Source organism: Brienomyrus brachyistius, unplaced genomic scaffold (assembly GCF_023856365.1).
Source record: "Brienomyrus brachyistius isolate T26 unplaced genomic scaffold, BBRACH_0.4 scaffold94, whole genome shotgun sequence".
NCBI lineage: Eukaryota > Metazoa > Chordata > Actinopteri > Osteoglossiformes > Mormyridae > Brienomyrus > Brienomyrus brachyistius.
The window spans coordinates 353733-425821 of record NW_026042369.1 but is presented as its reverse complement, the minus strand read 5'-3'; the positions used below and the strand labels follow the sequence as shown (position 1 = coordinate 425821).

At 34.0% G+C, this 72089-nt stretch overlaps 11 non-coding genes across 11 annotated transcripts; all 11 read left to right on the top strand.

Annotated features, from left to right (window-relative positions):
* The first annotated feature begins 12102 nt into the window (after window positions 1–12102).
* On the top strand, window positions 12103–12209 carry LOC125727354 (U6 spliceosomal RNA). Its single transcript, XR_007388716.1, has one exon. It is a non-coding gene; the product is annotated as a U6 spliceosomal RNA (small nuclear RNA).
* Window positions 12210–16010: 3801 nt separating this feature from the next.
* On the top strand, window positions 16011–16117 carry LOC125727353 (U6 spliceosomal RNA). Its single transcript, XR_007388715.1, has one exon. It is a non-coding gene; the product is annotated as a U6 spliceosomal RNA (small nuclear RNA).
* A 2449-nt stretch (window positions 16118–18566) lies between these two features.
* LOC125727351 (U6 spliceosomal RNA) lies at window positions 18567–18673 on the top strand. The gene has a single exon (XR_007388713.1). It is a non-coding gene; the product is annotated as a U6 spliceosomal RNA (small nuclear RNA).
* A 5447-nt stretch (window positions 18674–24120) lies between these two features.
* Window positions 24121–24227, top strand: LOC125727352 (U6 spliceosomal RNA). Its single transcript, XR_007388714.1, has one exon. It is a non-coding gene; the product is annotated as a U6 spliceosomal RNA (small nuclear RNA).
* A 2449-nt stretch (window positions 24228–26676) lies between these two features.
* Window positions 26677–26783, top strand: LOC125727340 (U6 spliceosomal RNA). Its single transcript, XR_007388702.1, has one exon. It is a non-coding gene; the product is annotated as a U6 spliceosomal RNA (small nuclear RNA).
* Window positions 26784–36822: 10039 nt separating this feature from the next.
* LOC125727350 (U6 spliceosomal RNA) lies at window positions 36823–36929 on the top strand. The gene has a single exon (XR_007388712.1). It is a non-coding gene; the product is annotated as a U6 spliceosomal RNA (small nuclear RNA).
* A 13824-nt stretch (window positions 36930–50753) lies between these two features.
* On the top strand, window positions 50754–50860 carry LOC125727349 (U6 spliceosomal RNA). The gene has a single exon (XR_007388711.1). It is a non-coding gene; the product is annotated as a U6 spliceosomal RNA (small nuclear RNA).
* A 3585-nt stretch (window positions 50861–54445) lies between these two features.
* On the top strand, window positions 54446–54552 carry LOC125727348 (U6 spliceosomal RNA). Its single transcript, XR_007388710.1, has one exon. It is a non-coding gene; the product is annotated as a U6 spliceosomal RNA (small nuclear RNA).
* Window positions 54553–59121: 4569 nt separating this feature from the next.
* On the top strand, window positions 59122–59228 carry LOC125727347 (U6 spliceosomal RNA). Its single transcript, XR_007388709.1, has one exon. It is a non-coding gene; the product is annotated as a U6 spliceosomal RNA (small nuclear RNA).
* A 3628-nt stretch (window positions 59229–62856) lies between these two features.
* LOC125727346 (U6 spliceosomal RNA) lies at window positions 62857–62963 on the top strand. The gene has a single exon (XR_007388708.1). It is a non-coding gene; the product is annotated as a U6 spliceosomal RNA (small nuclear RNA).
* A 5775-nt stretch (window positions 62964–68738) lies between these two features.
* Window positions 68739–68845, top strand: LOC125727345 (U6 spliceosomal RNA). The gene has a single exon (XR_007388707.1). It is a non-coding gene; the product is annotated as a U6 spliceosomal RNA (small nuclear RNA).
* Window positions 68846–72089: the final 3244 nt, after the last annotated feature.

The window sequence follows — 72089 nt, the reverse complement described above, 5'->3', positions numbered from 1 at the left end:
GATTTAATCCTTGAATCAATAGAATTAGGTCCAGAAAAGATTACTGGAGAATTGTAAAAACCCTAACCCTAATCCTAGCCCTAACCCTAACCGGAGAGTTGTAAAATTTTATCTAATGAAAATTCTTAAAATTGACTCTAATCTGCATTTTAAATTGGAAACTCCCACTTTGACTTTGACCCTCTTTCATCATTCAGTTGACTAAAATATCATGCAGAATTTTTTTTGACACTTAAATGCTAAAGGAAGCGAGGAATTTAATCCTTGAATCAAAAGAATTAGGTCCTGAAAAGATTACTGGAGAATTGTAAAAACCCTAACCCTAATCCTAGCCCTAACCCTAACCGGAAAGTTGTAATATTTTATCTAATGAAAATTCTTAAAATTGACTCTAATCTGCATTTTAAATTGGAAACTCCCACTTGGACTTTGACCTTTTTCCATCGTTCAGTTCATGAAGATATTCTGAGACAGATCATTTTTGTCAAGTACATGCTAAAGAAAGTCTGTAATTTATTCCTTGAATCAAAAACTTTTGATCCAGGAAAGATTAGCAGAGAAGTGTGATTTTTTTTCTCCAATGACAATGCTTGAAATTGACTCTAATCTGCATTTTAAATTGGAAACTCCCACTTGGACTTTGACCCTCTTTCATCATTCAGTTGACTAAAATATCATGCAGAATTTCTTTTGACACTTAAATGCTAAAGGAAGCGAGGATTTAATCCTTGAATCAAAAGAATTAGGTCCAGAAAAGATTACTGGAGAATTGTAAAAACCCTAACCCTAATCCTAACCCTAACCCTAACCTGAGAGTTGTAAAATATTATCTAATGAAAATGCTTGAAATTGACTCTAATCTGCATTTTAAATTGGAAACTCCCACTTTGACTTTGACCCTCTTTCATCATTCAGTTGACTAAAATGTCATGCAGAATTTTTTTTGACACTTAAATACTAAAGGAAGCGAGGAATTGAATCCTTGAATCAAAATAATTAGGTCCAGAAAAGATTACTGGAGAATTGTAAAAACCCTAACCCTAATCCTAGCCCTAACCCTAACCGGAGAGTTGTAAAATTTTATCTAATGAAAATTCTTAAAATTGACTCTAATCTGCATTTTAAATTGGAAACTCCCACTTGGACTTTGACCTTTTTCCATCGTTCAGTTAATGAAGTTATTCTGAGACAGATCATTTTTGACAAGTACATGCTATAGAAAGTCTGTCATTTATTCCTTGAATCAAAAACTTTTGATCCAGGAAAGATTACCAGAGAAGTGTGATTTTTTTCTCCAATGACAATGCTTGAAATGGACTCTAATCTGCATTTTAAATTGGAAACTCCCACTTGGACTTTGACCCTCTTTCATCATTCAGTTGACTAAAATATCATGCAGAATTATTTTTGACACTTAAATGCTAAAGGAAGCGAGGAATTGAATCCTTGAATCAAAAGAATTAGGTCCAGAAAAGATTACTGGAGAATTGTAAAAACCCTAACCCTAATCCTAGCCCTAACCCTAACCGGAGAGTTGTAAAATTTTATCTAATGAAAATGCTGGAAATTCACTGTAATCTGCATTTTAAATTGGAAACTCCCACTTGGACTTTGATCCTCTTTCATCTTTCAGTTCATGAAGATATTCTGAGACAGATCATTTTTGACAAGTACATGCTACAGAAAGTCTGTATTTTATTCCTTGAATCAAAAACTTTTGATCCAGGAAAGATTAGCAGAGAAGTGTGATTTTTTTTCTCCAATGACAATGCTTGAAATTGACTCTAATCTGCATTTTAAATTGGAAACTCCCACTTGGACTTTGACCCTCTTTCATCATTCAGTTGACTAAAATATCATGCAGAATTTCTTTTGACACTTAAATGCTAAAGGAAGCGAGGATTTAATCCTTGAATCAAAAGAATTAGGTCCAGAAAAGATTACTGGAGAATTGTAAAAACCCTAACCCTAATCCTAACCCTAACCTGAGAGTTGTAAAATTTTATCTAATGAAAATGCTTGAAATTGACTCTAATCTGCATTTTAAATTGGAAACTCCCACTTTGACTTTGACCCTCTTTCATCATTCAGTTGACTAAAATGTCATGCAGAATTTTTTTTGACACTTAAATACTAAAGGAAGCGAGGAATTGAATCCTTGAATCAAAATAATTAGGTCCAGAAAAGATTACTGGAGAATTGTAAAAACCCTAACCCTAATCCTAGCCCTAACCCTAACCGGAGAGTTGTAAAATTTTATCTAATGAAAATTCTTAAAATTGACTCTAATCTGCATTTTAAATTGGAAACTCCCACTTGGACTTTGACCTTTTTCCATCGTTCAGTTCATGAAGATATTCTGAGACAGATCATTTTTGACAAGTACATGCTACAGAAAGTCTGTAATTTATTCCTTGAATCAAAAACTTTTAATCCAGGAAAGATTACCAGAGAAGTGTGATTTTTTTCTCCAATGACAATGCTTGAAATGGACTCTAATCTGCATATTATATTGGAAACTCCCACTTGGACTTTGACCCTATTTCATCATTCAGTTGACTAAAATATCATGCAGAATTTTTTTTGACACTTAAATGCTAAAGGAAGCGAGGATTTAATCCTTGAATCAATAGAATTAGGTCCAGAAAAGATTACTGGAGAATTGTAAAAACCCTAACCCTAATCCTAGCCCTAACCCTAACCGGAGAGTTGTAAAATTTTATCTAATGAAAATTCTTAAAATTGACTCTAATCTGCATTTTAAATTGGAAACTCCCACTTGGACTTTGACCCTCTTTCATCATTCAGTTGACTAAAATATCATGCAGAATTTTTTTTGACACTTAAATGCTAAAGGAAGCGAGGAATTTAATCCTTGAATCAAAAGAATTAGGTCCTGAAAAGATTACTGGAGAATTGTAAAAACCCTAACCCTAATCCTAGCCCTAACCCTAACCGGAGAGTTGTAAAATTTTATCTAATGAAAATTCTTAAAATTGACTCTAATCTGCATTTTAAATTGGAAACTCCCACTTGGACTTTGACCTTTTTCCATCGTTCAGTTCATGAAGATATTCTGAGACAGATCATTTTTGACAAGTACATGCTAAAGAAAGTCTGTAATTTATTCCTTGAATCAAAAACTTTTGATCCAGGAAAGATTAGCAGAGAAGTGTGATTTTTTTTCTCCAATGACAATGCTTGAAATTGACTCTAATCTGCATTTTAAATTGGAAACTCCCACTTGGACTTTGACCCTCTTTCATCATTCAGTTGACTAAAATATCATGCAGAATTTCTTTTGACACTTAAATGCTAAAGGAAGCGAGGATTTAATCCTTGAATCAAAAGAATTAGGTCCAGAAAAGATTACTGGAGAATTGTAAAAACCCTAACCCTAATCCTAGCCCTAACCCTAACCGGAGAGTTGTAAAATTTTATCTAATGAAAATTCTTAAAATTGACTCTAATCTGCATTTTAAATTGGAAACTCCCACTTGGACTTTGACCTTTTTCCATCGTTCAGTTCATGAAGATATTCTGAGACAGATCATTTTTGACAAGTACATGCTACAGAAAGTCTGTAATTTATTCCTTGAAACAAAAACTTTTGATCCAGGAAAGATTACCAGAGAAGTGTGATTTCTTTCTCCAATGACAATGCTTGAAATGGACTCTAATCTGCATATTATATTGGAAACTCCCACTTGGACTTTGACCCTATTTCATCATTCAGTTGACTAAAATATCATGCAGAATTTTTTTTGACACTTAAATGCTAAAGGAAGCGAGGATTTAATCCTTGAATCAATAGAATTAGGTCCAGAAAAGATTACTGGAGAATTGTAAAAACCCTAACCCTAATCCTAGCCCTAACCCTAACCGGAGAGTTGTAAAATTTTATCTAATGAAAATTCTTAAAATTGACTCTAATCTGCATTTTAAATTGGAAACTCCCACTTTGACTTTGACCCTCTTTCATCATTCAGTTGACTAAAATATCATGCAGAATTTTTTTTGACACTTAAATGCTAAAGGAAGCGAGGAATTTAATCCTTGAATCAAAAGAATTAGGTCCTGAAAAGATTACTGGAGAATTGTTATAACCCTAACCCTAATCCTAGCCCTAACCCTAACCGGAAAGTTGTAATATTATATCTAATGAAAATTCTTAAAATTGACTCTAATCTGCATTTTAAATTGGAAACTCCCACTTGGACTTTGACCTTTTTCCATCGTTCAGTTCATGAAGATATTCTGAGACAGATCATTTTTGTCAAGTACATGCTAAAGAAAGTCTGTAATTTATTCCTTGAATCAAAAACTTTTGATCCAGGAAAGATTAGCAGAGAAGTGTGATTTTTTTTCTCCAATGACAATGCTTGAAATTGACTCTAATCTGCATTTTAAATTGGAAACTCCCACTTGGACTTTGACCCTCTTTCATCATTCAGTTGACTAAAATATCATGCAGAATTTCTTTTGACACTTAAATGCTAAAGGAAGCGAGGATTTAATCCTTGAATCAAAAGAATTAGGTCCAGAAAAGATTACTGGAGAATTGTAAAAACCCTAACCCTAATCCTAACCCTAACCCTAACCTGAGAGTTGTAAAATATTATCTAATGAAAATGCTTGAAATTGACTCTAATCTGCATTTTAAATTGGAAACTCCCACTTTGACTTTGACCCTCTTTCATCATTCAGTTGACTAAAATGTCATGCAGAATTTTTTTTGACACTTAAATACTAAAGGAAGCGAGGAATTGAATCCTTGAATCAAAATAATTAGGTCCAGAAAAGATTACTGGAGAATTGTAAAAACCCTAACCCTAATCCTAGCCCTAACCCTAACCGGAGAGTTGTAAAATTTTATCTAATGAAAATTCTTAAAATTGACTCTAATCTGCATTTAAATTGGAAACTCCCACTTGGACTTTGACCTTTTTCCATCGTTCAGTTCATGAAGATATTCTGAGACAGATCATTTTTGACAAGTACATGCTACAGAAAGTCTGTAATTTATTCCTTGAATCAAAAACTTTTGATCCAGGAAAGATTACCAGAGAAGTGTGATTTTTTTCTCCAATGACAATGCTTGAAATGGACTCTAATCTGCATATTAAATTGGAAACTCCCACTTGGACTTCGACCCTCTTTTATCATTCAGTTGACTAAAATATCATGCAGAATTTTTTTTGACACTTAAATGCTAAAGGAAGCGAGGATTTAATCCTTGAATCAATAGAATTAGGTCCAGAAAAAATTACTGGAGAATTGTAAAAACCCTAACCCTAATCCTAGCCCTAACCCTAACTGGAGAGTTGTAAAATTTTATCTAATGAAAATTCTTAAAATTGACTCTAATCTGCATTTTAAATTGGAAACTCCCACTTGGACTTTGACCTTTTTCCATCGTTCAGTTAATGAAGTTATTCTGAGACAGATCATTTTTGACAAGTACATGCTATAGAAAGTCTGTCATTTATTCCTTGAATCAAAAACTTTTGATCCAGGAAAGATTACCAGAGAAGTGTGATTTTTTTCTCCAATGACAATGCTTGAAATGGACTCTAATCTGCATTTTAAATTGGAAACTCCCACTTGGACTTTGACCCTCTTTCATCATTCAGTTGACTAAAATATCATGCAGAATTATTTTTGACACTTAAATGCTAAAGGAAGCGAGGAATTGAATCCTTGAATCAAAAGAATTAGGTCCAGAAAAGATTACTGGAGAATTGTAAAAACCCTAACCCTAATCCTAGCCCTAACCCTAACCGGAGAGTTGTAAAATTTTATCTAATGAAAATGCTGGAAATTGACTGTAATCTGCATTTTAAATTGGAAACTCCCACTTGGACTTTGATCCTCTTTCATCTTTCAGTTCATGAAGATATTCTGAGACAGATCATTTTTGACAAGTACATGCTAAAGAAAGTGTGTAATTTAGTTCTTGAATCAAAAACTTTTGATCCAGGAAAGATTACCAGTGAAGGGTGATTTTTTTTTCTCCAAAAACAATGCTTGAAATTTACTCTAATCTGCATTTTAAATTGGAAACTCCCACTTGGACTTTGACCCTCTTTCATCATTCAGTTGACTAAAATATCATGCAGAATATTTTTTGACACTTAAATGCTAAAGGAAGCGAGGATTTAATCCTTGAATCAATAGAATTAGGTCCAGAAAAGATTACTGGAGAATTGTAAAAACCCTAACCCTAATCCTAGCCCTAACCCTAACCGGAGAGTTGTAAAATTTTATCTAATGAAAATTCTTAAAATTGACTCTAATCTGCATTTTAAATTGGAAACTCACACTTGGACTTTGACCTTTTTCCATCGTTCAGTTCATGAAGATATTCTGAGACAGATCATTTTTGACAAGTACATGCTAAAGAAAGTGTGTAATTTAGTTCTTGAATCAAAAACTTTTGATCCAGGAAAGATTACCAGAGAAGTGTGATTTTTTTTCTCCAATGACAATGCTTGAAATTGACTCTAATCTGCATTTTAAATTGGAAACTCCCACTTGGACTTTGACCTTTTTTCATCGTTCAGTTCATGAAGATATTCTGAGACAGATCATTTTTGACAAGTACATGCTAAAGAAAGTCTGTAATTTATTCCTTGAATCAAAAACTTTTGATCCAGGAAAGATTACCAGAGAAGTGTGATTTTTTTTCTCCAATGACAATGCTTGAAATTGACTCTAATCTGCATTTTAAATTGGAAACTCCCACTTTGACTTTGACCCTCTTTCATCATTCAGTTGACTAAAATATCATGCAGATTTTTTTTTGACACTTAAATGCTAAAGGAAGCGTGGATTTAATCCTTGAATCAAAAGAATTAGGTCCAGAAAAGATTACTGGAGAATTGTAAAAACCCTAACCCTAATCCTAACCCTAACCCTAACCTGAGAGTTGTAAAATTTTATCAAATGAAAATGCTTGAAATTGGCTCTAATCTGAATTTTAAATTGGAAACTCCCACTTGGACTTTGACCGTCTTTCATCATTCAGTTGACTGAAATATCATGCAGAATTTTTTTTGACACTTAAATGCTAAAGGAAGCGAGGATTTAATCCTTGAATCAAAAGAATTAGGTCCAGAAAATATTACTGGAGAATTGTAAAAACCCTAACCCTAATCCTAACCCTAACCCTAACCTGAGAGTTGTAAAATTTTATCAAATGAAAATGCTTGAAATTGACTCTAATCTGCATTTTAAATTGGAAACTCCCACTTGGACTTTGACCGTCTTTCATCATTCAGTTGACTAAAATATCATGCAGAATTTTTTTTGACACTTAAATGCTAAAGGAAGCGAGGATTTAATCCTTGAATCAAAAGAATTAGGTCCAGAAAAGATTACTGGAGAATTGTAAAAACCCTAACCCTAATCCTAACCCTAACCCTAACCTGAGAGTTGTAAAATTTTATCTAATGAAAATGCTTGAAATTGACTCTAATCTGCATTTTAAATTGGAAACTCCCACTTTGACTTTGACCCTCTTTCATCATTCAGTTGACTAAAATATCATGCAGAATTTTTTTGACACTTAAATGCTAAAGGAAGCGAGGAATTGAATCCTTGAATCAAAAGAATTAGGTCCAGAAAAGATTACTGGAGAATTGTAAAAACCCTAACCCTAATCCTAGCCCTAACCCTAACCGGAGAGTTGTAAAATTTTATCTAATGAAAATTCTTAAAATTGACTCTAATCTGCATTTTAAATTGGAAACTCCCACTTGGACTTTGACCTTTTTCCATCGTTCAGTTCATGAAGATATTCTGAGACAGATCATTTTTGACAAGTACATGCTACAGAAAGTCTGTAATTTATTCCTTGAATCAAAAACTTTTGATCCAGGAAAGATTACCAGAGAAGTGTGATTTTTTTCTCCAATGACAATGCTTGAAATGGACTCTAATCTGCATATTATATTGGAAACTCCCACTTGGACTTTGACCCTATTTCATCATTCAGTTGACTAAAATATCATGCAGAATTTTTTTTGACACTTAAATGCTAAAGGAAGCGAGGATTTAATCCTTGAATCAATAGAATTAGGTCCAGAAAAGATTACTGGAGAATTGTAAAAACCCTAACCCTAATCCTAGCCCTAACCCTAACCGGAGAGTTGTAAAATTTTATCTAATGAAAATTCTTAAAATTGACTCTAATCTGCATTTTAAATTGGAAACTCCCACTTGGACTTTGACCTTTTTCCATCGTTCAGTTCATGAAGATATTCTGAGACAGATCATTTTTGACAAGTACATGCTACAGAAAGTCTGTAATTTATTCCTTGAATCAAAAACTTTTGATCCAGGAAAGATTACCAGAGAAGTGTGATTTTTTTCTCCAATGACAATGCTTGAAATGGACTCTAATCTGCATATTATATTGGAAACTCCCACTTGGACTTTGACCCTATTTCATCATTCAGTTGACTAAAATATCATGCAGAATTTTTTTTGACACTTAAATGCTAAAGGAAGCGAGGATTTAATCCTTGAATCAATAGAATTAGGTCCAGAAAAGATTACTGGAGAATTGTAAAAACCCTAACCCTAATCCTAGCCCTAACCCTAACCGGAGAGTTGTAAAATTTTATCTAATGAAAATTCTTAAAATTGACTCTAATCTGCATTTTAAATTGGAAACTCCCACTTGGACTTTGACCTTTTTCCATCGTTCAGTTAATGAAGATATTCTGAGACAGATCATTTTTGACAAGTACATGCTAAAGAAAGTGTGTAATTTAGTTCTTGAATCAAAAACTTTTGATCCAGGAAAGATTACCAGTGAAGGGTGATTTTTTTTTCTCCAAAAACAATGCTTGAAATTTACTCTAATCTGCATTTTAAATTGGAAACTCCCACTTGGACTTTGACCCTCTTTCATCATTCAGTTGACTAAAATATCATGCAGAATTTTTTTTGACACTTAAATGCTAAAGGAAGCGAGGATTTAATCCTTGAATCAAAAGAATTAGGTCCAGAAAAGATTACTGGAGAATTGTAAAAACCCTAACCCTAATCCTAACCCTAACCCTAACCTGAGAGTTGTAAAATTTTATCTAATGAAAATGCTTGAAATTGACTCTAATCTGCATTTTAAATTGGAAACTCCCACTTTGACTTTGACCCTCTTTCATCATTCAGTTGACTAAAATGTCATGCAGAATTTTTTTTGACACTTAAATACTAAAGGAAGCGAGGAATTGAATCCTTGAATCAAAATAATTAGGTCCAGAAAAGATTACTGGAGAATTGTAAAAACCCTAACCCTAATCCTAGCCCTAACCCTAACTGGAGAGTTGTAAAATTTTATCGAATGAAAATTCTTAAAATTGACTCTAATCTGCATTTTAAATTGGAAACTCCCACTTGGACTTTGACCTTTTTCCATCGTTCAGTTCATGAAGATATTCTGAGACAGATCATTTTTGACAAGTACATGCTAAAGTAAGTCTGTAATTTATTCCTTGAATCAAAAACTTTTGATCCAGGAAAGATTACCAGAGAAGTGTGATTTATTTTCTCCAATGACAATGCTTGAAATTGACTCTAATCTGCATTTTAAATTGGAAACTCTCACTTGGACTTTGACCTTTTTCCATCGTTCAGTTCATGAAGATATTCTGAGACAGATCATTTTTGACAAGTACATGCTAAAGAAAGTCTGTAATTTATTCCTTGAATCAAAAACTTTTGATCCAGGAAAGATTACCAGAGAAGTGTGATTTTTTTTCTCCAATGACAATGCTTGAAATTGACTCTAATCTGCATTTTAAATTGGAAACTCCCACTTTGACTTTGACCCTCTTTCATCATTCAGTTGACTAAAATATCATGCAGAATTTTTTTTGACACTTAAATGCTAAAGGAAGCGAGGAATTGAATCCTTGAATCAAAAGAATTAGTTCCAGAAAAGATTACTGGAGAATTGTATAAACCCTAACCCTAATCCTAGCCCTAACCCTAACCGGAGAGTTGTAAAATTTTATCTAATGAAAATTCTTAAAATTGACTCTAATCTGCATTTTAAATTGGAAACTCCCACTTGGACTTTGACCTTTTTCCATCGTTCAGTTCATGAAGATATTCTGAGACAGATCATTTTTGACAAGTACATGCTAAAGAAAGTCTGTAATTTATTCCTTGAATCAAAAACTTTTGATCCAGGAAAGATTAGCAGAGAAGTGTGATTTTTTTTCTCCAATGACAATGCTTGAAATTGACTCTAATCTGCATTTTAAATTGGAAACTCCCACTTGGACTTTGACCCTCTTTCATCATTCAGTTGACTAAAATATCATGCAGAATTTCTTTTGACACTTAAATGCTAAAGGAAGCGAGGATTTAATCCTTGAATCAAAAGAATTAGGTCCAGAAAAGATTACTGGAGAATTGTAAAAACCCTAACCCTAATCCTAACCCTAACCTGAGAGTTGTAAAATTTTATCTAATGAAAATGCTTGAAATTGACTCTAATCTGCATTTTAAATTGGAAACTCCCACTTTGACTTTGACCCTCTTTCATCATTCAGTTAACTAAAATATCATGCAGAATTTTTTTTGACACTTAAATGCTAAAGGAAGCGAGGAATTGAATCCTTGAATCAAAAGAATTAGGTCCAGAAAAGATTACTGGAGAATTGTAAAAACCCTAACCCTAATCCTAGCCCTAACCTTAACCGGAGAGTTGTAAAATTTTATCTAATGAAAATTCTTAAAATTGACTCTAATCTGCATTTTAAATTGGAAACTCCCACTTGGACTTTGACCTTTTTCCATCGTTCAGTTCATGAAGATATTCTGAGACAGATCATTTTTGACAAGTACATGCTACAGAAAGTCTGTAATTTATTCCTTGAATCAAAAACTTTTGATCCAGGAAAGATTACCAGAGAAGTGTGATTTTTTTCTCCAATGACAATGCTTGAAATTGACTCTAATCTGCATTTTAAATTGGAAACTCCCACTTGGACTTTGACCCTCTTTCATCATTCAGTTGACTAAAATATCATGCAGAATTTTTTTTGACACTTAAATGTTAAAGGAAGCGAGGATTTAATCCTTGAATCAAAAGAATTAGGTCCAGAAAAGAATACTGGAGAATTGTAAAAACCCTAACCCTAATCCTAGCCCTAACCCTAACCGGAGAGTTGTAAAATTTTATCTAATGAAAATGCTGGAAATTGACTGTAATCTGCATTTTAAATTGGAAACTCCCACTTGGACTTTGATCCTCTTTCATCATTCAATTGACTAAAATATCATGCAGAATTTTTTTTGACACTTAAATGCTAAAGGAAGCGAGGATTTAATCCTTGAATCAAAATAATTAGGTCCAGAAAAGATTACTGGAGAATTGTAAAAACCCTAACCCTAATCCTAACCCTAACCCTAACCTGAGAGTTGTAAAATTTTATCTAATGAAAATGCTTGAAATTGACTCTAATCTGCATTTTAAATTGGAAACTCCCACTTTGACTTTGACCCTCTTTCATCATACAGTTGACTAAAATATCATGCAGAATTTTTTTTGACGCTTAAATGCTAAAGAAAGCGAGGAATTGAATCCTTGAATCAAAAGAATTAGGTCCAGAAAAGATTACTGGAGAATTGTAAAAACCCTAACCCTAATCCTAGCCCTAACCCTAACCGGAGAGTTGTAAAATTTTATCTAATGAAAATTCTTAAAATTGACTTTAAGGGAAGCGTGGAATTTTGTCCTTGAATCAAAAAAATTTCATCCTGAAAAGATTACCCAAGAATTGTAAATTTTTCTCTCCAATGAACATGCTTGAAATTGAGTCTCATCTGCATCTTAAAATGGACACATCCTCTTGTACTTTCACCTTGTTTCATTTTTCATTTGACAAAGTCATTCTGAGGCAGAAAATTTTTGACACCTAATTGTTCAGGTACATTTGAGAGAAATATTTCGCAGCACGTCAGCTGTCTTCATATTTATGTTCTGGCAGAATATAGGGCCAGGGCATAGGCATTGCTTTGCCACCGACATGAGGAAAGCTCATACCGCTTCCACACCTATATATTCTTTCATCTGTTGGTAAATCTGTGCTTGCTATGGCAACACATATACTAAAATTGGAACGATACAGAGAAGATTAGCATGGCCCCTGCGCAAGGATGACACGCAAATTCGTGAAGCGTTCCATATTTTGCTTGGTTTCCCTGGTTCCTAACTTAATCAAACTGCATGCAATGATAGAGTCTAGTCAAGTGGCTTTTATTGTCATTTTGACCATATACAGTGATACAATACACAGTGGAATGAGACAGCATTCCTCCAGGACCATGGTACTATGTATAACACTACATCGACACAGGACTACATAAAGAGCAAGTGTGCAAAAACAGTGTGACACAAGACAGTGCAATAGAAGAAATAGAAGTGATGATAGGAGGTAAGACAGGCTAAGTGTGAAGTGCAACAGTGCAATTGGTTGTGCAAAACGTTATTGAGGTATTGGACACCATGTGGAATATTCCTAAATGAAACTATTGCAATACTTCTCAAGGAATGGACGTTAGGAGGAAACCTGTTCAGTATAGATGATTGGAATAATCAGAAAAATATAAAGCAGCATGAAATTCTTTCACTGGAAAAGACTGAGCCTGGTACAAGCATCTTATGGTTATATGTGAAGATGAGGAAAATATCAGATGGCTATGCTGACTCAAATGTTATTTGTACCACAGTTCTGTATTTAGGTCTTTGAATCTAAAGTATCTGATACAGAACAGATGACCGGGGACATGTAGAATTGAGTCTCCAATGAAAAATGCTTGAAATTAACTCAACTCTGCATTTTAGAATGGAAACTCCCACTTGGACTTTGACCCTATTTCATAATTTAGTTGACTAAAATATCATGCAGAATTTTTTTTGACACATAAATGCTAAAGGAAGCGAGGATTTAATCCTTGAATCAAAAGAATTAGGTCCAGAAAAGATTACTGAAGAATTGTAAAAACCCTAACCCTAATCCTAGCCCTAACCCTAACCGGAGAGTTGTAAAATTTTATCTAATGAAAATTCTTAAAATTGACTCTAACCTGCATTTTAAATTGGAAACTCCCACTTGGACTTTGACCTTTTTCCATCGTTCAGTTCATGAAGATATTCTGAGACAGATCATTTTTGACAAGTACATGCTAAGGAAAGTCTGTAATTTATTCCTTGAATCAAAAACTTTTGATCCAGGAAAGATTAGCAGAGAAGTGTGATTTTTTTTCTCCAATGACAATGCTTGAAATTGACTCTAATCTGCATTTTAAATTGGAAACTCCCACTTGGACTTTGACCCTCTTTCATCATTCAGTTGACTAAAATATCATGCAGAATTTTTTTTGACACTTAAATGCTAAAGGAAGCGAGGATTTAATCCTTGAATCAAAAGAATTAGGTCCAGAAAAGATTACTGGAGAATTGTAAAAACCCTAACCCTAATCCTAACCCTAACCCTAACCTGAGAGTTGTAAAATTTTATCTAATGAAAATGCTTGAAATTGACTCTAATCTGCATTTTAAATTAGAAACTCCCACTTTGACTTTGACCCTCTTTCATCATTCAGTTGACTAAAATGTCATGCAGAATTTTTTTTGACACTTAAATACTAAAGGAAGCGAGGAATTGAATCCTTGAATCAAAAGAATTAGGTCCAGAAACGATTACTGGAGAATTGTAAAAACCCTAACCCTAACCCTAATCCTAGCCCTAACCCTAACCGGAGAGTTGTAAAATTTTATCTAATGAAAATTCTTAAAATTGACTCTAATCTGCATTTTAAATTGGAAACTCCCACTTGGACTTTGACCTTTTTCCATCGTTCAGTTCATGAAGATATTCTGAGACAGATCATTTTTGACAAGTACATGCTAAAGAAAGTCTGTAATTTATTCCTTGAATCAAAAACTTTTGATCCAGGAAAGATTAGCAGAGAAGTGTGATTTTTTTTCTCCAATGACAATGCTTGAAATTGACTCTAATCTGCATTTTAAATTGGAAACTCCCACTTGGACTTTGACCCTCTTTCATCATTCAGTTGACTAAAATATCATGCAGAATTTCTTTTGACACTTAAATGCTAAAGGAAGCGAGGATTTAATCCTTGAATCAAAAGAATTAGGTCCAGAAAAGATTACTGGAGAATTGTAAAAACCCTAACCCTAATCCTAACCCTAACCCTAACCTGAGAGTTGTAAAATTTTATCTAATGAAAATGCTTGAAATTGACTCTAATCTGCATTTTAAATTGGAAACTCCCACTTTGACTTTGACCTTTTTCCATCGTTCAGTTAATGAAGATATTCTGAGACAGATCATTTTTGACAAGTACATGCTACAGAAAGTCTGTCATTTATTCCTTGAATCAAAAACTTTTGATCCAGGAAAGATTACCAGAGAAGTGTGATTTTTTTCTCCAATGACAATGCTTGAAATGGACTCTAATCTGCATTTTAAATTGGAAACTCCCACTTGGACTTTGATCCTCTTTCATAATTCAGTTCATCAAGATATTCTGAGACAGATCATTTTTGACAAGTACATGCTAAAGAAAGTGTGTAATTTAGTTCTTGAATCAAAAACTTTTGATCCAGGAAAGATTACCAGTGAAGGGTGATTTTTTTTTCTCCAAAAACAATGCTTGAAATTTACTCTAATCTGCATTTTAAATTGGAAACTCCCACTTGGACTTTGACCCTCTTTCATCATTCAGTTGACTAAAATATCATGCAGAATTTTTTTTGACACTTAAATGCTAAAGGAAGCGAGGATTTAATCCTTGAATCAATAGAATTAGGTCCAGAAAAGATTACTGGAGAATTGTAAAAACCCTAACCCTAATCCTAGCCCTAACCCTAACCGGAGAGTTGTAAAATTTTATCTAATGAAAATTCTTAAAATTGACTCTAATCTGCATTTTAAATTGGAAACTCACACTTGAACTTTGACCTTTTTCCATCGTTCAGTTCATGAAGATATTCTGAGACAGATCATTTTTGACAAGTACATGCTAAAGAAAGTGTGTAATTTAGTTCTTGAATCAAAAACTTTTGATCCAGGAAAGATTACCAGAGAAGTGTGATTTTTTTTCTCCAATGACAATGCTTGAAATTGACTCTAATCTGCATTTTAAATTGGAAACTCCCACTTGGACTTTGACCTTTTTCCATCGTTCAGTTCATGAAGATATTCTGAGACAGATCATTTTTGACAAGTACATTCTAAAGAAAGTCTGTAATTTATTCCTTGAATCAAAAACTTTTGATCCAGGAAAGATTAGCAGAGAAGTGTGATTTTTTTTCTCCAATGACAATGCTTGAAATTGACTCTTATCTGCATATTAAATTGGAAACTCCCACTTTGACTTTGACCCTCTTTCATCATTCAGTTGACTAAAATATCATGCAGAATTTTTTTTGACACTTAAATGCTAAAGGAAGCGAGGATTTAATCCTTGAATCAAAATAATTAGGTCCAGAAAAGATTACTGGAGAATTGTAAAAACCCTAACCCTAATCCTAGCCCTAACCCTAACCGGAGAGTTGTAAAATTTTATCTAATGAAAATTCTTAAAATTGACTTTAAGGGAAGCGTGGAATTTTGTCCTTGAATCAAAAAAATTTCATCCTGAAAAGATTACCCAAGAATTGTAAATTTTTCTCTCCAATGAACATGCTTGAAATTGAGTCTCATCTGCATTTTAAAATGGACACATCCTCTTGTACTTTCACCTTGTTTCATTTTTCATTTGACAAAGTCATTCTGAGGCAGAAAATTTTTGACACCTAATTGTTAAGTTACATTTGAGAGAAATATTTCGCAGCACGTCAGCTGTCTTCATATTTATGTTCTGGCAGAATATAGGGCCAGGGCATAGGCATTGCTTTGCCACCGACATGAGGAAAGCTCATACCGCTTCCACACCTATATATTCTTTCATCTGTTGGTAAATCTGTGCTTGCTATGGCAACACATATACTAAAATTGGAACGATACAGAGAAGATTAGCATGGCCCCTGCGCAAGGATGACACGCAAATTCGTGAAGCGTTCCATATTTTGCTTGGTTTCCCTGGTTCCTAACTTAATCAAACTGCATGCAATGATAGAGTCTAGTCAAGTGGCTTTTATTGTCATTTTGACCATATACAGTGATACAATACACAGTGAAATGAGACAGCATTCCTCCAGGACCATGGTACTATGTATAACACTACATCGACACAGGACTACATAAAGAGCAAGTGTGCAAAAACAGTGTGACACAAGACAGTGCAATAGAAGAAATAGAAGTGATAATAGGAGGTAAGACAGGCTAAGTGTGAAGTGCAACAGTGCAACTGGTTGTGCAAAACGTTATTGAGGTATTGGACACCATGTGGAATATTCCTAAATGAAACTATTGCAATACTTCTCAAGGAATGGACGTTAGGAGGAAACCTGTTCAGTATAGATGATTGGAATAATCAGAAAAATATAAAGCAGCATGACATTCTTTCACTGGAAAAGACTGAGCCTGGTACAAGCATCTTATGGTTATATGTGAAGATGAGGAAAATATCAGATGGCTATGCTGACTCAAATGTTATTTGTACCACAGTTCTGTATTTAGGTCTTTGAATCTAAAGTATCTGATACAGAACAGATGACCGGGGACATGTAGAATTGAGTCTCCAATGAAAAATGCTTGAAATTAACTCAACTCTGCATTTTAGAATGGAAACTCCCACTTGGACTTTGACCCTCTTTCATCATTCAGTTGACTAAAATATCATGCAGAATTTTTTTTGACACTTAAATGCTAAAGGAAGCGAGGATTTAATCCTTGAATCAAAAGAATTAGGTCCAGAAAAGATTACTGGAGAATTGTAAAAACCCTAACCCTAATCCTAACCCTAACCCTAACCTGAGAGTTGTAAAATTTTATCTAATGAAAATGCTTGAAATTGACTCTAATCTGCATTTTAAATTGGAAACTCCCACTTTGACTTTGACCCTCTTTCATCATTCAGTTGACTAAAATCTCATGCAGAATTTTTTTTGACACTTTAATACTAAAGGAAGCGAGGAATTGAATCCTTGAATCAAAAGAATTAGGTCCAGAAACGATTACTGGAGAATTGTAAAAACCCTAACCCTAACCCTAATCCTAGCCCTAACCCTAACCGGAGAGTTGTAAAATTTTATCTAATGAAAATTCTTAAAATTGACTCTAATCTGCATTTTAAATTGGAAACTCCCACTTGGACTTTGACCTTTTTCCATCGTTCAGTTCATGAATATATTCTGAGACAGATCATTTTTGACAAGTACATGCTAAGGAAAGTCTGTAATTTATTCCTTGAATCAAAAACTTTTGATCCAGGAAAGATTACCAGAGAAGTGTGATTTTTTTCTCCAATGACAATGCTTGAAATGGACTCTAATCTGCATATTAAATTGGAAACTCCCACTTGGACTTTGACCCTCTTTCATCATTCAGTTGACTAAAATATCATGCAGAATTTTTTTTGACACTTAAATGCTAAAGGAAGCGAGGATTTAATCCTTGAATCAATAGAATTAGGTCCAGAAAAGATTACTGGAGAATTGTAAAAACCCTAACCCTAATCCTAGCCCTAAACCTAACTGGAGAGTTGTAAAATTTTATCTAATGAAAATTCTTAAAATTGACTCTAATCTGCATTTTAAATTGGAAACTCCCACTTGGACTTTGACCTTTTTCCATCGTTCAGTTCATGAAGATATTCTGAGACTGTTCATTTTTGACAAGTACATGCTACAGAAAGTCTGTAATTTATTCCTTGAATCAAAAACTTTTGATCCAGGAAAGATTACCAGAGAAGTGTGATTTTTTTCTCCAATGACAATGCTTGAAATGGACTCTAATCTGCATTTAAAATTGGAAACTCCCACTTTGACTTTGACCCTCTTTCATCATTCAGTTGACTAAAATATCATGCAGAATTTTTTTTGACACTTAAATGCTAAAGGAAGCGAGGATTTAATCCTTGAATCAAAATAATTAGGTCCAGAAAAGATTACTGGAGAATTGTAAAAACCCTAACCCTAATCCTAGCCCTAAACCTAACCGGAGAGTTGTAAAATTTTATCTAATGAAAATTCTTAAAATTGACTTTAAGGGAAGCGTGGAATTTTGTCCTTGAATCAAAAAAATTTCATCCTGAAAAGATTACCCAAGAATTGTAAATTTTTCTCTCCAATGAACATGCTTGAAATTGAGTCTCATCTGCATTTTAAAATGGACACATCCTCTTGTACTTTCACCTTGTTTCATTTTTCATTTGACAAAGTCATTCTGAGGCAGAAAATTTTTGACACCTAATTGTTAAGTTACATTTGAGAGAAATATTTCGCAGCACGTCAGCTGTCTTCATATTTATGTTCTGGCAGAATATAGGGCCAGGGCATAGGCATTGCTTTGCCACCGACATGAGGAAAGCTCATACCGCTTCCACACCTATATATTCTTTCATCTGTTGGTAAATCTGTGCTTTCTATGGCAACACATATACTAAAATTGGAACGATACAGAGAAGATTAGCATGGCCCCTGCGCAAGGATGACACGCAAATTCGTGAAGCGTTCCATATTTTGCTTGGTTTCCCTGGTTCCTAACTTAATCAAACTGCATGCAATGATAGAGTCTAGTCAAGTGGCTTTTATTGTCATTTTGACCATATACAGTGATACAATACACAGTGAAATGAGACAGCATTCCTCCAGGACCATGGTACTATGTATAACACTACATCGACACAGGACTACATAAAGAGCAAGTGTGCAAAAACAGTGTGACACAAGACAGTGCAATAGAAGAAATAGAAGTGATAATAGGAGGTAAGACAGGCTAAGTGTGAAGTGCAACAGTGCAACTGGTTGTGCAAAACGTTATTGAGGTATTGGACACCATGTGGAATATTCCTAAATGAAACTATTGCAATACTTCTCAAGGAATGGACGTTAGGAGGAAACCTGTTCAGTATAGATGATTGGAATAATCAGAAAAATATAAAGCAGCATGACATTCTTTCACTGGAAAAGACTGAGCCTGGTACAAGCATCTTATGGTTATATGTGAAGATGAGGAAAATATCAGATGGCTATGCTGACTCAAATGTTATTTGTACCACAGTTCTGTATTTAGGTCTTTGAATCTAAAGTATCTGATACAGAACAGATGACCGGGGACATGTAGAATTGAGTCTCCAATGAAAAATGCTTGAAATTAACTCAACTCTGCATTTTAGAATGGAAACTCCCACTTGGACTTTGACCCTCTTTCATCATTCAGTTGACTAAAATATCATGCAGAATTTTTTTTGACACTTAAATGCTAAAGGAAGCGAGGATTTAATCCTTGAATCAAAAGAATTAGGTCCAGAAAAGATTACTGGAGAATTGTAAAAACCCTAACCCTAATCCTAACCCTAACCCTAACCTGAGAGTTGTAAAATTTTATCTAATGAAAATGCTTGAAATTGACTCTAATCTGCATTTTAAATTGGAAACTCCCACTTTGACTTTGACCCTCTTTCATCATTCAGTTGACTAAAATGTCATGCAGAATTTTTTTTGACACTTTAATACTAAAGGAAGCGAGGAATTGAATCCTTGAATCAAAAGAATTAGGTCCAGAAACGATTACTGGAGAATTGTAAAAACCCTAACCCTAACCCTAATCCTAGCCCTAACCCTAACCGGAGAGTTGTAAAATTTTATCTAATGAAAATTCTTAAAATTGACTCTAATCTGCATTTTAAATTGGAAACTCCCACTTGGACTTTGACCTTTTTCCATCGTTCAGTTCATGAATATATTCTGAGACAGATCATTTTTGACAAGTACATGCTAAGGAAAGTCTGTAATTTATTCCTTGAATCAAAAACTTTTGATCCAGGAAAGATTACCAGAGAAGTGTGATTTTTTTCTCCAATGACAATGCTTGAAATGGACTCTAATCTGCATATTAAATTGGAAACTCCCACTTGGACTTTGACCCTCTTTCATCATTCAGTTGACTAAAATATCATGCAGAATTTTTTTTGACACTTAAATGCTAAAGGAAGCGAGGATTTAATCCTTGAATCAATAGAATTAGGTCCAGAAAAGATTACTGGAGAATTGTAAAAACCCTAACCCTAATCCTAGCCCTAAACCTAACTGGAGAGTTGTTAAATTTTATCTAATGAAAATTCTTAAAATTGACTCTAATCTGCATTTTAAATTGGAAACTCCCACTTGGACTTTGACCTTTTTCCATCGTTCAGTTCATGAAGATATTCTGAGACAGTTCATTTTTGACAAGTACATGCTACAGAAAGTCTGTAATTTATTCCTTGAATCAAAAACTTTTGATCCAGGAAAGATTACCAGAGAAGTGTGATTTTTTTCTCCAATGACAATGCTTGAAATGGACTCTAATCTGCATTTAAAATTGGAAACTCCCACTTTGACTTTGACCCTCTTTCATCATTCAGTTGACTAAAATATCATGCAGAATTTTTTTTGACACTTAAATGCTAAAGGAAGTGAGGAATTGAATCCTTGAATCAAAAGAATCAGGTCCAGAAAAGATTACTGGAGAATTGTAAAAACCCTAACCCTAATCCTAGCCCTAACCCTAACCGGAGAGTTGTAAAATTTTATCTAATGAAAATTCTTAAAATTGACTCTAATCTGCATTTTAAATTGGAAACTCCCACTTGGACTTTGACCTTTTTCCATCGTTCAGTTCATGAATATATTCTGAGACAGATCATTTTTGACAAGTACATGCTAAGGAAAGTCTGTAATTTATTCCTTGAATCAAAAACTTTTGATCCAGGAAAGATTACCAGAGAAGTGTGATTTTTTTCTCCAATGACAATGCTTGAAATGGACTCTAATCTGCATATTAAATTGGAAACTCCCACTTGGACTTTGACCCTCTTTCATCATTCAGTTGACTAAAATATCATGCAGAATTTTTTTTGACACTTAAATGCTAAAGGAAGCGAGGATTTAATCCTTGAATCAATAGAATTAGGTCCAGAAAAGATTACTGGAGAATTGTAAAAACCCTAACCCTAATCCTAGCCCTAAACCTAACTGGAGAGTTGTTAAATTTTATCTAATGAAAATTCTTAAAATTGACTCTAATCTGCATTTTAAATTGGAAACTCCCACTTGGACTTTGACCTTTTTCCATCGTTCAGTTCATGAAGATATTCTGAGACAGTTCATTTTTGACAAGTACATGCTACAGAAAGTCTGTAATTTATTCCTTGAATCAAAAACTTTTGATCCAGGAAAGATTACCAGAGAAGTGTGATTTTTTTCTCCAATGACAATGCTTGAAATGGACTCTAATCTGCATTTAAAATTGGAAACTCCCACTTTGACTTTGACCCTCTTTCATCATTCAGTTGACTAAAATATCATGCAGAATTTTTTTTGACACTTAAATGCTAAAGGAAGCGAGGATTTAATCCTTGAATCAAAAGAATTAGGTCCAGAAAAGATTACTGGAGAATTGTAAAAACCCTAACCCTAATCCTAACCCTAACCCTAACCTGAGAGTTGTAAAATTTTATCTAATGAAAATGCTTGAAATTGACTCTAATCTGCATTTTAAATTAGAAACTCCCACTTTGACTTTGACCCTCTTTCATCATTCAGTTGACTAAAATGTCATGCAGAATTTTTTTTGACACTTAAATACTAAAGGAAGCGAGGAATTGAATCCTTGAATCAAAAGAATTAGGTCCAGAAACGATTACTGGAGAATTGTAAAAACCCTAACCCTAACCCTAATCCTAGCCCTAACCCTAACCGGAGAGTTGTAAAATTTTATCTAATGAAAATTCTTAAAATTGACTCTAATCTGCATTTTAAATTGGAAACTCCCACTTGGACTTTGACCTTTTTCCATCGTTCAGTTCATGAAGATATTCTGAGACAGATCATTTTTGACAAGTACATGCTAAAGAAAGTCTGTAATTTATTCCTTGAATCAAAAACTTTTGATCCAGGAAAGATTAGCAGAGAAGTGTGATTTTTTTTCTCCAATGACAATGCTTGAAATTGACTCTAATCTGCATTTTAAATTGGAAACTCCCACTTGGACTTTGACCCTCTTTCATCATTCAGTTGACTAAAATATCATGCAGAATTTCTTTTGACACTTAAATGCTAAAGGAAGCGAGGATTTAATCCTTGAATCAAAAGAATTAGGTCCAGAAAAGATTACTGGAGAATTGTAAAAACCCTAACCCTAATCCTAACCCTAACCCTAACCTGAGAGTTGTAAAATTTTATCTAATGAAAATGCTTGAAATTGACTCTAATCTGCATTTTAAATTGGAAACTCCCACTTTGACTTTGACCTTTTTCCATCGTTCAGTTAATGAAGATATTCTGAGACAGATCATTTTTGACAAGTACATGCTACAGAAAGTCTGTCATTTATTCCTTGAATCAAAAACTTTTGATCCAGGAAAGATTACCAGAGAAGTGTGATTTTTTTCTCCAATGACAATGCTTGAAATGGACTCTAATCTGCATTTTAAATTGGAAACTCCCACTTGGACTTTGATCCTCTTTCATAATTCAGTTCAAGATATTCTGAGACAGATCATTTTTGACAAGTACATGCTAAAGAAAGTGTGTAATTTAGTTCTTGAATCAAAAACTTTTGATCCAGGAAAGATTACCAGTGAAGGGTGATTTTTTTTTCTCCAAAAACAATGCTTGAAATTTACTCTAATCTGCATTTTAAATTGGAAACTCCCACTTGGACTTTGACCCTCTTTCATCATTCAGTTGACTAAAATATCATGCAGAATTTTTTTTGACACTTAAATGCTAAAGGAAGCGAGGATTTAATCCTTGAATCAATAGAATTAGGTCCAGAAAAGATTACTGGAGAATTGTAAAAACCCTAACCCTAATCCTAGCCCTAACCCTAACCGGAGAGTTGTAAAATTTTATCTAATGAAAATTCTTAAAATTGACTCTAATCTGCATTTTAAATTGGAAACTCACACTTGAACTTTGACCTTTTTCCATCGTTCAGTTCATGAAGATATTCTGAGACAGATCATTTTTGACAAGTACATGCTAAAGAAAGTGTGTAATTTAGTTCTTGAATCAAAAACTTTTGATCCAGGAAAGATTACCAGAGAAGTGTGATTTTTTTTCTCCAATGACAATGCTTGAAATTGACTCTAATCTGCATTTTAAATTGGAAACTCCCACTTGGACTTTGACCTTTTTCCATCGTTCAGTTCATGAAGATATTCTGAGACAGATCATTTTTGACAAGTACATTCTAAAGAAAGTCTGTAATTTATTCCTTGAATCAAAAACTTTTGATCCAGGAAAGATTAGCAGAGAAGTGTGATTTTTTTTCTCCAATGACAATGCTTGAAATTGACTCTTATCTGCATATTAAATTGGAAACTCCCACTTTGACTTTGACCCTCTTTCATCATTCAGTTGACTAAAATATCATGCAGAATTTTTTTTGACACTTAAATGCTAAAGGAAGCGAGGATTTAATCCTTGAATCAAAATAATTAGGTCCAGAAAAGATTACTGGAGAATTGTAAAAACCCTAACCCTAATCCTAGCCCTAACCCTAACCGGAGAGTTGTAAAATTTTATCTAATGAAAATTCTTAAAATTGACTTTAAGGGAAGCGTGGAATTTTGTCCTTGAATCAAAAAAATTTCATCCTGAAAAGATTACCCAAGAATTGTAAATTTTTCTCTCCAATGAACATGCTTGAAATTGAGTCTCATCTGCATTTTAAAATGGACACATCCTCTTGTACTTTCACCTTGTTTCATTTTTCATTTGACAAAGTCATTCTGAGGCAGAAAATTTTTGACACCTAATTGTTAAGTTACATTTGAGAGAAATATTTCGCAGCACGTCAGCTGTCTTCATATTTATGTTCTGGCAGAATATAGGGCCAGGGCATAGGCATTGCTTTGCCACCGACATGAGGAAAGCTCATACCGCTTCCACACCTATATATTCTTTCATCTGTTGGTAAATCTGTGCTTGCTATGGCAACACATATACTAAAATTGGAACGATACAGAGAAGATTAGCATGGCCCCTGCGCAAGGATGACACGCAAATTCGTGAAGCGTTCCATATTTTGCTTGGTTTCCCTGGTTCCTAACTTAATCAAACTGCATGCAATGATAGAGTCTAGTCAAGTGGCTTTTATTGTCATTTTGACCATATACAGTGATACAATACACAGTGAAATGAGACAGCATTCCTCCAGGACCATGGTACTATGTATAACACTACATCGACACAGGACTACATAAAGAGCAAGTGTGCAAAAACAGTGTGACACAAGACAGTGCAATAGAAGAAATAGAAGTGATAATAGGAGGTAAGACAGGCTAAGTGTGAAGTGCAACAGTGCAACTGGTTGTGCAAAACGTTATTGAGGTATTGGACACCATGTGGAATATTCCTAAATGAAACTATTGCAATACTTCTCAAGGAATGGACGTTAGGAGGAAACCTGTTCAGTATAGATGATTGGAATAATCAGAAAAATATAAAGCAGCATGACATTCTTTCACTGGAAAAGACTGAGCCTGGTACAAGCATCTTATGGTTATATGTGAAGATGAGGAAAATATCAGATGGCTATGCTGACTCAAATGTTATTTGTACCACAGTTCTGTATTTAGGTCTTTGAATCTAAAGTATCTGATACAGAACAGATGACCGGGGACATGTAGAATTGAGTCTCCAATGAAAAATGCTTGAAATTAACTCAACTCTGCATTTTAGAATGGAAACTCCCACTTGGACTTTGACCCTCTTTCATCATTCAGTTGACTAAAATATCATGCAGAATTTTTTTTGACACTTAAATGCTAAAGGAAGCGAGGATTTAATCCTTGAATCAAAAGAATTAGGTCCAGAAAAGATTACTGGAGAATTGTAAAAACCCTAACCCTAATCCTAACCCTAACCCTAACCTGAGAGTTGTAAAATTTTATCTAATGAAAATGCTTGAAATTGACTCTAATCTGCATTTTAAATTGGAAACTCCCACTTTGACTTTGACCCTCTTTCATCATTCAGTTGACTAAAATCTCATGCAGAATTTTTTTTGACACTTTAATACTAAAGGAAGCGAGGAATTGAATCCTTGAATCAAAAGAATTAGGTCCAGAAACGATTACTGGAGAATTGTAAAAACCCTAACCCTAACCCTAATCCTAGCCCTAACCCTAACCGGAGAGTTGTAAAATTTTATCTAATGAAAATTCTTAAAATTGACTCTAATCTGCATTTTAAATTGGAAACTCCCACTTGGACTTTGACCTTTTTCCATCGTTCAGTTCATGAATATATTCTGAGACAGATCATTTTTGACAAGTACATGCTAAGGAAAGTCTGTAATTTATTCCTTGAATCAAAAACTTTTGATCCAGGAAAGATTACCAGAGAAGTGTGATTTTTTTCTCCAATGACAATGCTTGAAATGGACTCTAATCTGCATATTAAATTGGAAACTCCCACTTGGACTTTGACCCTCTTTCATCATTCAGTTGACTAAAATATCATGCAGAATTTTTTTTGACACTTAAATGCTAAAGGAAGCGAGGATTTAATCCTTGAATCAATAGAATTAGGTCCAGAAAAGATTACTGGAGAATTGTAAAAACCCTAACCCTAATCCTAGCCCTAAACCTAACTGGAGAGTTGTAAAATTTTATCTAATGAAAATTCTTAAAATTGACTCTAATCTGCATTTTAAATTGGAAACTCCCACTTGGACTTTGACCTTTTTCCATCGTTCAGTTCATGAAGATATTCTGAGACAGTTCATTTTTGACAAGTACATGCTACAGAAAGTCTGTAATTTATTCCTTGAATCAAAAACTTTTGATCCAGGAAAGATTACCAGAGAAGTGTGATTTTTTTCTCCAATGACAATGCTTGAAATGGACTCTAATCTGCATTTAAAATTGGAAACTCCCACTTTGACTTTGACCCTCTTTCATCATTCAGTTGACTAAAATATCATGCAGAATTTTTTTTGACACTTAAATGCTAAAGGAAGCGAGGATTTAATCCTTGAATCAAAATAATTAGGTCCAGAAAAGATTACTGGAGAATTGTAAAAACCCTAACCCTAATCCTAGCCCTAAACCTAACCGGAGAGTTGTAAAATTTTATCTAATGAAAATTCTTAAAATTGACTTTAAGGGAAGCGTGGAATTTTGTCCTTGAATCAAAAAAATTTCATCCTGAAAAGATTACCCAAGAATTGTAAATTTTTCTCTCCAATGAACATGCTTGAAATTGAGTCTCATCTGCATTTTAAAATGGACACATCCTCTTGTACTTTCACCTTGTTTCATTTTTCATTTGACAAAGTCATTCTGAGGCAGAAAATTTTTGACACCTAATTGTTAAGTTACATTTGAGAGAAATATTTCGCAGCACGTCAGCTGTCTTCATATTTATGTTCTGGCAGAATATAGGGCCAGGGCATAGGCATTGCTTTGCCACCGACATGAGGAAAGCTCATACCGCTTCCACACCTATATATTCTTTCATCTGTTGGTAAATCTGTGCTTTCTATGGCAACACATATACTAAAATTGGAACGATACAGAGAAGATTAGCATGGCCCCTGCGCAAGGATGACACGCAAATTCGTGAAGCGTTCCATATTTTGCTTGGTTTCCCTGGTTCCTAACTTAATCAAACTGCATGCAATGATAGAGTCTAGTCAAGTGGCTTTTATTGTCATTTTGACCATATACAGTGATACAATACACAGTGAAATGAGACAGCATTCCTCCAGGACCATGGTACTATGTATAACACTACATCGACACAGGACTACATAAAGAGCAAGTGTGCAAAAACAGTGTGACACAAGACAGTGCAATAGAAGAAATAGAAGTGATAATAGGAGGTAAGACAGGCTAAGTGTGAAGTGCAACAGTGCAACTGGTTGTGCAAAACGTTATTGAGGTATTGGACACCATGTGGAATATTCCTAAATGAAACTATTGCAATACTTCTCAAGGAATGGACGTTAGGAGGAAACCTGTTCAGTATAGATGATTGGAATAATCAGAAAAATATAAAGCAGCATGACATTCTTTCACTGGAAAAGACTGAGCCTGGTACAAGCATCTTATGGTTATATGTGAAGATGAGGAAAATATCAGATGGCTATGCTGACTCAAATGTTATTTGTACCACAGTTCTGTATTTAGGTCTTTGAATCTAAAGTATCTGATACAGAACAGATGACCGGGGACATGTAGAATTGAGTCTCCAATGAAAAATGCTTGAAATTAACTCAACTCTGCATTTTAGAATGGAAACTCCCACTTGGACTTTGACCCTCTTTCATCATTCAGTTGACTAAAATATCATGCAGAATTTTTTTTGACACTTAAATGCTAAAGGAAGCGAGGATTTAATCCTTGAATCAAAAGAATTAGGTCCAGAAAAGATTACTGGAGAATTGTAAAAACCCTAACCCTAATCCTAACCCTAACCCTAACCTGAGAGTTGTAAAATTTTATCTAATGAAAATGCTTGAAATTGACTCTAATCTGCATTTTAAATTGGAAACTCCCACTTTGACTTTGACCCTCTTTCATCATTCAGTTGACTAAAATGTCATGCAGAATTTTTTTTGACACTTTAATACTAAAGGAAGCGAGGAATTGAATCCTTGAATCAAAAGAATTAGGTCCAGAAACGATTACTGGAGAATTGTAAAAACCCTAACCCTAACCCTAATCCTAGCCCTAACCCTAACCGGAGAGTTGTAAAATTTTATCTAATGAAAATTCTTAAAATTGACTCTAATCTGCATTTTAAATTGGAAACTCCCACTTGGACTTTGACCTTTTTCCATCGTTCAGTTCATGAATATATTCTGAGACAGATCATTTTTGACAAGTACATGCTAAGGAAAGTCTGTAATTTATTCCTTGAATCAAAAACTTTTGATCCAGGAAAGATTACCAGAGAAGTGTGATTTTTTTCTCCAATGACAATGCTTGAAATGGACTCTAATCTGCATATTAAATTGGAAACTCCCACTTGGACTTTGACCCTCTTTCATCATTCAGTTGACTAAAATATCATGCAGAATTTTTTTTGACACTTAAATGCTAAAGGAAGCGAGGATTTAATCCTTGAATCAATAGAATTAGGTCCAGAAAAGATTACTGGAGAATTGTAAAAACCCTAACCCTAATCCTAGCCCTAAACCTAACTGGAGAGTTGTTAAATTTTATCTAATGAAAATTCTTAAAATTGACTCTAATCTGCATTTTAAATTGGAAACTCCCACTTGGACTTTGACCTTTTTCCATCGTTCAGTTCATGAAGATATTCTGAGACAGTTCATTTTTGACAAGTACATGCTACAGAAAGTCTGTAATTTATTCCTTGAATCAAAAACTTTTGATCCAGGAAAGATTACCAGAGAAGTGTGATTTTTTTCTCCAATGACAATGCTTGAAATGGACTCTAATCTGCATTTAAAATTGGAAACTCCCACTTTGACTTTGACCCTCTTTCATCATTCAGTTGACTAAAATATCATGCAGAATTTTTTTTGACACTTAAATGCTAAAGGAAGTGAGGAATTGAATCCTTGAATCAAAAGAATCAGGTCCAGAAAAGATTACTGGAGAATTGTAAAAACCCTAACCCTAATCCTAGCCCTAACCCTAACCGGAGAGTTGTAAAATTTTATCTAATGAAAATTCTTAAAATTGACTCTAATCTGCATTTTAAATTGGAAACTCCCACTTGGACTTTGACCTTTTTCCATCGTTCAGTTCATGAAGATATTCTGAGACAGATCATTTTTGACAAGTACATGCTACAGAAAGTCTGTATTTTATTCCTTGAATCAAAAACTTTTGATCCAGGAAAGATTAGCAGAGAAGTGTGATTTTTTTTCTCCAATGACAATGCTTGAAATTGACTCTAATCTGCATTTTAAATTGGAAACTCCCACTTGGACTTTGACCCTCTTTCATCATTCAGTTGACTAAAATATCATGCAGAATTTCTTTTGACACTTAAATGCTAAAGGAAGCGAGGATTTAATCCTTGAATCAAAAGAATTAGGTCCAGAAAAGATTACTGGAGAATTGTAAAAACCCTAACCCTAATCCTAACCCTAACCCTAACCTGAGAGTTGTAAAATTTTATCAAATGAAAATGCTTGAAATTGACTCTAATCTGCATTTTAAATTGGAAACTCCCACTTTGACTTTGACCCTCTTTCATCATTCAGTTGACTAAAATATCATGCAGAATTTTTTTTGACACTTAAATGCTAAAGGAAGCGAGGAATTGAATCCTTGAATCAAAAGAATTAGGTCCAGAAAAGATTACTGGAGAATTGTAAAAACCCTAACCCTAATCCTAGCCCTAACCCTAACCGGAGAGTTGTAAAATTTTATCTAATGAAAATTCTTAAAATTGACTCTAATCTGCATTTTAAATTGGAAACTCCCACTTGGACTTTGACCTTTTTCCATCGTTCAGTTCATGAAGATATTCTGAGACAGATCATTTTTGACAAGTACATGCTACAGAAAGTCTGTATTTTATTCCTTGAATCAAAAACTTTTGATCCAGGAAAGATTAGCAGAGAAGTGTGATTTTTTTTCTCCAATGACAATGCTTGAAATTGACTCTAATCTGCATTTTAAATTGGAAACTCCCACTTGGACTTTGACCCTCTTTCATCATTCAGTTGACTAAAATATCATGCAGAATTTCTTTTGACACTTAAATGCTAAAGGAAGCGAGGATTTAATCCTTGAATCAAAAGAATTAGGTCCAGAAAAGATTACTGGAGAATTGTAAAAACCCTAACCCTAATCCTAACCCTAACCTGAGAGTTGTAAAATTTTATCTAATGAAAATGCTTGAAATTGACTCTAATCTGCATTTTAAATTGGAAACTCCCACTTTGACTTTGACCCTCTTTCATCATTCAGTTGACTAAAATGTCATGCAGAATTTTTTTTGACACTTAAATACTAAAGGAAGCGAGGAATTGAATCCTTGAATCAAAATAATTAGGTCCAGAAAAGATTACTGGAGAATTGTAAAAACCCTAACCCTAATCCTAGCCCTAACCCTAACCGGAGAGTTGTAAAATTTTATCTAATGAAAATTCTTAAAATTGACTCTAATCTGCATTTTAAATTGGAAACTCCCACTTGGACTTTGACCTTTTTCCATCGTTCAGTTCATGAAGATATTCTGAGACAGATCATTTTTGACAAGTACATGCTACAGAAAGTCTGTAATTTATTCCTTGAATCAAAAACTTTTGATCCAGGAAAGATTACCAGAGAAGTGTGATTTTTTTCTCCAATGACAATGCTTGAAATGGACTCTAATCTGCATATTATATTGGAAACTCCCACTTGGACTTTGACCCTATTTCATCATTCAGTTGACTAAAATATCATGCAGAATTTTTTTTGACACTTAAATGCTAAAGGAAGCGAGGATTTAATCCTTGAATCAATAGAATTAGGTCCAGAAAAGATTACTGGAGAATTGTAAAAACCCTAACCCTAATCCTAGCCCTAACCCTAACCGGAGAGTTGTAAAATTTTATCTAATGAAAATTCTTAAAATTGACTCTAATCTGCATTTTAAATTGGAAACTCCCACTTGGACTTTCACCCTCTTTCATCATTCAGTTGACTAAAATATCATGCAGAATTTTTTTTGACACTTAAATGCTAAAGGAAGCGAGGAATTTAATCCTTGAATCAAAAGAATTAGGTCCTGAAAAGATTACTGGAGAATTGTAAAAACCCTAACCCTAATCCTAGCCCTAACCCTAACCGGAGAGTTGTAAAATTTTATCTAATGAAAATTCTTAAAATTGACTCTAATCTGCATTTTAAATTGGAAACTCCCACTTGGACTTTGACCTTTTTCCATCGTTCAGTTCATGAAGATATTCTGAGACAGATCATTTTTGACAAGTACATGCTACAGAAAGTCTGTAATTTATTCCTTGAAACAAAAACTTTTGATCCAGGAAAGATTACCAGAGAATTGTGATTTCTTTCTCCAATGACAATGCTTGAAATGGACTCTAATCTGCATATTATATTGGAAACTCCCACTTGGACTTTGACCCTATTTCATCATTCAGTTGACTAAAATATCATGCAGAATTTTTTTGACACTTAAATGCTAAAAAAAGCGAGGATTTAATCCTTGAATCAATAGAATTAGGTCCAGAAAAGATTACTGGAGAATTGTAAAAACCCTAACCCTAATCCTAGCCCTAACCCTAACCGGAGAGTTGTAAAATTTTATCTAATGAAAATTCTTAAAATTGACTCTAATCTGCATTTTAAATTGGAAACTCCCACTTTGACTTTGACCCTCTTTCATCATTCAGTTGACTAAAATATCATGCAGAATTTTTTTTGACACTTAAATGCTAAAGGAAGCGAGGAATTTAATCCTTGAATCAAAAGAATTAGGTCCTGAAAAGATTACTGGAGAATTGTAAAAACCCTAACCCTAATCCTAGCCCTAACCCTAACCGGAAAGTTGTAATATTTTATCTAATGAAAATTCTTAAAATTGACTCTAATCTGCATTTTAAATTGGAAACTCCCACTTGGACTTTGACCTTTTTCCATCGTTCAGTTCATGAAGATATTCTGAGACAGATCATTTTTGTCAAGTACATGCTAAAGAAAGTCTGTAATTTATTCCTTGAATCAAAAACTTTTGATCCAGGAAAGATTAGCAGAGAAGTGTGATTTTTTTTCTCCAATGACAATGCTTGAAATTGACTCTAATCTGCATTTTAAATTGGAAACTCCCACTTGGACTTTGACCCTCTTTCATCATTCAGTTGACTAAAATATCATGCAGAATTTCTTTTGACACTTAAATGCTAAAGGAAGCGAGGATTTAATCCTTGAATCAAAAGAATTAGGTCCAGAAAAGATTACTGGAGAATTGTAAAAACCCTAACCCTAATCCTAACCCTAACCCTAACCTGAGAGTTGTAAAATATTATCTAATGAAAATGCTTGAAATTGACTCTAATCTGCATTTTAAATTGGAAACTCCCACTTTGACTTTGACCCTCTTTCATCATTCAGTTGACTAAAATGTCATGCAGAATTTTTTTTGACACTTAAATACTAAAGGAAGCGAGGAATTGAATCCTTGAATCAAAATAATTAGGTCCAGAAAAGATTACTGGAGAATTGTAAAAACCCTAACCCTAATCCTAGCCCTAACCCTAACCGGAGAGTTGTAAAATTTTATCTAATGAAAATTCTTAAAATTGACTCTAATCTGCATTTTAAATTGGAAACTCCCACTTGGACTTTGACCTTTTTCCATCGTTCAGTTAATGAAGTTATTCTGAGACAGATCATTTTTGACAAGTACATGCTATAGAAAGTCTGTCATTTATTCCTTGAATCAAAAACTTTTGATCCAGGAAAGATTACCAGAGAAGTGTGATTTTTTTCTCCAATGACAATGCTTGAAATGGACTCTAATCTGCATTTTAAATTGGAAACTCCCACTTGGACTTTGACCCTCTTTCATCATTCAGTTGACTAAAATATCATGCAGAATTATTTTTGACACTTAAATGCTAAAGGAAGCGAGGAATTGAATCCTTGAATCAAAAGAATTAGGTCCAGAAAAGATTACTGGAGAATTGTAAAAACCCTAACCCTAATCCTAGCCCTAACCCTAACCGGAGAGTTGTAAAATTTTATCTAATGAAAATGCTGGAAATTGACTGTAATCTGCATTTTAAATTGGAAACTCCCACTTGGACTTTGATCCTCTTTCATCTTTCAGTTCATGAAGATATTCTGAGACAGATCATTTTTGACAAGTACATGCTACAGAAAGTCTGTATTTTATTCCTTGAATCAAAAACTTTTGATCCAGGAAAGATTAGCAGAGAAGTGTGATTTTTTTTCTCCAATGACAATGCTTGAAATTGACTCTAATCTGCATTTTAAATTGGAAACTCCCACTTGGACTTTGACCCTCTTTCATCATTCAGTTGACTAAAATATCATGCAGAATTTCTTTTGACACTTAAATGCTAAAGGAAGCGAGGATTTAATCCTTGAATCAAAAGAATTAGGTCCAGAAAAGATTACTGGAGAATTGTAAAAACCCTAACCCTAATCCTAACCCTAACCTGAGAGTTGTAAAATTTTATCTAATGAAAATGCTTGAAATTGACTCTAATCTGCATTTTAAATTGGAAACTCCCACTTTGACTTTGACCCTCTTTCATCATTCAGTTGACTAAAATGTCATGCAGAATTTTTTTTGACACTTAAATACTAAAGGAAGCGAGGAATTGAATCCTTGAATCAAAATAATTAGGTCCAGAAAAGATTACTGGAGTATTGTAAAAACCCTAACCCTAATCCTAGCCCTAACCCTAACCGGAGAGTTGTAAAATTTTATCTAATGAAAATTCTTAAAATTGACTCTAATCTGCATTTTAAATTGGAAACTCCCACTTGGACTTTGACCTTTTTCCATCGTTCAGTTCATGAAGATATTCTGAGACAGATCATTTTTGACAAGTACATGCTACAGAAAGTCTGTAATTTATTCCTTGAATCAAAAACTTTTAATCCAGGAAAGATTACCAGAGAAGTGTGATTTTTTTCTCCAATGACAATGCTTGAAATGGACTCTAATCTGCATATTATATTGGAAACTCCCACTTGGACTTTGACCCTATTTCATCATTCAGTTGACTAAAATATCATGCAGAATTTTTTTTGACACTTAAATGCTAAAGGAAGCGAGGATTTAATCCTTGAATCAATAGAATTAGGTCCAGAAAAGATTACTGGAGAATTGTAAAAACCCTAACCCTAATCCTAGCCCTAACCCTAACCGGAGAGTTGTAAAATTTTATCTAATGAAAATTCTTAAAATTGACTCTAATCTGCATTTTAAATTGGAAACTCCCACTTGGACTTTGACCCTCTTTCATCATTCAGTTGACTAAAATATCATGCAGAATTTTTTTTGACACTTAAATGCTAAAGGAAGCGAGGAATTTAATCCTTGAATCAAAAGAATTAGGTCCTGAAAAGATTACTGGAGAATTGTAAAAACCCTAACCCTAATCCTAGCCCTAACCCTAACCGGAGAGTTGTAAAATTTTATCTAATGAAAATTCTTAAAATTGGCTCTAATCTGCATTTTAAATTGGAAACTCCCACTTGGACTTTGACCTTTTTCCATCGTTCAGTTCATGAAGATATTCTGAGACAGATCATTTTTGACAAGTACATGCTACAGAAAGTCTGTAATTTATTCCTTGAATCAAAAACTTTTGATCCAGGAAAGATTACCAGAGAAGTATGATTTTTTTCTCCAATGACAATGCTTGAAATGGACTCTAATCTGCATATTAAATTGGAAACTCCCACTTGGACTTTGACCCTCTTTCATCATTCAGTTGACTAAAATATCATGCAGAATTTTTTTTGACACTTAAATGCTAAAGGAAGCGAGGATTTAATCCTTGAATCAATAGAATTAGGTCCAGAAAAGATTACTGGAGAATTGTAAAAACCCTAACCCTAATCCTAGCCCTAACCCTAACCGGAGAGTTGTAAAAATTTATCTAATGAAAATGCTGGAAATTGACTGTAATCTGCATTTTAAATTGGAAACTCCCACTTGGACTTTGATCCTCTTTCATCTTTCAGTTCATTAAGATATTCTGAGACAGATCATTTTTGACAAGTACATGCTAAAGAAAGTGTGTAATTTAGTTCTTGAATCAAAAACTTTTGATCCAGGAAAGATTACCAGTGAAGGGTGATTTTTTTTTCTCCAAAAACAATGCTTGAAATTTACTCTAATCTGCATTTTAAATTGGAAACTCCCACTTTGACTTTGACCCTCTTTCATCATTCAGTTGACTAAAATATCATGCAGATTTTTTTTTGACACTTAAATGCTAAAGGAAGCGTGGATTTAATCCTTGAATCAAAAGAATTAGGTCCAGAAAAGATTACTGGAGAATTGTAAAAACCCTAACCCTAATCCTAACCCTAACCCTAACCTGAGAGTTGTAAAATTTTATCTAATGAAAATGCTTGAAATTGACTCTAATCTGCATTTTAAATTGGAAACTCCCACTTTGACTTTGACCCTCTTTCATCATTCAGTTGACTAAAATGTCATGCAGAATTTTTTTTGACACTTAAATACTAAAGGAAGCGAGGAATTGAATCCTTGAATCAAAAGAATTATGTCCAGAAAAGATTACTGGAGAATTGTAAAAACCCTAACCCTAACCCTAATCCTAGCCCTAACCCTAACCGGAGAGTTGTAAAATTTTATCTAATGAAAATTCTTAAAATTGACTCTAATCTGCATTTTAAATTGGAAACTCCCACTTGGACTTTGACCTTTTTCCATCGTTCAGTTCATGAAGATATTCTGAGAACGATCATTCTTGAGAAGTACATGCTACAGAAAGTCTGTAATTTATTCCTTGAATCAAAAACTTTTGATCCAGGAAAGATTACCAGAGAAGTGTGATTTTTTTCTCCAATGACAATGCTTGAAATGGACTCTAATCTGCATATTAAATTGGAAACTCCCACTTGGACTTTGACCCTCTTTCATCATTCAGTTGACTAAAATATCATGCAGAATTTTTTTTGACACTTAAATGCTAAAGGAAGCGAGGAATTGAATCCTTGAATCAAAAGAATTAGGTCCAGAAAAGATTACTGGAGAATTGTAAAAACCCTAACCCTAATCCTAACCCTAACCCTAACCTGAGAGTTGTAAAATTTTATCTAATGAAAATGCTTGAAATTGACTCTAATCTGCATTTTAAATTGGAAACTCCCACTTGGACTTTGACCTTTTTCCATCGTTCACTTCATGAAGATATTCTGAGACAGATCATTTTTGACAAGTACATGCTACAGAAAGTCTGTATTTTATTCCTTGAATCAAAAACTTTTTATCCAGGAAAGATTACCAGAGAAGTGTGATTTTTTTCTCCAATGACAATGCTTGAAATGTACTCTAATCTGCATTTTAAATTGGAAACTCCCACTTGGACTTTGACCCTCTTTCATCATTCAGTTGACTAAAATATCATGCAGAATTTTTTTTGACACTTAAATGCTAAAGGAAGCGAGGATTTAATCCTTGAATCAAAATAATTAGGTCCAGAAAAGATTACTGGAGAATTGTAAAAACCCTAACCCTAATCCTAGCCCTAACCCTAACCGGAGAGTTGTAAAATTTTATCTAATGAAAATTCTTAAAATTGACTTTAAGGGAAGCGTGGAATTTTGTCCTTGAATCAAAAAAATTTCATCCTGAAAAGATTACCCAAGAATTGTAAATTTTTCTCTCCAATGAACATGCTTGAAATTGAGTCTCATCTGCATTTTAAAATGGACACATCCTCTTGTACTTTCACCTTGTTTCATTTTTCATTTGACAAAGTCATTCTGAGGCAGAAAATTTTTGACACCTAATTGTTAAGTTACATTTGAGAGAAATATTTCGCAGCACGTCAGCTGTCTTCATATTTATGTTCTGGCAGAATATAGGGCCAGGGCATAGGCATTGCTTTGCCACCGACATGAGGAAAGCTCATACCGCTTCCACACCTATATATTCTTTCATCTGTTGGTAAATCTGTGCTTGCTATGGCAACACATATACTAAAATTGGAACGATACAGAGAAGATTAGCATGGCCCCTGCGCAAGGATGACACGCAAATTCGTGAAGCGTTCCATATTTTGCTTGGTTTCCCTGGTTCCTAACTTAATCAAACTGCATGCAATGATAGAGTCTAGTCAAGTGGCTTTTATTGTCATTTTGACCATATACAGTGATACAATACACAGTGAAATGAGACAGCATTCCTCCAGGACCATGGTACTATGTATAACACTACATCGACACAGGACTACATAAAGAGCAAGTGTGCAAAAACAGTGTGACACAAGACAGTGCAATAGAAGAAATAGAAGTGATAATAGGAGGTAAGACAGGCTAAGTGTGAAGTGCAACAGTGCAACTGGTTGTGCAAAACGTTATTGAGGTATTGGACACCATGTGGAATATTCCTAAATGAAACTATTGCAATACTTCTCAAGGAATGGACGTTAGGAGGAAACCTGTTCAGTATAGATGATTGGAATAATCAGAAAAATATAAAGCAGCATGACATTCTTTCACTGGAAAAGACTGAGCCTGGTACAAGCATCTTATGGTTATATGTGAAGATGAGGAAAATATCAGATGGCTATGCTGACTCAAATGTTATTTGTACCACAGTTCTGTATTTAGGTCTTTGAATCTAAAGTATCTGATACAGAACAGATGACCGGGGACATGTAGAATTGAGTCTCCAATGAAAAATGCTTGAAATTAACTCAACTCTGCATTTTAGAATGGAAACTCCCACTTGGACTTTGACCCTCTTTCATCATTCAGTTGACTAAAATATCATGCAGAATTTTTTTTGACACTTAAATGCTAAAGGAAGCGAGGATTTAATCCTTGAATCAAAAGAATTAGGTCCAGAAAAGATTACTGGAGAATTGTAAAAACCCTAACCCTAATCCTAACCCTAACCCTAACCTGAGAGTTGTAAAATTTTATCTAATGAAAATGCTTGAAATTGACTCTAATCTGCATTTTAAATTGGAAACTCCCACTTTGACTTTGACCCTCTTTCATCATTCAGTTGACTAAAATGTCATGCAGAATTTTTTTTGACACTTTAATACTAAAGGAAGCGAGGAATTGAATCCTTGAATCAAAAGAATTAGGTCCAGAAACGATTACTGGAGAATTGTAAAAACCCTAACCCTAACCCTAATCCTAGCCCTAACCCTAACCGGAGAGTTGTAAAATTTTATCTAATGAAAATTCTTAAAATTGACTCTAATCTGCATTTTAAATTGGAAACTCCCACTTGGACTTTGACCTTTTTCCATCGTTCAGTTCATGAATATATTCTGAGACAGATCATTTTTGACAAGTACATGCTAAGGAAAGTCTGTAATTTATTCCTTGAATCAAAAACTTTTGATCCAGGAAAGATTACCAGAGAAGTGTGATTTTTTTCTCCAATGACAATGCTTGAAATGGACTCTAATCTGCATTTTAAATTGGAAACTCCCACTTGGACTTTGACCCTCTTTCATCATTCAGTTGACTAAAATATCATGCAGAATTTCTTTTGACACTTAAATGCTAAAGGAAGCGAGGATTTAATCCTTGAATCAAAAGAATTAGGTCCAGAAAAGATTACTGGAGAATTGTAAAAACCCTAACCCTAATCCTAACCCTAACCCTAACCTGAGAGTTGTAAAATTTTATCAAATGAAAATGCTTGAAATTGACTCTAATCTGCATTTTAAATTGGAAACTCCCACTTTGACTTTGACCCTCTTTCATCATTCAGTTGACTAAAATATCATGCAGAATTTTTTTTGACACTTAAATGCTAAAGGAAGCGAGGAATTGAATCCTTGAATCAAAAGAATTAGGTCCAGAAAAGATTACTGGAGAATTGTAAAAACCCTAACCCTAATCCTAGCCCTAACCCTAACCGGAGAGTTGTAAAATTTTATCTAATGAAAATTCTTAAAATTGACTCTAATCTGCATTTTAAATTGGAAACTCCCACTTGGACTTTGACCTTTTTCCATCGTTCAGTTCATGAAGATATTCTGAGACAGATCATTTTTGACAAGTACATGCTACAGAAAGTCTGTATTTTATTCCTTGAATCAAAAACTTTTGATCCAGGAAAGATTAGCAGAGAAGTGTGATTTTTTTTCTCCAATGACAATGCTTGAAATTGACTCTAATCTGCATTTTAAATTGGAAACTCCCACTTGGACTTTGACCCTCTTTCATCATTCAGTTGACTAAAATATCATGCAGAATTTCTTTTGACACTTAAATGCTAAAGGAAGCGAGGATTTAATCCTTGAATCAAAAGAATTAGGTCCAGAAAAGATTACTGGAGAATTGTAAAAACCCTAACCCTAATCCTAACCCTAACCTGAGAGTTGTAAAATTTTATCTAATGAAAATGCTTGAAATTGACTCTAATCTGCATTTTAAATTGGAAACTCCCACTTTGACTTTGACCCTCTTTCATCATTCAGTTGACTAAAATGTCATGCAGAATTTTTTTTGACACTTAAATACTAAAGGAAGCGAGGAATTGAATCCTTGAATCAAAATAATTAGGTCCAGAAAAGATTACTGGAGAATTGTAAAAACCCTAACCCTAATCCTAGCCCTAACCCTAACCGGAGAGTTGTAAAATTTTATCTAATGAAAATTCTTAAAATTGACTCTAATCTGCATTTTAAATTGGAAACTCCCACTTGGACTTTGACCTTTTTCCATCGTTCAGTTCATGAAGATATTCTGAGACAGATCATTTTTGACAAGTACATGCTACAGAAAGTCTGTATTTTATTCCTTGAATCAAAAACTTTTGATCCAGGAAAGATTAGCAGAGAAGTGTGATTTTTTTTCTCCAATGACAATGCTTGAAATTGACTCTAATCTGCATTTTAAATTGGAAACTCCCACTTGGACTTTGACCCTCTTTCATCATTCAGTTGACTAAAATATCATGCAGAATTTCTTTTGACACTTAAATGCTAAAGGAAGCGAGGATGTAATCCTTGAATCAAAAGAATTAGGTCCAGAAAAGATTACTGGAGAATTGTAAAAACCCTAACCCTAATCCTAACCCTAACCTGAGAGTTGTAAAATTTTATCTAATGAAAATGCTTGAAATTGACTCTAATCTGCATTTTAAATTGGAAACTCCCACTTTGACTTTGACCCTCTTTCATCATTCAGTTGACTAAAATGTCATGCAGAATTTTTTTTGACACTTAAATACTAAAGGAAGCGAGGAATTGAATCCTTGAATCAAAATAATTAGGTCCAGAAAAGATTACTGGAGAATTGTAAAAACCCTAACCCTAATCCTAGCCCTAACCCTAACCGGAGAGTTGTAAAATTTTATCTAATGAAAATTCTTAAAATTGACTCTAATCTGCATTTTAAATTGGAAACTCCCACTTGGACTTTGACCTTTTTCCATCGTTCAGTTCATGAAGATATTCTGAGACAGATCATTTTTGACAAGTACATGCTACAGAAAGTCTGTAATTTATTCCTTGAATCAAAAACTTTTGATCCAGGAAAGATTACCAGAGAAGTGTGATTTTTTTCTCCAATGACAATGCTTGAAATGGACTCTAATCTGCATATTATATTGGAAACTCCCACTTGGACTTTGACCCTATTTCATCATTCAGTTGACTAAAATATCATGCAGAATTTTTTTTGACACTTAAATGCTAAAGGAAGCGAGGATTTAATCCTTGAATCAATAGAATTAGGTCCAGAAAAGATTACTGGAGAATTGTAAAAACCCTAACCCTAATCCTAGCCCTAACCCTAACCGGAGAGTTGTAAAATTTTATCTAATGAAAATTCTTAAAATTGACTCTAATCTGCATTTTAAATTGGAAACTCCCACTTGGACTTTGACCCTCTTTCATCATTCAGTTCACTAAAATATCATGCAGAATTTTTTTTGACACTTAAATGCTAAAGGAAGCGAGGAATTTAATCCTTGAATCAAAAGAATTAGGTCCTGAAAAGATTACTGGAGAATTGTAAAAACCCTAACCCTAATCCTAGCCCTAACCCTAACCGGAGAGTTGTAAAATTTTATCTAATGAAAATTCTTAAAATTGACTCTAATCTGCATTTTAAATTGGAAACTCCCACTTGGACTTTGACCTTTTTCCATCGTTCAGTTCATGAAGATATTCTGAGACAGATCATTTTTGACAAGTACATGCTACAGAAAGTCTGTAATTTATTCCTTGAAACAAAAACTTTTGATCCAGGAAAGATTACCAGAGAAGTGTGATTTCTTTCTCCAATGACAATGCTTGAAATGGACTCTAATCTGCATATTATATTGGAAACTCCCACTTGGACTTTGACCCTATTTCATCATTCAGTTGACTAAAATATCATGCAGAATTTTTTTTGACACTTAAATGCTAAAGGAAGCGAGGATTTAATCCTTGAATCAATAGAATTAGGTCCAGAAAAGATTACTGGAGAATTGTAAAAACCCTAACCCTAATCCTAGCCCTAACCCTAACCGGAGAGTTGTAAAATTTTATCTAATGAAAATTCTTAAAATTGACTCTAATCTGCATTTTAAATTGGAAACTCCCACTTTGACTTTGACCCTCTTTCATCATTCAGTTGACTAAAATATCATGCAGAATTTTTTTTGACACTTAAATGCTAAAGGAAGCGAGGAATTTAATCCTTGAATCAAAAGAATTAGGTCCTGAAAAGATTACTGGAGAATTGTAAAAACCCTAACCCTAATCCTAGCCCTAACCCTAACCGGAAAGTTGTAATATTTTATCTAATGAAAATTCTTAAAATTGACTCTAATCTGCATTTTAAATTGGAAACTCCCACTTGGACTTTGACCTTTTTCCATCGTTCAGTTCATGAAGATATTCTGAGACAGATCATTTTTGTCAAGTACATGCTAAAGAAAGTCTGTAATTTATTCCTTGAATCAAAAACTTTTGATCCAGGAAAGATTAGCAGAGAAGTGTGATTTTTTTTCTCCAATGACAATGCTTGAAATTGACTCTAATCTGCATTTTAAATTGGAAACTCCCACTTGGACTTTGACCCTCTTTCATCATTCAGTTGACTAAAATATCATGCAGAATTTCTTTTGACACTTAAATGCTAAAGGAAGCGAGGATTTAATCCTTGAATCAAAAGAATTAGGTCCAGAAAAGATTACTGGAGAATTGTAAAAACCCTAACCCTAATCCTAACCCTAACCCTAACCTGAGAGTTGTAAAATATTATCTAATGAAAATGCTTGAAATTGACTCTAATCTGCATTTTAAATTGGAAACTCCCACTTTGACTTTGACCCTCTTTCATCATTCAGTTGACTAAAATGTCATGCAGAATTTTTTTTGACACTTAAATACTAAAGGAAGCGAGGAATTGAATCCTTGAATCAAAATAATTAGGTCCAGAAAAGATTACTGGAGAATTGTAAAAACCCTAACCCTAATCCTAGCCCTAACCCTAACCGGAGAGTTGTAAAATTTTATCTAATGAAAATTCTTAAAATTGACTCTAATCTGCATTTTAAATTGGAAACTCCCACTTGGACTTTGACCTTTTTCCATCGTTCAGTTAATGAAGTTATTCTGAGACAGATCATTTTTGACAAGTACATGCTATAGAAAGTCTGTCATTTATTCCTTGAATCAAAAACTTTTGATCCAGGAAAGATTACCAGAGAAGTGTGATTTTTTTCTCCAATGACAATGCTTGAAATGGACTCTAATCTGCATTTTAAATTGGAAACTCCCACTTGGACTTTGACCCTCTTTCATCATTCAGTTGACTAAAATATCATGCAGAATTATTTTTGACACTTAAATGCTAAAGGAAGCGAGGAATTGAATCCTTGAATCAAAAGAATTAGGTCCAGAAAAGATTACTGGAGAATTGTAAAAACCCTAACCCTAATCCTAGCCCTAACCCTAACCGGAGAGTTGTAAAATTTTATCTAATGAAAATGCTGGAAATTGACTGTAATCTGCATTTTAAATTGGAAACTCCCACTTGGACTTTGATCCTCTTTCATCTTTCAGTTCATGAAGATATTCTGAGACAGATCATTTTTGACAAGTACATGCTACAGAAAGTCTGTATTTTATTCCTTGAATCAAAAACTTTTGATCCAGGAAAGATTAGCAGAGAAGTGTGATTTTTTTTCTCCAATGACAATGCTTGAAATTGACTCTAATCTGCATTTTAAATTGGAAACTCCCACTTGGACTTTGACCCTCTTTCATCATTCAGTTGACTAAAATATCATGCAGAATTTCTTTTGACACTTAAATGCTAAAGGAAGCGAGGATTTAATCCTTGAATCAAAAGAATTAGGTCCAGAAAAGATTACTGGAGAATTGTAAAAACCCTAACCCTAATCCTAACCCTAACCTGAGAGTTGTAAAATTTTATCTAATGAAAATGCTTGAAATTGACTCTAATCTGCATTTTAAATTGGAAACTCCCACTTTGACTTTGACCCTCTTTCATCATTCAGTTGACTAAAATGTCATGCAGAATTTTTTTTGACACTTAAATACTAAAGGAAGCGAGGAATTGAATCCTTGAATCAAAATAATTAGGTCCAGAAAAGATTACTGGAGAATTGTAAAAACCCTAACCCTAATCCTAGCCCTAACCCTAACCGGAGAGTTGTAAAATTTTATCTAATGAAAATTCTTAAAATTGACTCTAATCTGCATTTTAAATTGGAAACTCCCACTTGGACTTTGACCTTTTTCCATCGTTCAGTTCATGAAGATATTCTGAGACAGATCATTTTTGACAAGTACATGCTACAGAAAGTCTGTAATTTATTCCTTGAATCAAAAACTTTTAATCCAGGAAAGATTACCAGAGAAGTGTGATTTTTTTCTCCAATGACAATGCTTGAAATGGACTCTAATCTGCATATTATATTGGAAACTCCCACTTGGACTTTGACCCTATTTCATCATTCAGTTGACTAAAATATCATGCAGAATTTTTTTTGACACTTAAATGCTAAAGGAAGCGAGGATTTAATCCTTGAATCAATAGAATTAGGTCCAGAAAAGATTACTGGAGAATTGTAAAAACCCTAACCCTAATCCTAGCCCTAACCCTAACCGGAGAGTTGTAAAATTTTATCTAATGAAAATTCTTAAAATTGACTCTAATCTGCATTTTAAATTGGAAACTCCCACTTGGACTTTGACCCTCTTCCATCATTCAGTTGACTAAAATATCATGCAGAATTTTTTTTGACACTTAAATGCTAAAGGAAGCGAGGAATTTAATCCTTGAATCAAAAGAATTAGGTCCTGAAAAGATTACTGGAGAATTGTAAAAACCCTAACCCTAATCCTAGCCCTAACCCTAACCGGAGAGTTGTAAAATTTTATCTAATGAAAATTCTTAAAATTGACTCTAATCTGCATTTTAAATTGGAAACTCCCACTTGGACTTTGACCTTTTTCCATCGTTCAGTTCATGAAGATATTCTGAGACAGATCATTTTTGACAAGTACATGCTAAAGAAAGTCTGTAATTTATTCCTTGAATCAAAAACTTTTGATCCAGGAAAGATTAGCAGAGAAGTGTGATTTTTTTTCTCCAATGACAATGCTTGAAATTGACTCTAATCTGCATTTTAAATTGGAAACTCCCACTTGGACTTTGACCCTCTTTCATCATTCAGTTGACTAAAATATCATGCAGAATTTCTTTTGACACTTAAATGCTAAAGGAAGCGAGGATTTAATCCTTGAATCAAAAGAATTAGGTCCAGAAAAGATTACTGGAGAATTGTAAAAACCCTAACCCTAATCCTAGCCCTAACCCTAACCGGAGAGTTGTAAAATTTTATCTAATGAAAATTCTTAAAATTGACTCTAATCTGCATTTTAAATTGGAAACTCCCACTTGGACTTTGACCTTTTTCCATCGTTCAGTTCATGAAGATATTCTGAGACAGATCATTTTTGACAAGTACATGCTACAGAAAGTCTGTAATTTATTCCTTGAAACAAAAACTTTTGATCCAGGAAAGATTACCAGAGAAGTGTGATTTCTTTCTCCAATGACAATGCTTGAAATGGACTCTAATCTGCATATTATATTGGAAACTCCCACTTGGACTTTGACCCTATTTCATCATTCAGTTGACTAAAATATCATGCAGAATTTTTTTTGACACTTAAATGCTAAAGGAAGCGAGGATTTAATCCTTGAATCAATAGAATTAGGTCCAGAAAAGATTACTGGAGAATTGTAAAAACCCTAACCCTAATCCTAGCCCTAACCCTAACCGGAGAGTTGTAAAATTTTATCTAATGAAAATTCTTAAAATTGACTCTAATCTGCATTTTAAATTGGAAACTCCCACTTTGACTTTGACCCTCTTTCATCATTCAGTTGACTAAAATATCATGCAGAATTTTTTTTGACACTTAAATGCTAAAGGAAGCGAGGAATTTAATCCTTGAATCAAAAGAATTAGGTCCTGAAAAGATTACTGGAGAATTGTAAAAACCCTAACCCTAATCCTAGCCCTAACCCTAACCGGAAAGTTGTAATATTTTATCTAATGAAAATTCTTAAAATTGACTCTAATCTGCATTTTAAATTGGAAACTCCCACTTGGACTTTGACCTTTTTCCATCGTTCAGTTCATGAAGATATTCTGAGACAGATCATTTTTGTCAAGTACATGCTAAAGAAAGTCTGTAATTTATTCCTTGAATCAAAAACTTTTGATCCAGGAAAGATTAGCAGAGAAGTGTGATTTTTTTTCTCCAATGACAATGCTTGAAATTGACTCTAATCTGCATTTTAAATTGGAAACTCCCACTTTGACTTTGACCCTCTTTCATCATTCAGTTGACTAAAATATCATGCAGAATTTTTTTTGACACTTAAATGCTAAAGGAAGCGAGGATTTAATCCTTGAATCAAAAGAATTAGGTCCAGAAAAGATTACTGGAGAATTGTAAAAACCCTAACCCTAATCCTAACCCTAACCCTAACCTGAGAGTTGTAAAATATTATCTAATGAAAATGCTTGAAATTGACTCTAATCTGCATTTTAAATTGGAAACTCCCACTTTGACTTTGACCCTCTTTCATCATTCAGTTGACTAAAATGTCATGCAGAATTTTTTTTGACACTTAAATACTAAAGGAAGCGAGGAATTGAATCCTTGAATAAAAATAATTAGGTCCAGAAAAGATTACTGGAGAATTGTAAAAACCCTAACCCTAATCCTAGCCCTAACCCTAACCGGAGAGTTGTAAAATTTTATCTAATGAAAATTCTTAAAATTGACTCTAATCTGCATTTAAATTGGAAACTCCCACTTGGACTTTGACCTTTTTCCATCGTTCAGTTCATGAAGATATTCTGAGACAGATCATTTTTGACAAGTACATGCTACAGAAAGTCTGTAATTTATTCCTTGAATCAAAAACTTTTGATCCAGGAAAGATTACCAGAGAAGTGTGATTTTTTTCTCCAATGACAATGCTTGAAATGGACTCTAATCTGCATATTAAATTGGAAACTCCCACTTGGACTTCGACCCTCTTTTATCATTCAGTTGACTAAAATATCATGCAGAATTTTTTTTGACACTTAAATGCTAAAGGAAGCGAGGATTTAATCCTTGAATCAATAGAATTAGGTCCAGAAAAGATTACTGGAGAATTGTAAAAACCCTAACCCTAATCCTAGCCCTAACCCTAACTGGAGAGTTGTAAAATTTTATCTAATGAAAATTCTTAAAATTGACTCTAATCTGCATTTTAAATTGGAAACTCCCACTTGGACTTTGACCTTTTTCCATCGTTCAGTTAATGAAGTTATTCTGAGACAGATCATTTTTGACAAGTACATGCTATAGAAAGTCTGTCATTTATTCCTTGAATCAAAAACTTTTGATCCAGGAAAGATTACCAGAGAAGTGTGATTTTTTTCTCCAATGACAATGCTTGAAATGGACTCTAATCTGCATTTTAAATTGGAAACTCCCACTTGGACTTTGACCCTCTTTCATCATTCAGTTGACTAAAATATCATGCAGAATTATTTTTGACACTTAAATGCTAAAGGAAGCGAGGAATTGAATCCTTGAATCAAAAGAATTAGGTCCAGAAAAGATTACTGGAGAATTGTAAAAACCCTAACCCTAATCCTAGCCCTAACCCTAACCGGAGAGTTGTAAAATTTTATCTAATGAAAATGCTGGAAATTGACTGTAATCTGCATTTTAAATTGGAAACTCCCACTTGGACTTTGATCCTCTTTCATCTTTCAGTTCATGAAGATATTCTGAGACAGATCATTTTTGACAAGTACATGCTAAAGAAAGTGTGTAATTTAGTTCTTGAATCAAAAACTTTTGATCCAGGAAAGATTACCAGTGAAGGGTGATTTTTTTTTCTCCAAAAACAATGCTTGAAATTTACTCTAATCTGCATTTTAAATTGGAAACTCCCACTTGGACTTTGACCCTCTTTCATCATTCAGTTGACTAAAATATCATGCAGAATATTTTTTGACACTTAAATGCTAAAGGAAGCGAGGATTTAATCCTTGAATCAATAGAATTAGGTCCAGAAAAGATTACTGGAGAATTGTAAAAACCCTAACCCTAATCCTAGCCCTAACCCTAACCGGAGAGTTGTAAAATTTTATCTAATGAAAATTCTTAAAATTGACTCTAATCTGCATTTTAAATTGGAAACTCACACTTGGACTTTGACCTTTTTCCATCGTTCAGTTCATGAAGATATTCTGAGACAGATCATTTTTGACAAGTACATGCTAAAGAAAGTGTGTAATTTAGTTCTTGAATCAAAAACTTTTGATCCAGGAAAGATTACCAGAGAAGTGTGATTTTTTTTCTCCAATGACAATGCTTGAAATTGACTCTAATCTGCATTTTAAATTGGAAACTCCCACTTGGACTTTGACCTTTTTTCATCGTTCAGTTCATGAAGATATTCTGAGACAGATCATTTTTGACAAGTACATGCTAAAGAAAGTCTGTAATTTATTCCTTGAATCAAAAACTTTTGATCCAGGAAAGATTACCAGAGAAGTGTGATTTTTTTTCTCCAATGACAATGCTTGAAATTGACTCTAATCTGCATTTTAAATTGGAAACTCCCACTTTGACTTTGACCCTCTTTCATCATTCAGTTGACTAAAATATCATGCAGATTTTTTTTTGACACTTAAATGCTAAAGGAAGCGTGGATTTAATCCTTGAATCAAAAGAATTAGGTCCAGAAAAGATTACTGGAGAATTGTAAAAACCCTAACCCTAATCCTAACCCTAACCCTAACCTGAGAGTTGTAAAATTTTATCAAATGAAAATGCTTGAAATTGGCTCTAATCTGAATTTTAAATTGGAAACTCCCACTTGGACTTTGACCGTCTTTCATCATTCAGTTGACTGAAATATCATGCAGAATTTTTTTTGACACTTAAATGCTAAAGGAAGCGAGGATTTAATCCTTGAATCAAAAGAATTAGGTCCAGAAAATATTACTGGAGAATTGTAAAAACCCTAACCCTAATCCTAACCCTAACCCTAACCTGAGAGTTGTAAAATTTTATCAAATGAAAATGCTTGAAATTGACTCTAATCTGCATTTTAAATTGGAAACTCCCACTTGGACTTTGACCGTCTTTCATCATTCAGTTGACTAAAATATCATGCAGAATTTTTTTTGACACTTAAATGCTAAAGGAAGCGAGGATTTAATCCTTGAATCAAAAGAATTAGGTCCAGAAAAGATTACTGGAGAATTGTAAAAACCCTAACCCTAATCCTAACCCTAACCCTAACCTGAGAGTTGTAAAATTTTATCTAATGAAAATGCTTGAAATTGACTCTAATCTGCATTTTAAATTGGAAACTCCCACTTTGACTTTGACCCTCTTTCATCATTCAGTTGACTAAAATATCATGCAGAATTTTTTTTGACACTTAAATGCTAAAGGAAGCGAGGAATTGAATCCTTGAATCAAAAGAATTAGGTCCAGAAAAGATTACTGGAGAATTGTAAAAACCCTAACCCTAATCCTAGCCCTAACCCTAACCGGAGAGTTGTAAAATTTTATCTAATGAAAATTCTTAAAATTGACTCTAATCTGCATTTTAAATTGGAAACTCCCACTTGGACTTTGACCTTTTTCCATCGTTCAGTTCATGAAGATATTCTGAGACAGATCATTTTTGACAAGTACATGCTACAGAAAGTCTGTAATTTATTCATTGAATCAAAAACTTTTGATCCAGGAAAGATTACCAGAGAAGTGTGATTTTTTTCTCCAATGACAATGCTTGAAATGGACTCTAATCTGCATATTATATTGGAAACTCCCACTTGGACTTTGACCCTATTTCATCATTCAGTTGACTAAAATATCATGCAGAATTTTTTTTGACACTTAAATGCTAAAGGAAGCGAGGATTTAATCCTTGAATCAATAGAATTAGGTCCAGAAAAGATTACTGGAGAATTGTAAAAACCCTAACCCTAATCCTAGCCCTAACCCTAACCGGAGAGTTGTAAAATTTTATCTAATGAAAATTCTTAAAATTGACTCTAATCTGCATTTTAAATTGGAAACTCCCACTTGGACTTTGACCTTTTTCCATCGTTCAGTTCATGAAGATATTCTGAGACAGATCATTTTTGACAAGTACATGCTACAGAAAGTCTGTAATTTATTCCTTGAATCAAAAACTTTTGATCCAGGAAAGATTACCAGAGAAGTGTGATTTTTTTCTCCAATGACAATGCTTGAAATGGACTCTAATCTGCATATTATATTGGAAACTCCCACTTTGACTTTGACCCTCTTTCATCATTCAGTTAACTAAAATATCATGCAGAATTTTTTTTGACACTTAAATGCTAAAGGAAGCGAGGAATTGAATCCTTGAATCAAAAGAATTAGGTCCAGAAAAGATTACTGGAGAATTGTAAAAACCCTAACCCTAATCCTAGCCCTAACCTTAACCGGAGAGTTGTAAAATTTTATCTAATGAAAATTCTTAAAATTGACTCTAATCTGCATTTTAAATTGGAAACTCCCACTTGGACTTTGACCTTTTTCCATCGTTCAGTTCATGAAGATATTCTGAGACAGATCATTTTTGACAAGTACATGCTACAGAAAGTCTGTAATTTATTCCTTGAATCAAAAACTTTTGATCCAGGAAAGATTACCAGAGAAGTGTGATTTTTTTCTCCAATGACAATGCTTGAAATTGACTCTAATCTGCATTTTAAATTGGAAACTCCCACTTGGACTTTGACCCTCTTTTATCATTCAGTTGACTAAAATATCATGCAGAATTTTTTTTGACACTTAAATGTTAAAGGAAGCGAGGATTTAATCCTTGAATCAAAAGAATTAGGTCCAGAAAAGAATACTGGAGAATTGTAAAAACCCTAACCCTAATCCTAGCCCTAACCCTAACCGGAGAGTTGTAAAATTTTATCTAATGAAAATTCTTAAAATTGACTTTAAGGGAAGCGTGGAATTTTGTACTTGAATCAAAAAAATTTCATCCTGAAAAGATTACCCAAGAATTGTAAATTTTTCTCTCCAATGAACATGCTTGAAATTGAGTCTCATCTGCATCTTAAAATGGACACATCCTCTTGTACTTTCACCTTGTTTCATTTTTCATTTGACAAAGTCATTCTGAGGCAGAAAATTTTTGACACCTAATTGTTCAGGTACATTTGAGAGAAATATTTCGCAGCACGTCAGCTGTCTTCATATTTATGTTCTGGCAGAATATAGGGCCAGGGCATAGGCATTGCTTTGCCACCGACATGAGGAAAGCTCATACCGCTTCCACACCTATATATTCTTTCATCTGTTGGTAAATCTGTGCTTGCTATGGCAACACATATACTAAAATTGGAACGATACAGAGAAGATTAGCATGGCCCCTGCGCAAGGATGACACGCAAATTCGTGAAGCGTTCCATATTTTGCTTGGTTTCCCTGGTTCCTAACTTAATCAAACTGCATGCAATGATAGAGTCTAGTCAAGTGGCTTTTATTGTCATTTTGACCATATACAGTGATACAATACACAGTGGAATGAGACAGCATTCCTCCAGGACCATGGTACTATGTATAACACTACATCGACACAGGACTACATAAAGAGCAAGTGTGCAAAAACAGTGTGACACAAGACAGTGCAATAGAAGAAATAGAAGTGATGATAGGAGGTAAGACAGGCTAAGTGTGAAGTGCAACAGTGCAATTGGTTGTGCAAAACGTTATTGAGGTATTGGACACCATGTGGAATATTCCTAAATGAAACTATTGCAATACTTCTCAAGGAATGGACGTTAGGAGGAAACCTGTTCAGTATAGATGATTGGAATAATCAGAAAAATATAAAGCAGCATGAAATTCTTTCACTGGAAAAGACTGAGCCTGGTACAAGCATCTTATGGTTATATGTGAAGATGAGGAAAATATCAGATGGCTATGCTGACTCAAATGTTATTTGTACCACAGTTCTGTATTTAGGTCTTTGAATCTAAAGTATTTGATACAGAACAGATGACCGGGGACATGTAGAATTGAGTCTCCAATGAAAAATGCTTGAAATTAACTCAACTCTGCATTTTAGAATGGAAACTCCCACTTGGACTTTGACCCTATTTCATAATTTAGTTGACTAAAATATCATGCAGAATTTTTTTTGACACTTAAATGCTAAAGGAAGCGAGGATTTAATCCTTGAATCAAAAGAATTAGGTCCAGAAAAGATTACTGAAGAATTGTAAAAACCCTAACCCTAATCCTAGCCCTAACCCTAACCGGAGAGTTGTAAAATTTTATCTAATGAAAATTCTTAAAATTGACTCTAATCTGCATTTTAAATTGGAAACTCCCACTTGGACTTTGACCTTTTTCCATCGTTCAGTTCATGAAGATATTCTGAGACAGATCATTTTTGACAAGTACATGCTAAAGAAAGTCTGTAATTTATTCCTTGAATCAAAAACTTTTGATCCAGGAAAGATTAGCAGAGAAGTGTGATTTTTTTTCTCCAATGACAATGCTTGAAATTGACTCTAATCTGCATTTTAAATTGGAAACTCCCACTTGGACTTTGACCCTCTTTCATCATTCAGTTGACTAAAATATCATGCAGAATTTCTTTTGACACTTAAATGCTAAAGGAAGCGAGGATTTAATCCTTGAATCAAAAGAATTAGGTCCAGAAAAGATTACTGGAGAATTGTAAAAACCCTAACCCTAATCCTAACCCTAACCCTAACCTGAGAGTTGTAAAATTTTATCTAATGAAAATGCTTGAAATTGACTCTAATCTGCATTTTAAATTGGAAACTCCCACTTTGACTTTGACCCTCTTTCATCATTCAGTTGACTAAAATGTCATGCAGAATTTTTTTTGACACTTAAATACTAAAGGAAGCGAGGAATTGAATCCGTGAATCAAAATAATTAGGTCCAGAAAAGATTACTGGAGAATTGTAAAAACCCTAACCCTAATCCTAGCCCTAACCCTAACTGGAGAGTTGTAAAATTTTATCTAATGAAAATTCTTAAAATTGACTCTAATCTGCATTTTAAATTGGAAACTCCCACTTGGACTTTGACCTTTTTCCATCGTTCAGTTAATGAAGATATTCTGAGACAGATCATTTTTGACAAGTACATGCTACAGAAAGTCTGTCATTTATTCCTTGAATCAAAAACTTTTGATCCAGGAAAGATTACCAGAGAAGTGTGATTTTTTTCTCCAATGACAATGCTTGAAATGGACTCTAATCTGCATTTTAAATTGGAAACTCCCACTTGGACTTTGATCCTCTTTCATAATTCAGTTCATGAAGATATTCTGAGACAGATCATTTTTGACAAGTACATGCTAAAGAAAGTGTGTAATTTAGTTCTTGAATCAAAAACTTTTGATCCAGGAAAGATTACCAGTGAAGGGTGATTTTTTTTTCTCCAAAAACAATGCTTGAAATTTACTCTAATCTGCATTTTAAATTGGAAACTCCCACTTGGACTTTGACCCTCTTTCATCATTCAGTTGACTAAAATATCATGCAGAATTTTTTTTGACACTTAAATGCTAAAGGAAGCGAGGATTTAATCCTTGAATCAATAGAATTAGGTCCAGAAAAGATTACTGGAGAATTGTAAAAACCCTAACCCTAATCCTAGCCCTAACCCTAACCGGAGAGTTGTAAAATTTTATCTAATGAAAATTCTTAAAATTGACTCTAATCTGCATTTTAAATTGGAAACTCACACTTGAACTTTGACCTTTTTCCATCGTTCAGTTCATGAAGATATTCTGAGACAGATCATTTTTGACAAGTACATGCTAAAGAAAGTGTGTAATTTAGTTCTTGAATCAAAAACTTTTGATCCAGGAAAGATTACCAGAGAAGTGTGATTTTTTTTCTCCAATGACAATGCTTGAAATTGACTCTAATCTGCATTTTAAATTGGAAACTCCCACTTGGACTTTGACCTTTTTCCATCGTTCAGTTCATGAAGATATTCTGAGAAAGATCATTTTTGACAAGTACATTCTAAAGAAAGTCTGTAATTTATTCCTTGAATCAAAAACTTTTGATCCAGGAAAGATTAGCAGAGAAGTGTGATTTTTTTTCTCCAATGACAATGCTTGAAATTGACTCTTATCTGCATATTAAATTGGAAACTCCCACTTTGACTTTGACCCTCTTTCATCATTCAGTTGACTAAAATATCATGCAGAATTTTTTTTGACACTTAAATGCTAAAGGAAGCGAGGATTTAATCCTTGAATCAAAAGAATTAGGTCCAGAAAAGATTACTGGAGAATTGTAAAAACCCTAACCCTAATCCTAACCCTAACCCTAACCTGAGAGTTGTAAAATTTTATCTAATAAAAATGCTTGAAATTGACTCTAATCTGCATTTTAAATTGGAAACTCCCACTTTGACTTTGACCCTCTTTCATCATATAGTTGACTAAAATATCATGCAGAATTTTTTTTGACGCTTAAATGCTAAAGAAAGCGAGGAATTGAATCCTTGAATCAAAAGAATTAGGTCCAGAAAAGATTACTGGAGAATTGTAAAAACCCTAACCCTAATCCTAGCCCTAACCCTAACCGGAGAGTTGTAAAATTTTATCTAATGAAAATTCTTAAAATTGACTTTAAGGGAAGCGTGGAATTTTGTCCTTGAATCAAAAAAAATTCATCCTGAAAAGATTACCCAAGAATTGTAAATTTTTCTCTCCAATGAACATGCTTGAAATTGAGTCTCATCTGCATCTTAAAATGGACACATCCTCTTGTACTTTCACCTTGTTTCATTTTTCATTTGACAAAGTCATTCTGAGGCAGAAAATTTTTGACACCTAATTGTTCAGGTACATTTGAGAGAAATATTTCGCAGCACGTCAGCTGTCTTCATATTTATGTTCTGGCAGAATATAGGGCCAGGGCATAGGCATTGCTTTGCCACCGACATGAGGAAAGCTCATACCGCTTCCACACCTATATATTCTTTCATCTGTTGGTAAATCTGTGCTTGCTATGGCAACACATATACTAAAATTGGAACGATACAGAGAAGATTAGCATGGCCCCTGCGCAAGGATGACACGCAAATTCGTGAAGCGTTCCATATTTTGCTTGGTTTCCCTGGTTCCTAACTTAATCAAACTGCATGCAATGATAGAGTCTAGTCAAGTGGCTTTTATTGTCATTTTGACCATATACAGTGATACAATACACAGTGGAATGAGACAGCATTCCTCCAGGACCATGGTACTATGTATAACACTACATCGACACAGGACTACATAAAGAGCAAGTGTGCAAAAACAGTGTGACACAAGACAGTGCAATAGAAGAAATAGAAGTGATGATAGGAGGTAAGACAGGCTAAGTGTGAAGTGCAACAGTGCAATTGGTTGTGCAAAACGTTATTGAGGTATTGGACACCATGTGGAATATTCCTAAATGAAACTATTGCAATACTTCTCAAGGAATGGACGTTAGGAGGAAACCTGTTCAGTATAGATGATTGGAATAATCAGAAAAATATAAAGCAGCATGAAATTCTTTCACTGGAAAAGACTGAGCCTGGTACAAGCATCTTATGGTTATATGTGAAGATGAGGAAAATATCAGATGGCTATGCTGACTCAAATGTTATTTGTACCACAGTTCTGTATTTAGGTCTTTGAATCTAAAGTATCTGATACAGAACAGATGACCGGGGACATGTAGAATTGAGTCTCCAATGAAAAATGCTTGAAATTAACTCAACTCTGCATTTTAGAATGGAAACTCCCACTTGGACTTTGACCCTATTTCATAATTTAGTTGACTAAAATATCATGCAGAATTTTTTTTGACACTTAAATGCTAAAGGAAGCGAGGATTTAATCCTTGAATCAAAAGAATTAGGTCCAGAAAAGATTACTGAAGAATTGTAAAAACCCTAACCCTAATCCTAGCCCTAACCCTAACCGGAGAGTTGTAAAATTTTATCTAATGAAAATTCTTAAAATTGACTCTAACCTGCATTTTAAATTGGAAACTCCCACTTGGACTTTGACCTTTTTCCATCGTTCAGTTCATGAAGATATTCTGAGACAGATCATTTTTGACAAGTACATGCTAAGGAAAGTCTGTAATTTATTCCTTGAATCAAAAACTTTTGATCCAGGAAAGATTAGCAGAGAAGTGTGATTTTTTTTCTCCAATGACAATGCTTGAAATTGACTCTAATCTGCATTTTAAATTGGAAACTCCCACTTGGACTTTGACCCTCTTTCATCATTCAGTTGACTAAAATATCATGCAGAATTTTTTTTGACACTTAAATGCTAAAGGAAGCGAGGATTTAATCCTTGAATCAAAAGAATTAGGTCCAGAAAAGATTACTGGAGAATTGTAAAAACCCTAACCCTAATCCTAACCCTAACCCTAACCTGAGAGTTGTAAAATTTTATCTAATGAAAATGCTTGAAATTGACTCTAATCTGCATTTTAAATTAGAAACTCCCACTTTGACTTTGACCCTCTTTCATCATTCAGTTGACTAAAATGTCATGCAGAATTTTTTTTGACACTTAAATACTAAAGGAAGCGAGGAATTGAATCCTTGAATCAAAAGAATTAGGTCCAGAAACGATTACTGGAGAATTGTAAAAACCCTAACCCTAACCCTAATCCTAGCCCTAACCCTAACCGGAGAGTTGTAAAATTTTATCTAATGAAAATTCTTAAAATTGACTCTAATCTGCATTTTAAATTGGAAACTCCCACTTGGACTTTGACCTTTTTCCATCGTTCAGTTCATGAAGATATTCTGAGACAGATCATTTTTGACAAGTACATGCTAAAGAAAGTCTGTAATTTATTCCTTGAATCAAAAACTTTTGATCCAGGAAAGATTAGCAGAGAAGTGTGATTTTTTTTCTCCAATGACAATGCTTGAAATTGACTCTAATCTGCATTTTAAATTGGAAACTCCCACTTGGACTTTGACCCTCTTTCATCATTCAGTTGACTAAAATATCATGCAGAATTTCTTTTGACACTTAAATGCTAAAGGAAGCGAGGATTTAATCCTTGAATCAAAAGAATTAGGTCCAGAAAAGATTACTGGAGAATTGTAAAAACCCTAACCCTAATCCTAACCCTAACCCTAACCTGAGAGTTGTAAAATTTTATCTAATGAAAATGCTTGAAATTGACTCTAATCTGCCTTTTAAATTGGAAACTCCCACTTTGACTTTGACCCTCTTTCATCATTCAGTTGACTAAAATGTCATGCAGAATTTTTTTTGACACTTAAATACTAAAGGAAGCGAGGAATTGAATCCGTGAATCAAAAGAATTAGGTCCAGAAACGATTACTGGAGAATTGTAAATACCCTAACCCTAACCCTAATCCTAGCCCTAACCCTAACCGGAGAGTTGTAAAATTTTATCTAATGAAAATTCTTAAAATTGACTCTAATCTGCATTTTAAATTGGAAACTCCCACTTGGACTTTGACCTTTTTCCATCGTTCAGTTCATGAAGATATTCTGAGACAGATCATTTTTGACAAGTACATGCTAAAGAAAGTGTGTAATTTAGTTCTTGAATCAAAAACTTTTGATCCAGGAAAGATTACCAGAGAAGTGTGATTTTTTTTCTCCAATGACAATGCTTGAAATTGACTCTAATCTGCATTTTAAATTGGAAACTCCCACTTGGACTTTGACCTTTTTCCATCGTTCAGTTCATGAAGATATTCTGAGACAGATCATTTTTGACAAGTACATTCTAAAGAAAGTCTGTAATTTATTCCTTGAATCAAAAACTTTTGATCCAGGAAAGATTAGCAGAGAAGTGTGATTTTTTTTCTCCAATGACAATGCTTGAAATTGACTCTCATCTGCATATTAAATTGGAAACTCCCACTTTGACTTTGACCCTCTTTCATCATTCAGTTGACTAAAATATCATGCAGAATTTTTTTTGACACTTAAATGCTAAAGGAAGCGAGGATTTAATCCTTGAATCAAAAGAATTAGGTCCAGAAAAGATTACTGGAGAATTGTAAAAACCCTAACCCTAATCCTAACCCTAACCCTAACCTGAGAGTTGTAAAATTTTATCTAATGAAAATGCTTGAAATTGACTCTAATCTGCCTTTTAAATTGGAAACTCCCACTTTGACTTTGACCCTCTTTCATCATTCAGTTGACTAAAATGTCATGCAGAATTTTTTTTGACACTTAAATACTAAAGGAAGCGAGGAATTGAATCCGTGAATCAAAAGAATTAGGTCCAGAAACGATTACTGGAGAATTGTAAAAACCCTAACCCTAATCCTAGCCCTAACCCTAACCGGAGAGTTGTAAAATTTTATCTAATGAAAATTCTTAAAATTGACTCTAATCTGCATTTTAAATTGGAAACTCCCACTTGGACTTTGACCTTTTTCCATCGTTCAGTTCATGAAGATATTCTGAGACAGATAATTTTTGACAAGTACATGCTAAAGAAAGTGTGTAATTTAGTTCTTGAATCAAAAACTTTTGATCCAGGAAAGATTACCAGAGAAGTGTGATTTTTTTTCTCCAATGACAATGCTTGAAATTGACTCTAATCTGCATTTTAAATTGGAAACTCCCACTTGGACTTTGACCTTTTTCCATCGTTCAGTTCATGAAGATATTCTGAGACAGATCATTTTTGACAAGTACATTCTAAAGAAAGTCTGTAATTTATTCCTTGAATCAAAAACTTTTGATCCAGGAAAGATTAGCAGAGAAGTGTGATTTTTTTTCTCCAATGACAATGCTTGAAATTGACTCTCATCTGCATATTAAATTGGAAACTCCCACTTTGACTTTGACCCTCTTTCATCATTCAGTTGACTAAAATATCATGCAGAATTTTTTTTGACACTTAAATGCTAAAGGAAGCGAGGATTTAATCCTTGAATCAAAAGAATTAGGTCCAGAAAAGATTACTGGAGAATTGTAAAAACCCTAACCCTAATCCTAACCCTAACCCTAACCTGAGAGTTGTAAAATTTTATCTAATAAAAATGCTTGAAATTGACTCTAATCTGCATTTTAAATTGGAAACTCCCACTTTGACTTTGACCCTCTTTCATCATACAGTTGACTAAAATATCATGCAGAATTTTTTTTGACGCTTAAATGCTAAAGAAAGCGAGGAATTGAATCCTTGAATCAAAAGAATTAGGTCCAGAAAAGATTACTGGAGAATTGTAAAAACCCTAACCCTAATCCTAGCCCTAACCCTAACCGGAGAGTTGTAAAATTTTATCTAATGAAAATTCTTAAAATTGACTTTAAGGGAAGCGTGGAATTTTGTCCTTGAATCAAAAAAATTTCATCCTGAAAAGATTACCCAAGAATTGTAAATTTTTCTCTCCAATGAACATGCTTGAAATTGAGTCTCATCTGCATCTTATAATGGACACATCCTCTTGTACTTTCACCTTGTTTCATTTTTCATTTGACAAAGTCATTCTGAGGCAGAAAATTTTTGACACCTAATTGTTCAGGTACATTTGAGAGAAATATTTCGCAGCACGTCAGCTGTCTTCATATTTATGTTCTGGCAGAATATAGGGCCAGGGCATAGGCATTGCTTTGATACCGACATGAGGAAAGCTCATACCGCTTCCACACCTATATATTCTTTCATCTGTTGGTAAATCTGTGCTTGCTATGGCAACACATATACTAAAATTGGAACGATACAGAGAAGATTAGCATGGCCCCTGCGCAAGGATGACACGCAAATTCGTGAAGCGTTCCATATTTTGCTTGGTTTCCCTGGTTCCTAACTTAATCAAACTGCATGCAATGATAGAGTCTAGTCAAGTGGCTTTTATTGTCATTTTGACCATATACAGTGATACAATACACAGTGGAATGAGACAGCATTCCTCCAGGACCATGGTACTATGTATAACACTACATCGACACAGGACTACATAAAGAGCAAGTGTGCAAAAACAGTGTGACACAAGACAGTGCAATAGAAGAAATAGAAGTGATGATAGGAGGTAAGACAGGCTAAGTGTGAAGTGCAACAGTGCAATTGGTTGTGCAAAACGTTATTGAGGTATTGGACACCATGTGGAATATTCCTAAATGAAACTATTGCAATACTTCTCAAGGAATGGACGTTAGGAGGAAACCTGTTCAGTATAGATGATTGGAATAATCAGAAAAATATAAAGCAGCATGAAATTCTTTCACTGGAAAAGACTGAGCCTGGTACAAGCATCTTATGGTTATATGTGAAGATGAGGAAAATATCAGATGGCTATGCTGACTCAAATGTTATTTGTACCACAGTTCTGTATTTAGGTCTTTGAATCTAAAGTATCTGATACAGAACAGATGACCGGGGACATGTAGAATTGAGTCTCCAATGAAAAATGCTTGAAATTAACTCAACTCTGCATTTTAGAATGGAAACTCCCACTTGGACTTTGACCCTATTTCATAATTTAGTTGACTAAAATATCATGCAGAATTTTTTTTGACACTTAAATGCTAAAGGAAGCGAGGATTTAATCCTTGAATCAAAAGAATTAGGTCCAGAAAAGATTACTGAAGAATTGTAAAAACCCTAACCCTAATCCTAGCCCTAACCCTAACCGGAGAGTTGTAAAATTTTATCTAATGAAAATTCTTAAAATTGACTCTAACCTGCATTTTAAATTGGAAACTCCCACTTGGACTTTGACCTTTTTCCATCGTTCAGTTCATGAAGATATTCTGAGACAGATCATTTTTGACAAGTACATGCTAAGGAAAGTCTGTAATTTATTCCTTGAATCAAAAACTTTTGATCCAGGAAAGATTAGCAGAGAAGTGTGATTTTTTTTCTCCAATGACAATGCTTGAAATTGACTCTAATCTGCATTTTAAATTGGAAACTCCCACTTGGACTTTGACCCTCTTTCATCATTCAGTTGACTAAAATATCATGCAGAATTTTTTTTGACACTTAAATGCTAAAGGAAGCGAGGATTTAATCCTTGAATCAAAAGAATTAGGTCCAGAAAAGATTACTGGAGAATTGTAAAAACCCTAACCCTAATCCTAACCCTAACCCTAACCTGAGAGTTGTAAAATTTTATCTAATGAAAATGCTTGAAATTGACTCTAATCTGCATTTTAAATTAGAAACTCCCACTTTGACTTTGACCCTCTTTCATCATTCAGTTGACTAAAATGTCATGCAGAATTTTTTTTGACACTTAAATACTAAAGGAAGCGAGGAATTGAATCCTTGAATCAAAAGAATTAGGTCCAGAAACGATTACTGGAGAATTGTAAAAACCCTAACCCTAACCCTAATCCTAGCCCTAACCCTAACCGGAGAGTTGTAAAATTTTATCTAATGAAAATTCTTAAAATTGACTCTAATCTGCATTTTAAATTGGAAACTCCCACTTGGACTTTGACCTTTTTCCATCGTTCAGTTCATGAAGATATTCTGAGACAGATCATTTTTGACAAGTACATGCTAAAGAAAGTCTGTAATTTATTCCTTGAATCAAAAACTTTTGATCCAGGAAAGATTAGCAGAGAAGTGTGATTTTTTTTCTCCAATGACAATGCTTGAAATTGACTCTAATCTGCATTTTAAATTGGAAACTCCCACTTGGACTTTGACCCTCTTTCATCATTCAGTTGACTAAAATATCATGCAGAATTTCTTTTGACACTTAAATGCTAAAGGAAGCGAGGATTTAATCCTTGAATCAAAAGAATTAGGTCCAGAAAAGATTACTGGAGAATTGTAAAAACCCTAACCCTAATCCTAACCCTAACCCTAACCTGAGAGTTGTAAAATTTTATCTAATGAAAATGCTTGAAATTGACTCTAATCTGCCTTTTAAATTGGAAACTCCCACTTTGACTTTGACCCTCTTTCATCATTCAGTTGACTAAAATGTCATGCAGAATTTTTTTTGACACTTAAATACTAAAGGAAGCGAGGAATTGAATCCGTGAATCAAAATAATTAGGTCCAGAAAAGATTACTGGAGAATTGTAAAAACCCTAATCCTAGCCCTAACCCTAACTGGAGAGTTGTAAAATTTTATCTAATGAAAATTCTTAAAATTGACTCTAATCTGCATTTTAAATTGGAAAGTCCCACTTGGACTTTGACCTTTTTCCATCGTTCAGTTAATGAAGATATTCTGAGACAGATCATTTTTGACAAGTACATGCTACAGAAAGTCTGTCATTTATTCCTTGAATCAAAAACTTTTGATCCAGGAAAGATTACCAGAGAAGTGTGATTTTTTTCTCCAATGACAATGCTTGAAATGGACTCTAATCTGCATTTTAAATTGGAAACTCCCACTTGGACTTTGATCCTCTTTCATAATTCAGTTCATGAAGATATTCTGAGACAGATCATTTTTGACAAGTACATGCTAAAGAAAGTGTGTAATTTAGTTCTTGAATCAAAAACTTTTGATCCAGGAAAGATTACCAGTGAAGGGTGATTTTTTTTTCTCCAAAAACAATGCTTGAAATTTACTCTAATCTGCATTTTAAATTGGAAACTCCCACTTGGACTTTGACCCTCTTTCATCATTCAGTTGACTAAAATATCATGCAGAATTTTTTTTGACACTTAAATGCTAAAGGAAGCGAGGATTTAATCCTTGAATCAAAATAATTAGGTCCAGAAAAGATTACTGGAGAATTGTAAAAACCCTAACCCTAATCCTAACCCTAACCCTAACCTGAGAGTTGTAAAATTTTATCTAATGAAAATGCTTGAAATTGACTCTAATCTGCATTTTAAATTGGAAACTCCCACTTTGACTTTGACCCTCTTTCATCATACAGTTGACTAAAATATCATGCAGAATTTTTTTTGACGCTTAAATGCTAAAGAAAGCGAGGAATTGAATCCTTGAATCAAAAGAATTAGGTCCAGAAAAGATTACTGGAGAATTGTAAAAACCCTAACCCTAATCCTAGCCCTAACCCTAACCGGAGAGTTGTAAAATTTTATCTAATGAAAATTCTTAAAATTGACTTTAAGGGAAGCGTGGAATTTTGTCCTTGAATCAAAAAAATTTCATCCTGAAAAGATTACCCAAGAATTGTAAATTTTTCTCTCCAATGAACATGCTTGAAATTGAGTCTCATCTGCATCTTAAAATGGACACATCCTCTTGTACTTTCACCTTGTTTCATTTTTCATTTGACAAAGTCATTCTGAGGCAGAAAATTTTTGACACCTAATTGTTAAGTTACATTTGAGAGAAATATTTCGCAGCACGTCAGCTGTCTTCATATTTATGTTCTGGCAGAATATAGGGCCAGGGCATAGGCATTGCTTTGCCACCGACATGAGGAAAGCTCATACCGCTTCCACACCTATATATTCTTTCATCTGTTGGTAAATCTGTGCTTGCTATGGCAACACATATACTAAAATTGGAACGATACAGAGAAGATTAGCATGGCCCCTGCGCAAGGATGACACGCAAATTCGTGAAGCGTTCCATATTTTGCTTGGTTTCCCTGGTTCCTAACTTAATCAAACTGCATGCAATGATAGAGTCTAGTCAAGTGGCTTTTATTGTCATTTTGACCATATACAGTGATACAATACACAGTGAAATGAGACAGCATTCCTCCAGGACCATGGTACTATGTATAACACTACATCGACACAGGACTACATAAAGAGCAAGTGTGCAAAAACAGTGTGACACAAGACAGTGCAATAGAAGAAATAGAAGTGATAATAGGAGGTAAGACAGGCTAAGTGTGAAGTGCAACAGTGCAACTGGTTGTGCAAAACGTTATTGAGGTATTGGACACCATGTGGAATATTCCTAAATGAAACTATTGCAATACTTCTCAAGGAATGGACGTTAGGAGGAAACCTGTTCAGTATAGATGATTGGAATAATCAGAAAAATATAAAGCAGCATGACATTCTTTCACTGGAAAAGACTGAGCCTGGTACAAGCATCTTATGGTTATATGTGAAGATGAGGAAAATATCAGATGGCTATGCTGACTCAAATGTTATTTGTACCACAGTTCTGTATTTAGGTCTTTGAATCTAAAGTATCTGATACAGAACAGATGACCGGGGACATGTAGAATTGAGTCTCCAATGAAAAATGCTTGAAATTAACTCAACTCTGCATTTTAGAATGGAAACTCCCACTTGGACTTTGACCCTCTTTCATCATTCAGTTGACTAAAATATCATGCAGAATTTTTTTTGACACTTAAATGCTAAAGGAAGCGAGGATTTAATCCTTGAATCAAAAGAATTAGGTCCAGAAAAGATTACTGGAGAATTGTAAAAACCCTAACCCTAATCCTAACCTTAACCCTAACCTGAGAGTTGTAAAATTTTATCTAATGAAAATGCTTGAAATTGACTCTAATCTGCATTTTAAATTGGAAACTCCCACTTTGACTTTGACCCTCTTTCATCATTCAGTTGACTAAAATGTCATGCAGAATTTTTTTTGACACTTTAATACTAAAGGAAGCGAGGAATTGAATCCTTGAATCAAAAGAATTAGGTCCAGAAACGATTACTGGAGAATTGTAAAAACCCTAACCCTAACCCTAATCCTAGCCCTAACCCTAACCGGAGAGTTGTAAAATTTTATCTAATGAAAATTCTTAAAATTGACTCTAATCTGCATTTTAAATTGGAAACTCCCACTTGGACTTTGACCTTTTTCCATCGTTCAGTTCATGAATATATTCTGAGACAGATCATTTTTGACAAGTACATGCTAAGGAAAGTCTGTAATTTATTCCTTGAATCAAAAACTTTTGATCCAGGAAAGATTACCAGAGAAGTGTGATTTTTTTCTCCAATGACAATGCTTGAAATGGACTCTAATCTGCATATTAAATTGGAAACTCCCACTTGGACTTTGACCCTCTTTCATCATTCAGTTGACTAAAATATCATGCAGAATTTTTTTTGACACTTAAATGCTAAAGGAAGCGAGGATTTAATCCTTGAATCAATAGAATTAGGTCCAGAAAAGATTACTGGAGAATTGTAAAAACCCTAACCCTAATCCTAGCCCTAAACCTAACTGGAGAGTTGTAAAATTTTATCTAATGAAAATTCTTAAAATTGACTCTAATCTGCATTTTAAATTGGAAACTCCCACTTGGACTTTGACCTTTTTCCATCGTTCAGTTCATGAAGATATTCTGAGACAGTTCATTTTTGACAAGTACATGCTACAGAAAGTCTGTAATTTATTCCTTGAATCAAAAACTTTTGATCCAGGAAAGATTACCAGAGAAGTGTGATTTTTTTCTCCAATGACAATGCTTGAAATGGACTCTAATCTGCATTTAAAATTGGAAACTCCCACTTTGACTTTGACCCTCTTTCATCATTCAGTTGACTAAAATATCATGCAGAATTTCTTTTGACACTTAAATGCTAAAGGAAGCAAGGATTTAATCCTTGAATCAAAAGAATTAGGTCCAGAAAAGATTACTGGAGAATCGTAAAAACCCTAACCCTAATCCTAACCCTAACCCTAACCTGAGAGTTGTAAAATTTTATCAAATGAAAATGCTTGAAATTGACTCTAATCTGCATTTTAAATTGGAAACTCCCACTTTGACTTTGACCCTCTTTCATCATTCAGTTGACTAAAATATCATGCAGAATTTTTTTTGACACTTAAATGCTAAAGGAAGCGAGGAATTGAATCCTTGAATCAAAAGAATTAGGTCCAGAAAAGATTACTGGAGAATTGTAAAAACCCTAACCCTAATCCTAGCCCTAACCCTAACCGGAGAGTTGTAAAATTTTATCTAATGAAAATTCTTAAAATTGACTCTAATCTGCATTTTAAATTGGAAACTCCCACTTGGACTTTGACCTTTTTCCATCGTTCAGTTCATGAAGATATTCTGAGACAGATCATTTTTGACAAGTACATGCTACAGAAAGTCTGTATTTTATTCCTTGAATCAAAAACTTTTGATCCAGGAAAGATTAGCAGAGAAGTGTGATTTTTTTTCTCCAATGACAATGCTTGAAATTGACTCTAATCTGCATTTTAAATTGGAAACTCCCACTTGGACTTTGACCCTCTTTCATCATTCAGTTGACTAAAATATCATGCAGAATTTCTTTTGACACTTAAATGCTAAAGGAAGCGAGGATTTAATCCTTGAATCAAAAGAATTAGGTCCAGAAAAGATTACTGGAGAATTGTAAAAACCCTAACCCTAATCCTAACCCTAACCTGAGAGTTGTAAAATTTTATCTAATGAAAATGCTTGAAATTGACTCTAATCTGCATTTTAAATTGGAAACTCCCACTTTGACTTTGACCCTCTTTCATCATTCAGTTGACTAAAATGTCATGCAGAATTTTTTTTGACACTTAAATACTAAAGGAAGCGAGGAATTGAATCCTTGAATCAAAATAATTAGGTCCAGAAAAGATTACTGGAGAATTGTAAAAACCCTAACCCTAATCCTAGCCCTAACCCTAACCGGAGAGTTGTAAAATTTTATCTAATGAAAATTCTTAAAATTGACTCTAATCTGCATTTTAAATTGGAAACTCCCACTTGGACTTTGACCTTTTTCCATCGTTCAGTTCATGAAGATATTCTGAGACAGATCATTTTTGACAAGTACATGCTACAGAAAGTCTGTAATTTATTCCTTGAATCAAAAACTTTTGATCCAGGAAAGATTACCAGAGAAGTGTGATTTTTTTCTCCAATGACAATGCTTGAAATGGACTCTAATCTGCATATTATATTGGAAACTCCCACTTGGACTTTGACCCTATTTCATCATTCAGTTGACTAAAATATCATGCAGAATTTTTTTTGACACTTAAATGCTAAAGGAAGCGAGGATTTAATCCTTGAATCAATAGAATTAGGTCCAGAAAAGATTACTGGAGAATTGTAAAAACCCTAACCCTAATCCTAGCCCTAACCCTAACCGGAGAGTTGTAAAATTTTATCTAATGAAAATTCTTAAAATTGACTCTAATCTGCATTTTAAATTGGAAACTCCCACTTGGACTTTGACCCTCTTTCATCATTCAGTTGACTAAAATATCATGCAGAATTTTTTTTGACACTTAAATGCTAAAGGAAGCGAGGAATTTAATCCTTGAATCAAAAGAATTAGGTCCTGAAAAGATTACTGGAGAATTGTAAAAACCCTAACCCTAATCCTAGCCCTAACCCTAACCGGAGAGTTGTAAAATTTTATCTAATGAAAATTCTTAAAATTGACTCTAATCTGCATTTTAAATTGGAAACTCCCACTTGGACTTTGACCTTTTTCCATCGTTCAGTTCATGAAGATATTCTGAGACAGATCATTTTTGACAAGTACATGCTACAGAAAGTCTGTAATTTATTCCTTGAAACAAAAACTTTTGATCCAGGAAAGATTACCAGAGAATTGTGATTTCTTTCTCCAATGACAATGCTTGAAATGGACTCTAATCTGCATATTATATTGGAAACTCCCACTTGGACTTTGACCCTATTTCATCATTCAGTTGACTAAAATATCATGCAGAATTTTTTTGACACTTAAATGCTAAAGGAAGCGAGGATTTAATCCTTGAATCAATAGAATTAGGTCCAGAAAAGATTACTGGAGAATTGTAAAAACCCTAACCCTAATCCTAGCCCTAACCCTAACCAGAGAGTTGTAAAATTTTATCTAATGAAAATGCTTGAAATTGACTCTAATCTGCATTTTAAATTGGAAACTCCCACTTTGACTTTGACCCTCTTTCATCATTCAGTTGACTAAAATATCATGCAGAATTTTTTTTGACACTTAAATGCTAAAGGAAGCGAGGAATTGAATCCTTGAATCAAAAGAATTAGGTCCTGAAAAGATTACTGGAGAATTGTAAAAACCCTAACCCTAATCCTAGCCCTAACCCTAACCGGAGAGTTGTAAAATTTTATCTAATGAAAATTCTTAAAATTGACTCTAATCTGCATTTTAAATTGGAAACTCCCACTTGGACTTTGACCTTTTTCCATCGTTCAGTTCATGAAGATATTCTGAGAACGATCATTCTTGAGAAGTACATGCTACAGAAAGTCTGTAATTTATTCCTTGAATCAAAAACTTTTGATCCAGGAAAGATTACCAGAGAAGTGTGATTTTTTTCTCCAATGACAATGCTTGAAATTGACTCTAATCTGCATATTAAATTGGAAACTCCCACTTGGACTTTGACCCTCTTTCATCATTCAGTTGACTAAAATATCATGCAGAATTTTTTTTGACACTTAAATGCTAAAGGAAGCGAGGAATTGAATCCTTGAATCAAAAGAATTAGGTCCAGAAAAGATTACTGGAGAATTGTAAAAACCCTAACCCTAATCCTAACCCTAACCCTAACCTGAGAGTTGTAAAATTTTATCTAATGAAAATGCTTGAAATTGACTCTAATCTGCATTTTAAATTGGAAACTCCCACTTGGACTTTGACCTTTTTCCATCGTTCACTTCATGAAGATATTCTGAGACAGATCATTTTTGACAAGTACATGCTACAGAAAGTCTGTATTTTATTCCTTGAATCAAAAACTTTTGATCCAGGAAAGATTACCAGAGAAGTGTGATTTTTTTCTCCAATGACAATGCTTGAAATGTACTCTAATCTGCATTTTAAATTGGAAACTCCCACTTGGACTTTGACCCTCTTTCATCATTCAGTTGACTAAAATATCATGCAGAATTTTTTTTGACACTTAAATGCTAAAGGAAGCGAGGATTTAATCCTTGAATCAAAATAATTAGGTCCAGAAAAGATTACTGGAGAATTGTAAAAACCCTAACCCTAATCCTAGCCCTAACCCTAACCGGAGAGTTGTAAAATTTTATCTAATGAAAATTCTTAAAATTGACTTTAAGGGAAGCGTGGAATTTTGTCCTTGAATCAAAAAAATTTCATCCTGAAAAGATTACCCAAGAATTGTAAATTTTTCTCTCCAATGAACATGCTTGAAATTGAGTCTCATCTGCATTTTAAAATGGACACATCCTCTTGTACTTTCACCTTGTTTCATTTTTCATTTGACAAAGTCATTCTGAGGCAGAAAATTTTTGACACCTAATTGTTAAGTTACATTTGAGAGAAATATTTCGCAGCACGTCAGCTGTCTTCATATTTATGTTCTGGCAGAATATAGGGCCAGGGCATAGGCATTGCTTTGCCACCGACATGAGGAAAGCTCATACCGCTTCCACACCTATATATTCTTTCATCTGTTGGTAAATCTGTGCTTGCTATGGCAACACATATACTAAAATTGGAACGATACAGAGAAGATTAGCATGGCCCCTGCGCAAGGATGACACGCAAATTCGTGAAGCGTTCCATATTTTGCTTGGTTTCCCTGGTTCCTAACTTAATCAAACTGCATGCAATGATAGAGTCTAGTCAAGTGGCTTTTATTGTCATTTTGACCATATACAGTGATACAATACACAGTGAAATGAGACAGCATTCCTCCAGGACCATGGTACTATGTATAACACTACATCGACACAGGACTACATAAAGAGCAAGTGTGCAAAAACAGTGTGACACAAGACAGTGCAATAGAAGAAATAGAAGTGATAATAGGAGGTAAGACAGGCTAAGTGTGAAGTGCAACAGTGCAACTGGTTGTGCAAAACGTTATTGAGGTATTGGACACCATGTGGAATATTCCTAAATGAAACTATTGCAATACTTCTCAAGGAATGGACGTTAGGAGGAAACCTGTTCAGTATAGATGATTGGAATAATCAGAAAAATATAAAGCAGCATGACATTCTTTCACTGGAAAAGACTGAGCCTGGTACAAGCATCTTATGGTTATATGTGAAGATGAGGAAAATATCAGATGGCTATGCTGACTCAAATGTTATTTGTACCACAGTTCTGTATTTAGGTCTTTGAATCTAAAGTATCTGATACAGAACAGATGACCGGGGACATGTAGAATTGAGTCTCCAATGAAAAATGCTTGAAATTAACTCAACTCTGCATTTTAGAATGGAAACTCCCACTTGGACTTTGACCCTCTTTCATCATTCAGTTGACTAAAATATCATGCAGAATTTTTTTTGACACTTAAATGCTAAAGGAAGCGAGGATTTAATCCTTGAATCAAAAGAATTAGGTCCAGAAAAGATTACTGGAGAATTGTAAAAACCCTAACCCTAATCCTAACCCTAACCCTAACCTGAGAGTTGTAAAATTTTATCTAATGAAAATGCTTGAAATTGACTCTAATCTGCATTTTAAATTGGAAACTCCCACTTTGACTTTGACCCTCTTTCATCATTCAGTTGACTAAAATGTCATGCAGAATTTTTTTTGACACTTTAATACTAAAGGAAGCGAGGAATTGAATCCTTGAATCAAAAGAATTAGGTCCAGAAACGATTACTGGAGAATTGTAAAAACCCTAACCCTAACCCTAATCCTAGCCCTAACCCTAACCGGAGAGTTGTAAAATTTTATCTAATGAAAATTCTTAAAATTGACTCTAATCTGCATTTTAAATTGGAAACTCCCACTTGGACTTTGACCTTTTTCCATCGTTCAGTTCATGAATATATTCTGAGACAGATCATTTTTGACAAGTACATGCTAAGGAAAGTCTGTAATTTATTCCTTGAATCAAAAACTTTTGATCCAGGAAAGATTACCAGAGAAGTGTGATTTTTTTCTCCAATGACAATGCTTGAAATGGACTCTAATCTGCATTTTAAATTGGAAACTCCCACTTGGACTTTGACCCTCTTTCATCATTCAGTTGACTAAAATATCATGCAGAATTTCTTTTGACACTTAAATGCTAAAGGAAGCGAGGATTTAATCCTTGAATCAAAAGAATTAGGTCCAGAAAAGATTACTGGAGAATTGTAAAAACCCTAACCCTAATCCTAACCCTAACCCTAACCTGAGAGTTGTAAAATTTTATCAAATGAAAATGCTTGAAATTGACTCTAATCTGCATTTTAAATTGGAAACTCCCACTTTGACTTTGACCCTCTTTCATCATTCAGTTGACTAAAATATCATGCAGAATTTTTTTTGACACTTAAATGCTAAAGGAAGCGAGGAATTGAATCCTTGAATCAAAAGAATTAGGTCCAGAAAAGATTACTGGAGAATTGTAAAAACCCTAACCCTAATCCTAGCCCTAACCCTAACCGGAGAGTTGTAAAATTTTATCTAATGAAAATTCTTAAAATTGACTCTAATCTGCATTTTAAATTGGAAACTCACACTTGGACTTTGACCTTTTTCCATCGTTCAGTTCATGAAGATATTCTGAGTCAGATCATTTTTGACAAGTACATGCTACAGAAAGTCTGTATTTTATTCCTTGAATCAAAAACTTTTGATCCAGGAAAGATTAGCAGAGAAGTGTGATTTTTTTTCTCCAATGACAATGCTTGAAATTGACTCTAATCTGCATTTTAAATTGGAAACTCCCACTTGGACTTTGACCCTCTTTCATCATTCAGTTGACTAAAATATCATGCAGAATTTCTTTTGACACTTAAATGCTAAAGGAAGCGAGGATTTAATCCTTGAATCAAAAGAATTAGGTCCAGAAAAGATTACTGGAGAATTGTAAAAACCCTAACCCTAATCCTAACCCTAACCTGAGAGTTGTAAAATTTTATCTAATGAAAATGCTTGAAATTGACTCTAATCTGCATTTTAAATTGGAAACTCCCACTTTGACTTTGACCCTCTTTCATCATTCAGTTGACTAAAATGTCATGCAGAATTTTTTTTGACACTTAAATACTAAAGGAAGCGAGGAATTGAATCCTTGAATCAAAATAATTAGGTCCAGAAAAGATTACTGGAGAATTGTAAAAACCCTAACCCTAATCCTAGCCCTAACCCTAACCGGAGAGTTGTAAAATTTTATCTAATGAAAATTCTTAAAATTGACTCTAATCTGCATTTTAAATTGGAAACTCCCACTTGGACTTTGACCTTTTTCCATCGTTCAGTTCATGAAGATATTCTGAGACAGATCATTTTTGACAAGTACATGCTACAGAAAGTCTGTAATTTATTCCTTGAATCAAAAACTTTTGATCCAGGAAAGATTACCAGAGAAGTGTGATTTTTTTCTCCAATGACAATGCTTGAAATGGACTCTAATCTGCATATTATATTGGAAACTCCCACTTGGACTTTGACCCTATTTCATCATTCAGTTGACTAAAATATCATGCAGAATTTTTTTTGACACTTAAATGCTAAAGGAAGCGAGGATTTAATCCTTGAATCAATAGAATTAGGTCCAGAAAAGATTACTGGAGAATTGTAAAAACCCTAACCCTAATCCTAGCCCTAACCCTAACCGGAGAGTTGTAAAATTTTATCTAATGAAAATTCTTAAAATTGACTCTAATCTGCATTTTAAATTGGAAACTCCCACTTGGACTTTGACCCTCTTTCATCATTCAGTTGACTAAAATATCATGCAGAATTTTTTTTGACACTTAAATGCTAAAGGAAGCGAGGAATTTAATCCTTGAATCAAAAGAATTAGGTCCTGAAAAGATTACTGGAGAATTGTAAAAACCCTAACCCTAATCCTAGCCCTAAC